The following is a 72,089-nucleotide window of genomic DNA, read 5'->3' as shown; positions in this document are numbered from 1 at the left end:
CAATTCTTTCTTGACGAAAGCCAGCCATGGAATTCTATCGCGCTGGTTCAGGTCCATTACATGGGTGAGATCACACCTATAGTGTGCGAGCTCGCTGGTGGACCAGAGCCTATGCCAGAATCTTATTGGCTTTGACTCCAGTTCTACAGCGATGGAGGGTAAACCCACGTCTAATCTTAAGGGGAGCAGAGGTGTACCACGAGGAAGGGCCAGAAGGCGTCTAAGAAAATTATTTTCCACTCTGGCAAGATCTGGCCCCGCTTTGTACCCCCATAGCTCGCTGCCATAAGATGCGGCCGCTTTAGCTTGAGTTTTGTACAATTCTAGAGCCGGGCTTATGGGTTTAAAGGTTGAGGTGTTCACAACCTTCAGAATTGCACCTGAAAGTTGGCACAGCTTTAGCCGGGATCTTACTATTTGGGGGTCCCAGGATAGGTTCTTGTTGTGATGAAATAAGCTCCAGCACAAGTAAATCTTTGAGTTGCAAGTAGGTTTATTCTTGGTAAATAAGCTGAGTAAGAAAAGTGTGGCTCTTCCCTTGGCCAGTCCAACAGCAACTGCCAGGAAAGGGAACACTGAGACATAGCTCGAATGTGGAACATGGTGAGACATGAATCTAAACTCTAAGGTGGAAATGGAAGATTACAACACATCCTCCTCTCTTATATAATGTAAAGGAAACAAGAGAAACAAAAATGAAAGGGAAAGGAAGAAAGGTGGAGACAGGAAAATAAGGAGAAGTGAGTTCTGTGATGCATAGAAAACCAATACATCCTATTTACAAACAAGGTCAGCAAGCTCTTTGGTGCACAGGGTGCTAATACATATTATTTACAAACATAGTCCTTTAAGTAACTTGGAGGATGACAACTCCTAAGCACACGTCTCCGTTGAGGACAGGAATCAGGAACAGAGAGAGAAGGAGCAGGAGCATCACCTCCTCCTTGTACATCAACACAAGATGAAGTAGCCGCCTGGGAATCTACGTGAAGATCATCATCAGACATGGATAGAAATGTGTTACTAGGAGGAGAGCTATAGGATAAAGGATAAATGTCACTAGCACCATTTTTCTTTTGATACAAGGCAACTCTTCTACAATTCCACTTTTCTCCATTATCAAGTATTACTCCAAACGGCAAGGTAACCTTAACTCTGAAAGGTCCAAGAAATTTAGTTGAGGAAGAAGGTCTACCAGAGCGTATTTTAACCAAGTCATCTGGACAAATTCTCCTATTACAGTTGACTTTATTAACAATGTGGTCTTGTGATGTAACCTGAACTGACTTGGCAGAGACATCTTTGCCAGAAATAATGTCTCTCATCCAAGTCGGAACAAGCTTAGTGTTGGGTAGTCTCCCACGCATCATTTCAAAGGGAGTTTTCCCTGCAACACTATGAACGTTGGAGCGATATGCCTACAACTTTTCCGAAACAACTAAATCTACATCCTGTCTATTAGTAGTTGCCATCTGTATAGCACCCTTAATCACACGGTTGACTCTTTCCACCATACCATTTCCCTGCGGGTTGTATAGGGAGGTACGGCTATGCTTAATTCTACAATTAGAAAGGAATCTCTGCATTTCATCTGATGTCAATTGTGTACCATTGTCTGTTATAAGAACAGACGGTATTCCTTCTTCTCTCCAAATACATTTCAGAGCCTGAATGGTGGTAGAAGTGGTAATGTCTTTGGTGAATTTGACGATTACCCATCTTGAATGTACATCAACTACTACAATACCAAAGCGAAGATTTTCTTTCAAACCATTTATTGGCCCTATGAAATCCAAACATATGGTATGCCATGGCAGACCAGGATCAGTAATGTGACCAGAGGAAGCTTGGACACCAACTTTTAAACGCTTATCACTCTCCTTGCAAACTTCACATTTAGTTATCCAAGCATTCACGTCCGCATCCATACCAGGCCACCACCAATTTACCCTAAGTCTCTGCTTAGTCTTTGTTTGGCCTAGATGTCCTTCATGAGCTAACATGATTAAACCACTTCTCAAGGAAAACGGTGGGACAAACAAATCACCACGCATGATGACGGTATCATCAAACAATGAAAGCTCATCTAGTATCTTAACAAACGGTCTGTTGGTGACAGATATAGAGCTTTCTCTTTTGCAACCCGTGAGTATCATTTTCTTTAACTCAGTCATGGAAGCATCTGCTGCCATAGCATCAACCCACTCAGTCTTGGTCAAAGCTCGTGGCTCACATATGCTCAACACATCCTGTAGACACGCAACAGCACTCTCATTCTGTTTTTTCAGGACAGCTACCTCGTCAACTGTCTTCCAGTCTAAAGACAGACGCGATAAGCAGTCTGCTTGAGTGTTTCTCCATCCCTGAATGTACTCAACATTGTAACAATACTCTTGTAAACGAGAAGCTAACCTGGCTAATCTTGCAGAACACCTTGAATTCCCTCCAGGTAACAAAACTTTAAGTAAGGGCTTATGATCAGATTTCAGGGTGAACTTTGACCCCCACAAATATTCACAGGCCCAAGCAGCAGCTAAAGTCTCTCGTTCTATCACAGAGTAATTTTTCTCCGAAGTTGTCAAACTCCTCGAGGCAAATGCCACCGTTTTTTCTCGACCACCATGGATTTGTGCCAAAACAGCACCTAAACCTGTTGCGCTGGCATCTACAGTAAGGACAATGTGACGTTTCGTATAGAAAGGAGTGAGAATTCCCACCTCACAGATATCTCTCTTGATGTTATCAAAGGAGACCTGTTGTGAAGTACCGCATGAAAAGCTAACACCTTTCTTCATCAGATCCCTCAAGGGAGTCGTCTTTGATGAGAAATCCTTTACAAATTTGGAATAATATTCCACTAAACCTAAAAAAGATCTGAGTTTGTCCTTATCTGATGGAACAGGAGCTAATCTAATGGCATCAACAAGATTCCTTTTGGGCTTTACACCTGCATCAGAAATCTCGTACCCTAGATAATCTACTTTGTCCACCAAAAATGTGCACTTATCTTGTCTAAGTGTCAAGCCTGACTCTCTAATTCTTGACAAAGCCTCACGAAGCGTAAAATTGTGTTGGGCAATCATGTTACCAAATACAAGGATGTCATCTTGGAAGAAAACAATATTTCTCACATCCTTAAATAACACACTCATCATTCTTTGAAAAATACTGGCCGCAGAACAGAGACCAAACGGCATCCTGACACATTGGTACACACCCTCAGTGGTGATAAAGGCCGTGAGAGGTTTGGAATCTGTATGCAATTTTATCTGGTGGTAGGCCTTCTTCAAATCTAGTTTTGAGAAAAATGTTCCCCCACTCAATGCCAATATGAGCTCATTTACATTAGGGAGTGGAAAGGTGTCCACAACCACACTCTGATTTAGGGACCTGAGCTCTATGCAGAACCTAAATTTTCCGTCCGATTTCTCCGTGATCACTACGGGAGAAACCCATGATGAGCTTTCTACGGGCTCAATCACCCCATTTGTAAGCATTTCTTTAAGCATGTCTTTAACAGCTTCTCTTGCTACCAAAGGTGTCCTTCTGACTTTATGTTGTATAGGAACAGAATTAGGTTTTAAAATTATCTTATGTACGTACCCCTTGAAACACCCCAGCTCATCTCTAAATACTTCTTTGTTCTCTTCTAAGATTTTCTCCAGGGGTAAATCATCTACTACCATGACCTGCGTTGGCGCTCTCGGATTTACAATATTGGAGAGGTCAAACTGGTGCACCCAACCTAAGATAGGTGGACCATTGCTGGCTGTATAGACCTTCCCTACAATAGATCTGTCTTGAAACTCAATTAATGATTTCAGATAACCAATTATGTTAATTGTTTCTCCTTGATACCCCCCGGGGTTTATGTCTTTAGGCAGCAGGGTACAATTTGGCCAAAGTTTATCAAAAGTGTGTTTAGGAATGATAGTGTACAATGAACCACAATCCACCATTAAATCTACAGTAACATTGTCAATTTTAAAACTTGCTTTAGGTCTATTCTTCCTACGAGTTTGATTTTCAGGATCATCATTTGGATCATCAACAAGCAGGATTCGATCAACCTGTGGAGAAAAATCATTAGTGGCACAAGCACTAGAAGAATAAGCAGTGTTAAGGATCATTTGATCATTGCTTTCATCAATGACTGCTACTCGCTGTTTAAAGGACTTCCTACACGTGTTAGAGAAATGGCCTTTGCGAGCACATTTCAAACAGTTACGCTCCAAAGCAGGACATTTTCGGAAGTCAGCATTATGGGATGAGTTCCCACATCTATAACAGGATCTAACTTGTTGTCTTCCCCTTTGAAAGAATATCCCTGATCTTGAAACAGCTGCAACATCATCTGTACCAGAAACAGATGAAACGATTCCACTGCTAGTTTCTTTCTTGTTCAACTCCCGCATACAAAATTCAGAGTGTTCTAGAACTTTGGCAATGTCTATGGCATCTTTCAGTGAAGGGTTCTTCGCAGCCCATAGCCGTTCCTGTGTTTTTTTACATCTACATTGTACTATAAGTTGATCTCTCACTAACTCGTCAGTCATTTCTCCAAATTTGCATTTAAGAGACAACTCTCTAAGTTTGGATACAAATTCATCAATGGATTGGTTCTCCTCTTGTCTGTGAGTATAAAACTGGTAGCGGTTCATAACTATGTTAACTTCCTTAGCAAATCTGATTTCTAGGCGTTTCTTTGCTTCAACATATACATCATCAATAGGATTGCCAGATGGTAGAGTAGCTATCGACAAATATTTAAAAATGCGTTGACCTTCCTTGCCTATGTTATTCAAAAGAAGTGCCTTCTTTCTTGCAGCACTAAATTTTGACCCATCTAAGGCATCTATATAGTTCTCAAACATAGGTAACCAATCCTCCCATTCAATGGATAGAGGTCCAGGTGAAGCTAGAAAAATTGGAGGAGTTATTATTGAACTCTGACTTTCCATAACGTACTGAATGGGTCCAGTAGTAGGATTAGTTACTGTGAGGTTCCGTGACAATTGTAAGTGGTGTTTTCGACTCACACGAATATGGTCGAGTCTAGTATCTATGAACCGCAAATGACGAGTTTAGCAAGTGTGCGCAGTTTCGCTGTGCTAACTTAAACCGTTCGTTTGTTATATGGGTTTGTCATCTGTACCCACGGGTTCCATCTTAGATACGGCATCCATTTTGTCTCTTGCCCTCAAGTAGCCAGCGAACGGACGCTGTCCGCTTCGCGACCCTGGGACTCCCAAGATATTTGCGGAAGACACATGTTCTTTGAAAGTGTCTTTATGACGAGGGGGATGCTACTGTAAGGCAGATGGCGCCGCTCGAGGCTCATCTTGCCGCACGGGCTTATTGTCTCAGTTGTGCATCTCATTAGGCACGTCCCTTTGATGCCTGTATCTCGTGCTTCTCGACACTCCCCTTTTACACCCTTTCCGATCTCCCCACTGTTTCCGTCTTCCTCTGCACCTGTCTTCGTTCCTATTTCGATCTACTTTACTGCTGATTGGAATTTGCTAATGGTGGGAAGATGGGTTTTTACAGTTGGGAACCGCCAAATGTTTCCGCACTTATGTTCCGGATCTTGTGTGTTTCAAAGTGATCTAAGCGACCCCTCTGAGAGCGACTTGTGGGAACCAGGTTGTAAACTATTGTGTATCATGTTATCCTATGGGTAGAAACTGTATAAAAGGAGCGATCCACAAATACAATTTGAAGCAGTCTCCCCGAACTACACTCGATGTACTTCTTGTGACTTCTGTGTTCCCTGCAGTAAATAAACCTTGACTCTTTGACGCCGAAGGAAGTGTCCCGTGTCTCTGTGATTTGTACGCCGGAGCAGGTTACCCACGAAGGTTTCAGGTGTTGTGCCCTGACACCGCTGGGTCCAAAGAACCCAGTCCTTCAGTTGGCGCCCAACGTGGGGCTGCATCAGTGGTACCGGTCCAAGCCTGACGATCGTGAGGAACTTCGTGTGAAATCTCCGAGGGAAGGTGCACCCCGCTTCATCGATCCTGTTGTCGAAATAAGTGGCCCGAAGACTTTTCCCGCGAAGATTCCCGCCTCCTAACGGCTGCGACGGACTGCTACCCTGACTGTAGACCTGTTTTGGCGCCTGGCGTAGACCTTGGTATAGCGAGACGATAGACGGGCCTTCCTGAGGACGCCATTGATCTTTGAGTTAAGTATTTGTGGGTCGCTCCCAGAGTTCTTTGTTGTAAACACTTTAGCGAGTGTTTTTGTTGTAGACACTTTAGCGGGTGTCTTTGTTGTACACGCTGTGTGAGTGTTTTTGTCGGTGACACTTTGCTAGCGTACTTTGTTGTTGTTGTATTTGTTTGACGACTGCAGCCGCCAAAGACCGAGGGTTTTGTTCTTGCTGGGACTTGGTAAATCCCGTAACCCTTGAAGTTTGTGAAACTCGGCTAGTGTGCAAGATGCCTGGTCGCAGTACTTTGTTCAGTTGCTTTAGACCTCGTGGTGCGGATTCCCTGCTGGAGGACTCGTGTCCGATACCTCCGGTTGGAACTCCTACATATGACTTATATAGCAAACATGGGCTAGGCCCGATTGCTTTTAACGATTATTGGATCAAATATACAAAGAAAGACGGCGATCTTCGTTGGCCACCTCACGGTAGCTTCGAAGCGTCGATCTTAGATAATTTGGAAATAAAGTTGTTCGAACGTAAATCAAGGCCGGCCATGTTTGATGCCTTTCGGTTCTGGCGCAAAGAAGCCCGACAGAAAGAGATCAGACAAAATAAACGTAGTCAGCGAGATACTGTTGCTACTATAGTGAAGAAAGCTGAGCAGTTTCAGCGTGATAAGGAGGATAAGGATAAGGAAGTGTTTGAGAGATTACAGCGTATGTCCATAGACAAATGCTATCCTGTTTTGTCTACGGAGTCGGATAAGAAGGAAGAGGCAGTTGAGGATTCTTTAATGTCCTATCTTATGAAGTCGCCACCTCCGTACGTACAGGGTACCGCAGCTCCTGTGGTCCCTGCCGTACCTGTTCCACCAGTTCCTCAACCTGCACTTGCTCTTCCGACTGTTCCTGCTCCTTTGCCTCTTTCTATTCCTACTGCTCCTCCGCTTCCACATACTCCTGTTCCCGCTACTGCTCACGCTACTGCTCCTGTGTTGTTAACCCCTGTTGCTGCTAACGTCTCTACTCCTTCTCTTGTTAGTCCTGTGTCTTACTCTTCTCCCTCTACTCGTAATCGTGATTCTCCCCTTGCGACAAACTTCTTTCAGTCGCTCGGACCTGTTTTTGGGTCTGCAGGTTCTGATGGTCCACAGAGACGTAGCCAGCTTCCTGGTAATAGAGAACGTGTTGCGCTATACAATATGGCGATGGGTTGGATGATAAACCCTGTTAGAAATCCACCTCGTGTTGTCCTCGAAACGTTTGATCAATTCAACATACCTACTCAGAGATATGTGTTTGATGAAATGTGCAAGTTCTTACATGATCAGATAGCGGCTGTTGCGCCTGACGAGGTGCTGACCGCCCTGTCTAATCTTCGGCTTCAGTTCGCAACTGGACTGATAGTCGACACTAATGTCCGACGTGCTATTGAACGGTTGCTATCTCTTCGTCCCGCTCCTATTCCTCATGCATTGTTCGTTGAGGACATTGAACAACGAGATGGGTCTGGCCAATATCCTATGCGAGAAGTTCCGCCAGTTTGGGTACCCGCTGATAATACTAATGCTAATGCTCCAATACCAGCACATTTCCAGAGAGTGTGGATACACCTCCCTTGGAAACGATCGGAAGTGCTTCAGGTGAAACAAACTTTGCCTGATCCTCGCAAAAATCCTGCGGGGTATTACAAAGAATTATCGCAGCTCGTAGACGCTACGATAATGAATCTGGCCGATATCGACATGTTGTTTGGCAATGTCGTACCGCAACCGGTATGGGCCAAGATTCGTCACCAAGATCACGTGAATGAATTAGGTGGTGATTGGGCTGCCATTACAGCGGCAGACGCTGGACAAGTGGCTGCTACTAAACCCGATCAGTTGATTGAACTTCTTCCCCAGCGAATCATTACGTTAATGAAAACGCTTATGCCAGCTATGAGGGTAAATTGGGACAAGTTGTCAGCCTGTAAGCAGAAGAAAGATGAGAGTGTTTCAGACTTCTTTACGAGGTTCGAGGAAACATTCGTCGATCATAGTGGGCAGGATATGGGTACTGAGGGTGGACAAAGGTTGTTTGTGGATAAATTTGTATCGAACTTATTGCCCGACTTGTGCAATAAATTGAAAAATTCAGAAAGTGCGTGGGCCGTTTCTACCTCAGCTCAGATTCTGGCTACGGCACAATATTACGAAAATAGAGAAAAAGAGGAAAATGACCGTGCCGATAAAAAGACGAAAGAGCTGAAAACTAAAGTGTTGTTACAACAAGCATATCCGCCGCGTTCTAATCAGAATGCGCCTCAGCAGAATAGATCGCAGTCGCAATCAAATCGATCGCAGCCGCGTAATGATTCATCTTTTCAGAGATCTTCATTGGGGTACAATCAATGTGCTTATTGTAGACAGGAGGGACACATTAAATTTGATTGTCCTGCTTTAAATGACCGTAGTGGTGGTAATTCGTCTAGAGGAGGTCGTGGTGGTTCACAGAACGCATCACGTGGTAGAGGTCGTGGTGCTCAGAACGACCGTTCTGATAACTCGTCAAATTCTAATAATTGTTTCGACCAACGTGGATCATCGCAAGGACGATCTGCGCAGTACAATGTAGACGATTATTACGTCGATCAGGGAACTGACGATAGTAATTACTAGGACAGCCAAAGACAAGGAGAGGGAGTGGTATCAGTTCCGGTTGATCAGAGAGGGCCTTACGTCGCAGTTGCTACATCGGGCGTCGTTGAGCCTTTTCTGTTGGACACTGGTGCAGCGAAAAGTTCTATCATGCATTCGAAACTCCCTGGCGCACCTTTGTCTGGCTTAACAAATGTATCTGTTGGATTCTCTGGCGCCCCCGTTAGCAATCCAGTTTCGCGCCCTTTGCCCCTTAAAATTGGGCCTCGTGAGCTCGAAGCTCCGTTGATTTTAACCACTGGTTGTGGTGAAAATCTTTTGGGTCTGGATTTGCTTAAACGCTTGTATGCGACTTTGTATTGTTCTCCTGCGGGTATAAAGCTTACGTTAGGAGAGAGGGTAGTCTCTCCCATGTACTTGTCCCTCGATAAGCTTCCACCGGAATTGAGTTCTCTTCCTGCATCTTTGTGGGCGACGGGTCCAAACGACGTGGGCCTACTTGATGTCTCCCCTTATGTTGTTCAGTTGAAATCGAATGTGCGATTGCCACGTATTCCCCAATATCGTATCTCCCTGGATGGTGAACGAGCTTTGTTAGCGATCATCTATGATTTGATCGAGAAAGATGTCATTGAAGAAACTCGGGGAAACGTGTGCAATAGTCCTGTACTGCCCATTCTTAAACGTACTGATCCTACCAAACCGCCTGTTTATCGTTTTGTTATTGATTTACGGGAGGTGAATAAAATTGTGGTTCCTCAATTCCCTGTTGTGCCTGACATTACGGCGCTACTGACTCTGATTCCAGCTACGGCTTCATGGTTTTCGGTGATTGATTTGAAGAATGCGTTTTTCAGCATCCCGATTGCCGAAGAGAGCAGGGACCTTTTCGGTTTCTCTCTTGGTGGACGTAGCTTCCGGTTCAAACGCGCTCCTCAGGGCTACTGTGAAAGTCCATCGATTTACAGTCAAGCTTTGAAGGGTCAACTAGATGCGTTTAGGTTGCCGGTTGGTGCGGCTTTAATCCAATACGTCGACGACTTATTGGTGGCTGCTGATACTCAGGACATTTGCAAAATTGCTACAGTGTCGTTGCTGCAACATCTCTGTGAGTTAAATCACAAGGTGTCACCTTCTAAACTCCAATATTGTTGTCAAGAAGTAACCTATCTAGGTCACTTATTGTCAAAGGAGGGAAGGAGATTGACCCCAGAGAGAATTGCAGCGATTGCGCGCATGGCTGTGCCACAAACCCAAAGAGATGTGCGTGCCTTTCTAGGTATCACATCGTACTGCAGGCAGTGGATTCCTAATTTTTCATTGCTAGCGAAACCATTGGTGGCTCTTACGTGCAAGGATGTTTCGACTCCTTTACCATGGACGGAAGAATGTCAGAAACGTTTTTCTGAATTACGTGATTCATTGTGTTCGGCCCCTGTGTTAGGTACCCCTGATTACAGCAAGCCGTTCACGTTATATGTTCACGAGAGGGAAGGTTGTGCTTTAAGCGTCTTAACGCAACCTTTTGGTGGTAAGCAACGTCCATGTGCATATTTTTCCTCGACCTTAGACCCAGTAGCTAGAGCATTGCCGAGTTGTTTGAGAGCAACTGCGGCAGCTGCGGTCTCCATCCGACAATCATCAGGATTGGTCATGGATAATATGCTTACGGTGATGGTTCCGCATGCAGTCGATACTCTTTTGAACCGTACGAAAACTCAGCACTTGACGAGTGCGAGGTTATCTGGGTACGAATTGACGCTCTTGGCAAGCCACATTCAGATAAAACGTTGTAATGTCCTAAATCCGGCAACTTTGTTACCAATTAGTGCAGAGTCAGATGCAGTAACAGAACATGACTGTTACTTGCGGACAGAGGAGGAAACAAAAGGTCGTGTGGACCTTAAAAACACCCCATTGGAAGACCCGGATGGCACCCTGTATGTGGATGGGTCATGTTTTAAATTGCCGAATGGTGATGTGACTACTGCTTATGCTGTGGTGACATTGAATACTGTTGTTGAGACTGCGAGATTGAATCAGAATTCTGCCCAAGCTGCAGAGCTGATCGCTCTTACTAGAGCATGTGTATTAGCAAAAGGTAAACGTGTGAATGTGTACACCGATAGTCAGTATGCTTTCGGTGTAGCGCATAGTTTCGGACGATTGTGGCGAGAACGTGGTTTCTTGACGTCACATGGCACGAAAATACAGCATGGCCAGCTTGTGAACGATCTTTTGGATGCATTGACTTTGCCTGCTCAAGTTGCAATTGTTAAATGTAGTGCGCATCGTAAGGTGACGGATGATGTTGGTCGTGGTAATGCGTTTGCAGATGAGATTGCTAAGGAGACTGCCCGGAACCTTAGCACTCGAATGTATGTGACGAATTCGGTTAGGTGGCCTACAGAATCAAGTATGTGTGAGAATACTATAGAGAGTGTGAAAGCAATTCAGAATGAGGCCACCGACACTGAAAAGATGAAGTGGAAAGAAAGTACGGGAAGGTTGGATGTGAATGGTTGCTGGATTGATTTGTCAGATCAGAGAAGATGGATGTTGCCTGATGTGTATGTACTGGCCGTTGTGCAAATGGCACATGGGTTAGCACATATTAGCGCGAAAGGTATTTGCAAGTTGTTGGCTGATGTGTGGAAGAATGATGGAATTACTAAGTGTGCTGAACGTTTGGTGAAGAATTGTATGGTGTGTATAATGTACAATCCTGGCAAAGGAACCCCAACTCCCCCTGGCAGTTTTGCTCCTCCTTCGTATCCCTTTGAGGTGATCCAATTGGACTTCATCCATATGGAGCGATGCAATAACCTGAAATACGTTTTGGTTGTGGTTTGCGCATTCTCCCGATGGATCGAGGCCTATCCCCTCAAAGATAATACTGCTTTGTCTACTGCGAAAATCCTACTGAAGGAATACTTTCCTCGGTATGGAATGCCTAGAGTCGTGTGGTCAGATAACGGAAGTGAGTTTGTTGGAAGTGTGATGAGGAGTGTGTGTAAGGGCCTTGGAATTAATCAGAAATTCCATAGCGCCAATCATCCCCAGTCAGCTGGATTGGTTGAAGGGTACAATGGCACCCTTAAACTGAAATTAGCGAAGATCCAGGCTACGACTGGACTTTCGTGGCCTGACGCTTTGCCTCTAGCATTACTGTCAACTAGGGCGACTGTACACTCCCGAATAGGGCTTAGTCCCTATGAAATAGTGTTCGGCCGTCCTGCGAATGTGTGGGGGGTTCCTAGGCCAGGTATGTTTGTTGATCTTGAGTACCCGATGTTGATTGACTACTTACATGACTTGACTGCTAAACTGAGGTTAATTCATCAACAGGTTTACGACGCCTTGCCGACGCAGACGGAGGGTCCAGGCCACCAGCTCCAGCCTGGTGATTGGGTTGTCACCCGAAATTTTTCGCGCAAGAAGAATCTGGACCCCCGCTTTGTTGGACCTCACCAGGTGCTTTTGGCCACGAGGACTGCCGTTCGTCTTGAGGGACGGAAGAACTGGGTACATGCTACCCATTGTAAGCGAGTCCCTATTCCTTTGCCGGCAGACCCGTGGGTGAGGAAAGGCATTGCGTCAACAGAAGCAGCGACATTGCCGGCGTTTGTACCTTTCAGTGACGCACAACTTGTTGGTGAACACTCAGCGCAGCAGAAAGCCATTGTTGGAACATTGTCAGCAAGAGACTCAAGACCAGACCAACGAACTGATCAACAGGACGCTGTCTCTTCGACAGATCCTTTGTTCGACGTGCAGACACGTCCTGGGAAACATCGATATTCTTTGCGTTCTCATACTAAGGACAAATAAATTTTTTTCTTGCTTTGCTGAAATTGATAACTGCAATATCTTCGTTTCCCATGATCAACTGTGAACAATTCGTATCACTGAAAATTGTTTTGTACATATATCAAGATTTTTTTTCTTGTATCTTTTTCCTTCCACAGCTGAATTATTTGTGCTAAATAAAATACATATTGTGTATTGAGGGCCGTAGGGCCGCGCGCGTACTTCCTTCTGGACAGTAGGTCTTGACGCTAGGTTAAAGGCCGTCGGTTCCTAGGAACTCCTGGGAATTGACTATTGCTGCACAGAACGAAGTGCGTCAAGAAACGTTGCGGACGGTCATAGGGAAATGGCATTTTTGAAGCTGAACGATTTGGAAGGAACGCAGGCGTATAGAGTCAAACTGCAGAAACTTAGTCGTACTAAATGTTTTGTATTCCAATTGTTTGTACTGTTTTTAACTGCTTCTGCATTTTTGGCGGGTGGGGTGTATTACACTATGTCTTACTTCTTACTTCCTACCCCTACTCCTACTCCTTACCCTAACATTACTTCTACTGCTTCTCCTCATTCCTTTCATATGTTACCAGAACACGAACAGGCTAGACGTGTAGAATTCCGCAACAATTCCTTTATCCAGCTCCTCCATCAGCATCAGTTAGTGGTTAACACTACTAATTGTTGGGTGTGTGGGTTGATGCCACATACTACGGGTAAGGGAATTCCATATCTGGTGTTACCGTATAGTTCCCAAGGGTCAGCTCGAGCATACCAAACAATGCTTCGAAGCGCACTAGGTTTCCACCCCTCTCCAGAACGTTCCCCCAAACCGGGTCCTACCTCATGGCAGTGGGTGGTATCGATGATAATACAGGATTTGGAAGATGAGATCCATGATGCTTATCTCATCCCTAAGGCAGAGGTACAAGCCTATAGGGCACCGAATAAAGGGGAATATAGTACGTTCACTAATGAAAAGCAGCTTAAAAGCTCGTCTCCAATATGGGTCGTACCCCACACTGGTAATCTTTGTCTTGTGGGTCGTGGCTCGCAAGCCTCACTTGGAGTAAGTGCTTGCACTGAAAGTTACGTTCTGTCAATGTCCCCGATCCCTGTGCTTCTGGCTGCCAAGGGTACGTACTTCATCTGTCATGATCGTGCATACACATGGTTGCCCGCAGACTTCATGGGCTCATGTTTTGTTGCAAATCTGTTGCCTCCGACGTTCACTGTAGATGCCGATTATCATAAGACTAGAGTTGTACGAGGCGTAATTAGTGAAGAGGATACTGCCGGTCAAGAGGCAGGAGACTTTTTCAAGGGTTTCCTCCCGTTTTGGGGACCTATGGTTAATAGTAGGAACCTGAGACATTTGACTCGAGTGGTAGAATCGACAGCTAACATTACTGCCAGTGCCCTTGGTAATATCACCACAGAACTTCAGGCGGAGAGACTTATGACATTACAAAACCGTATGGTTTTAGATGTTGTCTTAGCAGATCGCGGTGGGGTATGTAAAGTGATCCATTCGAGCTGTTGCATTTTCATTCCAGATAATGCTCCTACTGTCTATCAAGCCATCTCGAAGTTGCACAAGATCTCCGAATCCATACACGTGGATGTAGGGGATTGGACGCTACTTGGTTGGTTTTGGGGCCTGGTGTCGACTTGGGGTTGGAAGATTCTGATGATCATCGGGGTTGTGGTAGTGTTCCTGTTCACGTGTTGCCTTTGTGTGCAGTGTGGTCCTGCCTTATGTGGCCTCTGTGCTACAACGTGTATGAGACAACCATCTGTTACCAAGGGGACTCGGTTGGACAGAGCTATGCTACAACGACATCTTGATGGTCTGATGAATATCGAGTATGATTCCGACTAGTGCTTGCCTACATGAGGGCAAAAGGAGCGTCTGAGGTTCCGTGACAATTGTAAGTGGTGTTTTCGACTCACACGAATATGGTCGAGTCTAGTATCTATGAACCGCAAATGACGAGTTTAGCAAGTGTGCGCAGTTTCGCTGTGCTAACTTAAACCGTTCGTTTGTTATATGGGTTTGTCATCTGTACCCACGGGTTCCATCTTAGATACGGCATCCATTTTGTCTCTTGCCCTCAAGTAGCCAGCGAACGGACGCTGTCCGCTTCGCGACCCTGGGACTCCCAAGATATTTGCGGAAGACACATGTTCTTTGAAAGTGTCTTTATGACGAGGGGGATGCTACTGTAAGGCAGATGGCGCCGCTCGAGGCTCATCTTGCCGCACGGGCTTATTGTCTCAGTTGTGCATCTCATTAGGCACGTCCCTTTGATGCCTGTATCTCGTGCTTCTCGACACTCCCCTTTTACACCCTTTCCGATCTCCCCACTGTTTCCGTCTTCCTCTGCACCTGTCTTCGTTCCTATTTCGATCTACTTTACTGCTGATTGGAATTTGCTAATGGTGGGAAGATGGGTTTTTACAGTTGGGAACCGCCAAATGTTTCCGCACTTATGTTCCGGATCTTGTGTGTTTCAAAGTGATCTAAGCGACCCCTCTGAGAGCGACTTGTGGGAACCAGGTTGTAAACTATTGTGTATCATGTTATCCTATGGGTAGAAACTGTATAAAAGGAGCGATCCACAAATACAATTTGAAGCAGTCTCCCCGAACTACACTCGATGTACTTCTTGTGACTTCTGTGTTCCCTGCAGTAAATAAACCTTGACTCTTTGACGCCGAAGGAAGTGTCCCGTGTCTCTGTGATTTGTACGCCGGAGCAGGTTACCCACGAAGGTTTCAGGTGTTGTGCCCTGACACCGCTGGGTCCAAAGAACCCAGTCCTTCAACTGCAGGACTTGCTGTGTCCATTATGAGTAAAATGTACGTAATATTAAATACTTTACTGAGGTGACATGTAGATCGACAATCCAAAAGTAAACCAACAAACCAAATTTCACTCTGTAAATGGTTCGTTTTTTTTTTTAAGTAAAAATAAGAATTTTCGTTTAGTACCTGTTAATGTTCTGAACTTGCAGTTCTCCGTTTGTTGCTCGTTTTTGAAGTGCTCCGCTCGTTGCTAGAGGTGGTTCGTAAATGAAAAGTTAAAATGTAAACAACCCGGAGTTTAGATCCGACTCCGATGACTCAAAATGGCCGCTACGTCAATTGACGTTAGTTTTGACGTCAGATTGGGCTTGTTTTCCTTGCGCGGTGTGCGTGAGTTGTTTCGTAGGAAATTGGGCACACAGAAAGCGCTGGATAGGTAGCGTCATCGAAAACACGCTCGAGCAAGCACGAACCAACACAGCATCATTTAAAAGACGCTCGAGCAGCAGACAAACGGTAATCCAAAGTAGTAATTTTAGTTCTTTTAGGTAATGTACTCACAGTGAATTCAAAGTACAGGTACACGAAAATGTAGGCAACTTGAAATGTGCGCTCTTTCCGTTTTGTGATTTCTTCTTGTTTTCCGTTTCTTGCAGCTTACGCGTAGGTTTCGCCACTCTTACTCAGAATGAGTTGGAGACTGGTCAAATCGTCGCCAAAAAATGTTGTGATGAAATAAGCGCCAGCACAAGTAAATCTTTGAGTTGCAAGTAGGTTTATTCTTGGTAAATAAGCTGAGTAAGAAAAGTGTGGCTCTTCCCTTGGCCAGTCCAACAGCAACTGCCAGGAAAGGGAACACTGAGACATAGCTGGAATGTGGAACATGGTGAGACATGAATCTAAACTCTAAGGTGGAAATGAAAGTTTACAACAGTTCTCATGTAATGTAACTCCCAAGTATTGGAAGGTTTTGACCCTTTCCAGGCTGGCTGCACCCAAAGTGGGGTTAGGTCTGGTCTTTGGGGATGGATTAAAGATCATGAACTTGGTCTTCTCTGTATTGATCTCTAGACCGTGTTGTGTACAGAAGAGACCAAATCAATCTAAAATCCTTTGTATCCCCATCGGGATTTGGAAAGCAGCAGGGTGTCATCAGTAAACATGATAGCTGGCACCCTCCTGCCTGCCAAAAGGGGGGCGTCATTGTCTCTAACATTGTCCAGATGGGATATGACACTGTTAACAAAGAGGCAAAACAGAGTTGGTGCCAAAACGCAACCCTGCCTCACCCCTCTGAGAACAGGAAACCTTGATGACAGCACTCCATCCCTCCCACACCTAACCTGCGCATAATTGTTATCGTGAAGCCTAATTATGGCATGCAACATTTGGGTTGGAACACCCAGCTTCTTTAGGACCTCCCATAGTTTCTTGCATGGGACCAAATCAAAGGCTGACCTCAGGTCCACGAACACCATGTATAGCCTCCCCCCTCAATCCTCACCGTTTTCCAATACGGGAGGACGAGGCCGAAAATCTGATCCATGGTGGACGTGTTTTTCCTGAAGCCAGCCTGGAGGGGACTCAAAATTTCGATGGCCTCCATCCAATCCATAAGATGGTCCAGGAGAAGATGGGAGAAGAGTTTTTGGGGGACATCTATGAGGCTGATCGGCCTGTAGTTGGCTGGGAGAAGGGGAGAACCCTTTTTGAAAATGGGCACTATCTCCGCCCCCAGCCAAGTACGGGGGGTCTCCATACCTCCCAAGATGGCATTAAAAAGAATAAGGAAGTACGGGCCCCAGATCTCAGGATGTTGTCTGAAAAGGTCACCGGGCAATCTATCTAGTCCCGGGGCCTTCCCCATTGTTAATCTCTCTACTGCTCTGACCACCTCACCGAGGGTAAATTCCAGACCAGCTGCAGGAATGGATAAATCATCTAGGGCGATTTCATCATTGGCAAACTGTTTGGTATCTTGATACAATGTGCCAAAGTGATCTTCCCAAGCAGAAGATGCAATGTTAGGCTCCACCGCAGCTTTAGCTTCTCTGTGGTATTGGGGGTAACCCCACCGAAGATAAATGGCTCAGTGAGCATGGGTATGGGGGGATAGATGGAGTACTCAACATTTCCATATCGTTACCCATAGCTAGTGTCACAGAAACGCCCACGTTGTCTTCCCGCGTGGGCAATATGGGGTCGGTTTTGGCCCTTTTAGCACTTTTGGGCTTTCTAGATCTTTTCCTTTTCAATTTCAATACAGGATCCTCTCTACACCCCGTATGCTCTAGTGAATTGAGACCCTCCCCCTGAGCCCCGGACTGTACCAACTCTACGACAGGGGAGAGCTCCACATCACTGATGATACGTGATGTCTCCCTTTCCCTTAGCGTGGTTGATGGTGTCCTAAGCTGTTGTAAAACTGACTCTATGGTTTGGTCAATACTATTCATTAAAGACAGGTGGGTAGCATCAAGCAGTAGCGGTGTGTTAGTGTTAGTTGATAAACCTGGAGAAGACAACCTGTTATTCTCTACACCCTCCTCTGTTAGTTTTTCAAGTACCAGGGGACCAATGTTAGCCGCAGAGTTTGCTTTAAAGAGAAATTTGTCCAAAGTACCTGAGACCGCGGAAGCAGTCTTGCTTCTTGATTCCCTACTGGCCATAATGTAGCGTCCTGCTTCAGGGCAACCAACTAGTCAGTGAATGGGAACAGAGAGACGGAGCGTTAGGGGGGTGGCCCAGTCCGGTCTCTTCCGTTCTCCAACGGCCTCAAACGGCCCGCCCTTTGCCCGGGCTTAGCTAGGCGTCGTCTTATAGCCAGTGGGCAGGCCTGGCACTCAGGATGTAGGCGGGGTCTCAGGGGAAGAGTCTCCAGGTGCGGCACGAACACACGCCGCCAGGAATCCTGGGACCCGCAGTCCCACTGTGAGTACCTCCGCCCGCGCTGGTCAGTCTGCTTCCCGGTGTCCTTGCAGGGGAAAGGCACTCCCAAAGGTTCCCCACACTTAAAATATACTCCACCTTTCAAACGGGAGCTACAGTTCCGGAGATAGCCGACCTACCCTCTCCTAGAATCCTCCCTCCCCTAGACCAGTCAACCCTCGAGCACTTCCCTCCCCTGGACCTCGATACCCTCTGCAAAATGGCACGCCAAGTTAAATCGGGCTCCCCGCGTGACCCAGCCCCACCAGAAGTTCTGATACAAGCACACGAAGCCACCCTGCCTGTTATCTTGGAACTCCTAAATACATCCATAGCCGCATGTGCTGTTCCTACAGCATGGAAACAAGCCATGGTGCGGGCGCTGCTGAAAAAACCTAACCTGGACTCCGATGATCACTCCAACTATCGTCCCATTTCACTCCTCCCTTGGGCTGGCAAGGTATTGGAAAAATACATAAATGTCCAGCTGGTCCAGTTCATTGAAAATCACTCCCTATTGGATGCATCCCAGACAGGTTTCAGGCCTAAACATGGCACCGAAACTGCCTTACTAGCGGTCGCCGAGGAATCCCGAAGGGTTCTGGATCAGGGAGGATCAGTGGCAGTGATCCTCCTTGATCTAAGCGCCGCCTTCGATACGGTCAGCTATGCCACCTTGCTGAACCGTCTCCGGGACATCGGAGTCTCAGGCGACGCTCTAAGGTGGTTCGACTCCTTCCTGTCCGACAGATCTTTTCAGATCTTCGACGGCGACACAATATCAACCAGCAAGCCTCTCAGCTGTGGAGTACCACAGGGCTCCTCCTTGAGCCCTGTGCTATTCAATGTCTACATGAGACCACTGGCCGGGATCATCGAACCGTACAGCATCAAAATTGTGTCATACGCCGACGATACTCAGTTAGTGGTATTGTGATATGCTGTACCCTTCCCCTTTAACTTCTATGTTCTTTCCCCACATTCTTTATTCTGAGAATGTACTTGCATGTACATTCCTTTGGAGTCAGTTACTGATGGCTGTTCGTGGGATGAGGTTTTATTAAACCCACTTGACCTCTTCTAACCAAGTTTTCTCGTGTTTCTTAATTTAAATACTAATTTTACACTGGCGACGATTGGACACCTCAACCACAACAACTTGAAAAGAAAATCTACCTCGTTTTCTCCTCCAGCGGCGGCTTTTCAACAAAAGAAGTGAAGCGTCGGCTTCCCAGCGGCAGACTCGTCAATTTTAACATGGTGAGGAGAGCGGGAGGTTAATTCTTAAAACGAACTATTCTGGGATCTTATAAAAATAGAAATCGGCATTTTAAAGTATTATTTTATTAAAGCGCGAGCTTAACGCTTTCCCCGGCTCGCGCAACGTCCAAGCATAAACAAAACGCGCCTACGTCAGACGCATCACCTGATCAAGTCTACGCTGCGTTCCAACGATCTAACGCTGCGTGTCAGCTGCGTGTCAGCACTACCACAGAGTGCGCTTGCGTCAGACACACTCGAAATCATAGCGCGAAGCCATTCTACTAAAGATCAGCGCGAGGACATTCCAATTAACTATACTTAGCGTTCTAGAAGGCTTAAACAAGCGCATAGAACGCATTTTGACTACTCATTCTAATAACAATTGAAAGAACATTCAGTCAAAGGTTATTCTAAAAAAACAGAACCCATTGTTCTAAGAGACTATTCAGACTAAATTACACTTTATGATCTCACAATTGCTATAGTAGATATCAAGTCTATTATTATTTTTTTTTAAAGTTAAAAAAAAAAAATAAAGGGAGACTGGAAGATTATTCTAAAGGACGGTGAAATAATAATTTGAAGAAGGTGTATATTCAAAAAAAAAGGGAAGGAAAATTAATTCTACTCTTTAAATTAAATATTCATCACTTACCTGGAAATATAAAAAAGAAATAAGAATAGCAAAAATGCAAAATGTTACTCAACCGGCATTTTTTCTAATTAGTCCAGGCGAGCCAAACGTGAAGTGGAAAAAGTGGAAGAAAATTTTCGCAAACTATGCGAGAGTATGTGGAACCAACCTTAGTGCTGAAAGAAAACATTCACTTTTGTTACATTGTCTAGGAGGGGAAGGTCAGGATGTTCTGGAACATCTACCTGACCTTTCAGCTGCAGAACAAAGGAACCTGAACGAGTACGAGATAGCCATTCTACAACTAGATAGACATTATTTACCTAGACTCAGCACAATTATGGAAAGATACCACTTTGGTCTGAGAGAACAAAAGAGTGATGAATCAGTGGAAGACTATGTGTCATCTTTAAGGAAGCTTGCTTCCTCATGCAACTTTGGTCAATCGCTTGACGAAAGAATTCGTGATCAATTTGTCTTAAGATGCGCTCATGATGACATAAGAAAGGAACTCTGGCTAAAAGACGAACCACCTCTCGAAGAAGTGTTAGTGATTGCAAAACAAGTTGAACACATGACCAAATGTGTGGGTGAACTTAAAAAAGAAAAAGATAAACCTACTGTTTCGGATTCAAGAGTAGAGGAAAAAGTTGATGAGACAATTTGTCAAGTTAAGAAGACTGATGGAGCAAATCCAGAAGAAAGAACATTTAGAAATATGAATTCTTCAAATGTAAAATTTTCTTGTTTTAGATGTGGACAAATTAACCATTTAGCTAATTCTCCTATTTGTCCCGCTCTAAAGTCTACTTGTAATGTGTGTAATAAGAGAGGTCACTATGCTAGATTTTGCAGGTCTAAACCCTCAAGCAGTGATACTAGGAGAAGGTGGTCACAACCGCAAGTAAGGTCAATTTGTTTTGAAGTAAATGATGAAGAATCCGATCATCCTTCATTTCCGGTTAAGGTAGAAAATAACATGATTAACTTAAAATTTGATTCCTGCTCAAAGATAACTATCATAGATGAGAAAATGTTTAATGATCTGTTTGCAAAGAATGTAAAAGTATTTAAATGTGATATTATTCCTTTAGGCTACAGTGAGAAACCCATTTCTATGTTAGGATATTTTTTGGCAGAAATTGAACTGGGATCTCGCATAATTGTAGGAAAAGTGTATATTTCAAAAAAAGGGGATGCTTTGTTAGGCTGGCTGCATCAGCGACAGTTGGGGGTCACACTTGATCCGAATGCCTCTCCTCAAGTCCAGATACAAGAAATATCTGATTCACCCTGTACAGCAAGTGATGAAAACTTATCTTTAACTCTTGCTAGCAAATTTCCTAATGTATTTAAAGATGATTTAGGGTGTTTACGCGGGTACAAGCATTTAATTAAATTGAAAGAGAATGCCCTCCCAGTTGTAGCCAAAGTTAGGAGAATTCCTCTTTCAGAACAAGCCAAAGTACAAGATGAGTTAGATAAGCTCATTAAGAGTGACATAATTGTACCAGTAGAAGCCACGAAATGGCTTGCTCCTGTCGTTATAGCAAAAAAAACCACCGGTGAAATTCGTCTGTGCATTGATCTAAGGTCTCTAAACAAGGAGGTGGTAGTAGACAGGTTCCCACTTCCCAACATTGATGAAATGATTGGCACGTTAGAAGGAGCAAGATATTTTACCACCCTTGATCTTGCTTCTGCCTACCACCAGGTAGAATTAGATGAATCGTGCCAGGACTTAACTGCCTTTATTACACCAATGGGTACTTTTAAGTTCAAGAGAATGCCGTTTGGTTTAGTGTCAGCGGCCTCCGTTTTTCAGAGGATCATGTCAAGAATCTTAAAAGGATTGGTTGGTGTAAAGTGTTACCAAGATGACTTATTAATCTATGGTAGTGATGCACATGAACATGATAGTAGAGTTTCTATGGTCTTAAAAAGGTTAGAAAGTGCAGGCATGACTCTAAAAAGGGCAAAGTGCAAATTTGGTGTGCAGGAAGTTAATTATCTGGGGCATCGCATCACGTGCAATGGGGTCTTTCCAAAAAAGGAATTAGTTGAAACAATTGATAAAGTAAAGGAACCCTCTTGCAAGGAAGAACTTCTCTCCTTTTTGGGTATGGTAGAGTTCTATGGAAAATTTATTTTCAATTTTGCAGAAAAAACACATAATTTAAGAAGGTTAACGGTAAAAAATTCTGTTTTCAACTGGTCATCTGATTGCAAATCTGAGTTCTTGAACTTAAAGAAAGATTTGAACAAGGCACCCTCACTTCACGCTTTTGTCCCAGGTCTACCTACTATGTTGTTTACTGATGCTAGCGATAAGGGACTTGGTGCGGTCTTAGTTCAGAAGAAAGATGGGAAGGACTCTTTAATATGTTGTTCTTCTCGATGTCTCAGAGGTTCGGAGTTGAATTACTCCGTGATAGAAAAAGAATCTTTGGCAATCTTTTGGGCATTAAGAAAGTTAAAAAATTTGATTTGGGGAACCAGAATCTGTGTGTTGTCTGACCATAAACCTTTAAAAGAAGTGTTTTCTAAGAAAGGCCTAGATGCAATCTCATCCAGGATAAGAAGATGGATTGTTTCCCTACAGGAATTTGAATTTGAAGTTGAGTATATTCCTGGAGCTTCTAACAAATCAGCAGATTGTTTATCTAGGTTGGTCAATAATGAGAACCTCGAGCAAGATGATGTATGTGATTCTGAAGAATTTGTAAACGTTTGTGAAGTGACTGATGGTGCAATTTCTGAATCTGAATGGAGATCTGAGTTAGAGAAAGATGAGGATATTTTGAAAGTAATTCTTTCTTTGAGAAATGACTCTCGTTTAGACAAACCATGGCTTTTGGTTGCTGATGAACTTTCAGAGAGTAATGGTCTACTGACGCGTGGAACTAAACTCGTTCCTCCACTCTCTTTAAGAAGTAGGTTATTGGCACATGCTCATTGTGGCCATTTGGGTATAGTTAAGACTAAAGAATTCCTTTGCATGCAGTTTTGGTGGCCTGGCATGGACCTCGAAATCGAAAGAATGGTTCGTGAGTGTCCTGAATGCTGTTCTAGTGACAAAATTTTAAAAACAAGACAAATGCCTATGGTGAAGAGGATGTTACCTGGTCATCCATGGGACGAGATTGCTATTGACATTCTTGGTCCTCTCTCAGGTGTTTCTGATACCCCTTATCTCATTGTCCTGATTGATCTGTATTCTCGATGGATTGAAGTCTCTGCTGTCAGAGAGATTACCTCTAACTCTGTCATAAGATTCTTAGAGCCTATATTTAGTAAGGAAAGTTTTCCTAATTCTCTTCTAACTGATAACGGTCCCCAGTTTTGTTCCTCTTTGTTCGTTGATTATCTAAAAAAGTGTGGTATAAAACATAAAAGGTGTTCCCTCTACCACCCCGAGACAAATGGTGCGGTAGAGAGGGTTAATAGGACTCTGAAAGAATCTATACAGCTTGCCCGGTCTTCCGGCCTAGATTGGAAATCCACCCTGCAGGACAGGATTAATGTTTATCGTTTTGCTCCCCATTCTACCACTGGTAGGTCTCCATTTGAGCTCTTCAAAGGGAGGGTTCCCAACACTTTAATGTGTCCTGGGTGGATGTGCCTCAACAAAGGGTTAGTTGATAATGATGTTGGTGAGTGGAGAACTAAGGAATTACTTAAACAAGATGCTCGCAAGGTGAACTTTGATCTCAGAAAACGTACTTTTCCTTGTAAGGTCAAAGTAGGTGACTTAGTGAGAATAAAGACCCCAGCAGGATGTAGACCTTGGTCCAAGTATACTGATGTTAGGTCTGTTGTCAAGATCTTTAAAAATGCTGTTAAAACTGATGATGGTAGAATCTGGAACAAGAGTCGCATAGCAGTTGTTAATGGAGATTCGTTACCTTCTCATGCTCCTATGTATGATGGTAATTCACACAATAGTTCTCATTTGAGCTCTAACTTTTTTTCCCAAAGGTCAATGTTTCCTTCTAGAAGGAGTCCAAGGATTTGCAAGGCTCCCTCCTACCTGAAGGACTATGTTTAGTTTAAATTATCAAGTGTTTGCTCTGTGTTTTCTTTTATCTCTTTGTATAAGAGGGAGATGTGTGATATGCTGTACCCTTCCCCTTTAACTTCTATGTTCTTTCCCCACATTCTTTATTCTGAGAATGTACTTGCATGTACATTCCTTTGGAGTCAGTTACTGATGGCTGTTCGTGGGATGAGGTTTTATTAAACCCACTTGACCTCTTCTAACCAAGTTTTCTCGTGTTTCTTAATTTAAATACTAATTTTACAGGTATCATTGGCTCAAGAGAACATCAGTCAACCCCAGGGAGGCCTGCTGAGCTGCCTAGAGGATGTTAAGGAGTGGATGACCAGCTCCTCCCTTAAACTAAACGGAGATAAAACAGAGCTCATGCTTCTAGGGCCAGCCTCGCCAATACCTTTCACCTCCTTGTGGCCCCAAGCTCTGGGCACTCCCCCTACCCCAAGGAAAGCGTTAAGAGCCTAGGAGTGTGGCTGGACAGGAAGCTTTCCTTTTCCACCCAGGCTACTAAGCTGTCCGCCACCTGCTTTGGCATCCTCAAAACTCTAAGGAAAATTCTTCCACTTCTGCCTCTAGAAGCCAAGAAAGTGGCAGTACAAGGCCTCATCCAGTCCCGCCTGGACTCAAACAATGCCCTATATGTAGGGGCTCCTGAGATGACTCTCCGGAAACTGCAGGTGGTGCAAAACTGCGCAGCACGCACCTTGCTGCAGATTCCACGAGCCCAGTCAGCCAGACCTGCATTAAAAAGTCTTCACTGGTTGCCAGTCAAGCACAGAGTGGCATTCAAGGCGCTGTGCATTGCGCACCGGGCTTTTTGGAAAACAGGACCCGCAATCAACAGCAACCTTGTCATCCCCTATCACCCAAATAGGAACCTCCGCTCTACTGAGGCTTTCCTAGCAGTGGTTCCTAGAGTGAAGAGAGCCAGATCCGGGGGCAGGCTGTTCTCACTGAACACCGCTAAACTTTGGAACACCCTCCCCCTCTCACTCCGTTCCAACCCGGACCTGCTCTCATTCCGTAAAAATCTAAAGACTTTATTATTTGCCAAAGCCTCCGAGCTCTAATCCGTCACTCGGCTTGTCTCTCCGATTCTCACCTCAGCGCTTGGACGCCCCTGGGCAGCAATCGCGCTTAATAAATCTATTTCTATTCTATTCTATTCTATTCTATTATAAGTCTCTCCCTCGCGTCTACGAGCGGCACCTCGTCAGAACTGCTGGAGCCTTGTGCACCGCGTTGACTCGCCGTTTAAAAGGCTTGTTGACTCTTTCCTCCAGAGATCTTTGGGCTCCGAGAAGCTGCAGTCTCAAGCATCTCCTTCAGCCAAGATCTTCATCTGCACTGCATCCTTTGCACCGTGGACCTTCATCCTTTGGTGAGCTGCTTGAGGTCCTCAAGTGACTCCTGTGACTTCGGCCTGTGTGTCCTGCTGAGGGTCTTCTTTGGCTGCAGTGAGCTCCCCTGCTTGCTCAGGGCCTTCTCTGACTTACCTGCTTGTGGTGAGTCACTTGGACCTTGCTGGTTCGGACATTGCACCTTTTTCTGTAAATACATTGGCTGCCGTTGCCAAGGCTCGTTGGTGCCCCTGCCAGACACTGACCCATTGGCTCTTGACATCTGACATGGGAGAACATGTGAATAGCTCCTGGTCTTCCACAGCATCACCTGGTCCGGACTGCTGCAACTTCAAGGGCACCGTCAACTCTCTTTCATCTCTGACATCGGTGGGCATCCATTTTTTATGCCTCCTAATCAATTCTGAGTGTTATAGACTCAAATACAAGATTCTTCATGTCATTTTAAAATTCATCCTGAGGAAGGTGGAGCATATATGGAATACCCACCGAAACGCGTCAACACTCTTTTTTTAAAGATCATTGGGTTTTAATGACTTATATTGTTTTCGATATTGTGTTTTTGTGTATTTTTGTATTAACTAGGATCAAACATGAAGATGAACCACTGTTAAATTGGTTGTACAAATGAGGAGTTGTTACTCAATATGATAAGGATGCTGTATTTTAACTGTATTCGCAACACATGGAATATAATATGTATGACAACAATTTTTTTTAAAGAAAACTTGTGAATAAAGCAGATAGTATATACATTTTTAGCACACTGTGTTAGTGATCTTCCATTCCATTTTTATTACCATTTTTTTTCCTTATATATTTTCTTTCTTATTTTCACGACCTCTTGGCATTTCAGGATATAATTGCTTTAGCATGTTTGAACAAGAGTTTGTATGAGTTATGTGAGGTATTGAGATTGATGTGGTAGGTTTTACATACAGGCGTCGAAAAGGGAAAAAGCTCCTGTTTTAGGGTTTTTGCCCAGTTCCCTTTAGGTGAAGGGCTACTCTCAAGATTTTTTTCCTGCAATTATTACTTTGCAGGCAACAGATAAAAAGGCTTTAACCAATATTTGACCGCGGACCCCAAACAGAATGCACCTTATCTGCATATCCCTTGGTATTTAGCATGAAAACATATTAGGAATGTGCACACAATATTAACATCTGCAGTCTTGGTGTAGTCCAGAAGGAGACTAGATAATCATAAATACACAATAAAAATAGTGTCTGGTGCACCTTATTACATATTTAACATATAAAAAGGCCTGCCTCGAACAGACAAGCAGTTGCTTTCACAATTGCTAGTCTTTCATAGCCTAGTGAACTGGTGGTAAAGATGTTCAGCTCGCTCCAGGCCATAAAGCCAGCTCTAGGTTCCTTTCTTTGTCCCTGTGCACCCTCAGTGTAGACACATGATTTCTGTGTGCACAAAGCCAAGCACCCGAAAACATCCAGAGACTCACTAAAGCTATCTCCTGGCATTGGAATGCACGCTCATGCGAGCCTTGCTGGGAGCCTTGTCTGTCCCAACAACATGCATGGGGAAGGGAAGATGCAGAACTCTAAGTCACAGCACCACACTTTAACAAGGTGTGCAAGAAAGAGTTTGTGTTTTAGTAAAACACCTTAGCAGTAACACTTTCTCTAGTTCGGATAATGAACTTGAATCCTTAGCAAAAAAAAGTTACAAAGCAATTAAAAAGTTTTTTTCAATGCTGCAAACATCTGGTGTGGTGTCCACAACGAGTCAGTTCTCTTTATAAAGCACACCCACCTAAATACCTAAGACAAAATAACCTACCTCTCCGTCAGTAAAGAATACTTAGGCAAGTGGTAAGTAAGGACTCCGCGAAATGTGAAGAAACTGAGGTCCTATTTGAGGGGCTGCAGCCAGGACAGGAAACCATCTGGCATGACTGCCTTAGGGAACAAAATATCCCACAAATGCCATCTGGGGCAATCGGCAGACCCTCCACACCGCTAGGACAGCAGCCGGGAGCCTGATATAAATAAATAAAAAAGAATGACAGTAACAGAAGATTATCACGGCACTTGGCTCCTTAAGAGGGTCGACAGGTACCCCGGTGTGAGTATATACACACTACGAGTGAGTGTGACAAGTGGATAGATGCTTCACTTGGGGACACCCGTACTACACTGACAATAAACACGCGCTTGTGTGGGTTAATTTGCATTACATTATTAAATATGTTTTCGCTTTAACAATTGCATTTTAACAATTGCATGTGCTTTGTTATTGCTTGTCTGTAAATACCGAAAATAAGATTTTGTGGACTTTTGATTTCCTTATCTGTGAACAAAGCAAATAAGATGTTTGCGGGACTTCTGGTTTCCGCATCTGTAAATACCGGAAATAAGATTTTGTGGACATCTGATTTCCATACAAAGGCATACGAAGGACTGTGTGACACAAAAAAATTACTAGGGGCCCGAAAATTGGTTAAAATCAATTGCCTCGATCTGGAGGTTGGAATCAGCCCTTCTGTGGTCGAGGGACGTGGTCGTCCCCAAGTGGCCCGGATAGTTCCATCAGAACTCGCTGTGTAGAAGCACCTGCTGCTGAGTGGAAGGAACCCGCAGAACACTGGAAAGAGTCATGCTTAACTTGTAAAAGAATGTGTGCTGGGGCTCAAAGTTTTACTCAGAAGCCAGTGGTCGGCGCTATTGAAGGGTGAGGTGCCAAATACGGAGGTTGCATACACTTGATTCCACCTTATCCCTCTATAAGCCACCACTAGACACCACAGGTGCCGGTCCCCACAAATCAGTACTGGTGGGCCCCACCTCCAACCACCGGCTCGAATTATGCGCTGGGGAAGTATTCGCCGGGGCCTGAGGCAGGCGAGCGGCTGGAAGAATACGCAGTGTCCTCGCAATAGCGCCAATTGCCTTAAGGCAAGTAGGGTAAATACACATCGCGTTCCCTGTCCCTGACAGGTAGTATAATACAGCCATTAAGGGGTGGTCCCTTTACACCCCTGAACCTCGGGGCCTTCGCCCCTGCTGCACTAATGATGGATTTATAGCGCCGTCTCTGGGGGCGAGGGCGCGCTAGCTAACAAGATGTCGCTGCACTGACTTGTTATCGCTTCCAAACCACACGCACCAAGTCAAAACAAACCCGCATCTAGGCGCTCTGGGCTCAGCCTCTTGGACTTGTTAGCGAACAGCGTGCTCTCCTGTTCGTGATGCGAGCCTCCGCCTGAGCTGGGTTTACAACAGTGCCTAGCAGCCCATCCATAGTATTGTGAAAACGGCTGCGAGGCGCTGGTAAAGCGCCTACATGGCGGGACACTAAGGAGCTTTGCCCTGTATGTTGTTCGTCCTTGAACTGACCTTGTGCTTCGGAGACCACTGCATGACCAGGCTACTGGTAACAGGTTAAACTCAGGGCGCTTAGGCTCAGCCTTTCATCATTTCAGGCTCTCTGCGAGGTGGCCACGAGCTCGTTCATTGAGTTAAAAACCGCAACGCAGCATTTGCGGGCGGCGCATAAGTTTTAATTGCAGCAAATAATATTTCAAAAGTTAGTCCCCATTGGCAATAAGCACTTTAAAGGTGGGATTGACATAAACGCTCGCACACTCACATTCCTACGCCCTCGGGTATGCTCGTGGGCTGAGTGGGATGAAATGAGAGGTGGGCAATGGCCCGGGTGCTTCAGCAGACACTACGTGGTAGTTTCCTGGCAGACAACCGCGTGATATTGGGTCCGTACCACCTGGACTGCTTTAAGTGCCGGTGCTCTACTTCCAAGTGAAGAGGAATGACAAACGGACAAGTTCGGGGCATTCTGTTAAACGCGCGTATGTTTTATATGCAGCTGGTGGGCATGTAATAACTGGACGACTCCGCGTGCTGGTACTGACAGGTGATGCTGAGCGAGGTGCAGCGTGCTTAGGAGCAGAAACACAGGCTCTTCTGGAGACATATAGTGGTTTAGTTCCGTGACCTCTGTTTGGCATGTTTGCTGGGGCAGCGGGGCTGTGCCAGGTGGACAGATCGAAGTGCTGGTCCGAGAACGCGAGTGAAGCGAGCGGAGGATGCAAGTGGACACACCAGTTCTTCTGCATGCATGTTGTGGTACAGATTCATAACACACGCCCACCTCACGTGTGTTTATTCGGGGCCCGGGGCCTGCTATAAATGGGCGGCTCCAGGTATGGGCAGTGCTGAGTGGGGAGCAAAGAAAATATAACAATCACGGGTAGGTAGGAATGTATATTGGGTGGACGGTGGGCAGGAGATATGTTGGCCGTCCTAAGTGTTGGCACGGTGTTGATGGAGACATGGTTCTGCGGCAGACATGCCGTGGTACAGTTTCATCATACACTCCTACCTCGGGTATGTTTATTTGGGCCCCTGGGCCTGCGACACCTGGAAGGCTTCAAGTACTGGCAGTACTGCTGAGTGGAGGGCACAGAAATTAGTAAGAAAGCAAATCCTCTTTTGAGACATATTATAGTACATATCTCCCCGCTCCCCCTCTCACACACAAACACACACAGAGGAATGTTTATTGAGTGGCTTTGTACCTGAGATAACTTGCTGGTTCTATTTTTTTGCGGTGTGCAATGAGCGGTGGACTGGAGCGAGCGCCCAGGTACCTCTGTCTTCAGAGGTGTTATGGTGCAGTTTAGTCAAACAGGCCTTCACCGGGTATGTTTATTGTGCCACTCTTGGACATGAGACAACTTCACGGCTCTAGGTTGGCACAGTGTTAATGAAGGTGCAATGAGCGGTGGATAAGAGCGAGCACACGGGTAGAGGAACCCGTGTCTACAGACGTGTTGTGGCACAGTTTAGTGTTAAACAGGCCTGCATCGGATATGTTTATTGTGCCACTCTCGGCTCTATGGGCTGGCACAGTGATAATGAAGGTGCAATGAACGGTTGATAGGAGCAAGCACACGGGGTCCTCTGTCTGCAGACGTGTTGTGGTACAGTTTAGGGAAAGTGTCTTCATCGGGCGTATTTATTGTGCGGCTCTTGGCCCTGAGGAAACTTTATCATTTTAATTGTAGCACAGCGTTGGTCGAGGTGCCATGAACGGTGGATAGGACCGAGCACACAGGTTCCTCTGTCTGCATACGAGCTGTGATACTGTTTAGTGGCACACGCCCAGCTCGGTTATGTTTATTGGGAGGCCCTTGGGCCTGCGTTAACCGGACGGCTCCGAGTCCTGTGCAGCAATGCGCTGCCGGTCATCTGCACCCAGCCTCCTATCTCCCCATCACGGAGCGCAGACTCGAAGCGCGAGTTTACTGTACACACGCAGCCTATCTGCAGCGAGTCACCGTCCCTGCAGATAACACTTATCTAAAGTTTCACCGATCCAGGGAATGCAGCTCCGCCCCATCTGTGTCTACTGTACACAGGGAGACGCTTTGTTTAGTCCTTCTAGAACCATAAACTTGTTTTGCTGATGACGATCCCAGCTGATACTCATCTCTCGGTACAGAGTTGAAACATGATTGATGGCCATAAAGTTGTTGTTATTATTGAAGATTAACTGGAGTTAAACTGCACAGGAAAACGTTTCAGGTTATTGTGGCAATATCTGCCCCTGAACCGGACAGGAGCTGTGCAGGAAGCCGGGAGTAACAGAAGCTTACGTCACGTCAACCAGGGCAAACACAAGCCCTCTGCGTGCGTGACGACGTGCACTGCTCTCGTGAATCCGGGTTCACGAATCCATCGTCCTCTGCGCGTGCTGCCTGCACTCCCCACCAAAAAGATGGCCGCTGTTTGTACAATCGTTATAACGAAAACGCTCCTGGTGATGAAGATAATACTGAGATAATAAAGAAAATAAAACAAATAACAAGAGCAAACAAAAACAGTTACACGAATGGTAATATGGCCCGAAAAAATAGCAGTAATGCAAATAATCATGGTTGTCATAATTAAGACAATAATAATAAACTTGGCATTCACAACCCTATTATTATCATTATTATTACTACTACTATATTATTACTAATAACTACTATTATCACCATCATAATAATAACAACTGAAACAATACGGTTGGACATCAACACACTTTTCTCCTAAAATATCCCTGAAAATATAGTGGAAGGCATCAATTTTATCATCCATAATGTATGTCCTATTAATACTGCTCATCGGATTAATAGAAATACAACGGCAACGCTGAAATAATGACAGGAGAGCAACCGCTGAACGAGTCGATGAAACGTGATGCCCTGTCACAGCTTCATCTGTGTCCGGTTGGATATCAATCAGTTAGGAAATAAAATTAAACCGTTGGATCTAATGTAATTTTCACGAAGGCTAAAAATGTACACGTGCCACCTCGCAGGATTTTAAAAGAAGAGCCGCTCCTCGGGGCACAGTTTGGGGGTTCTCTTCTCTGTAAATAGCCTCTTTCCGTTGCTTGATAGTGGCCCATTGACACGCTCCTCTTTCTGTTTAGATAGTGGGCATCATGCATTCCGTCTGTCCGATGCCAGACAGACAGTGTGCAGTGGGTCCTGAACATACCCCTCTTCCTCATGCTAGACTGTTGGCACATATTCGTGCCATCTTTCCGTTGGTAGCCAGTGGTATATATTTACGCCCTCTCTTGGTGCCAGGCGGTGAACACTTTAACGTGCCTCTCTTTCTGTTCACAACCAGGTGGTCCTACACATGCCACTCTACCTACTGCTACACTGTGGGTCATGTAGATGCCATCTTCTATTCGCAGAAAGTGGTACATACATATGCATGCCCCTTTTTTTCTTTTCGGAGGCTGTGGGCACATATACATGCTATCTTCTGCTCGCCAGCGATCCCACACACAGAGTGTTTTTTGCTCTGCTCGCGGACGGAGGCACATACATGCTCTCAATCTCTGTACGGACAGTGCTACATACACGTGCCCTCCTTTCTGCTGCTGGACAGTGGAACATACACGTGCGGGTGTGTCAGACCGCTGGCACGTGCACAACCCCCCTTCGGGTAGCACGGCCTCTCCTCGGGGTCTCCACAGGCCTGCGTGACGTCACGGCTCTGAGCTCTGATCACATCTCATCATGACAGGTGCGCTTGTCGCGTGAGGCGCAGTGACCGCGCGCTCCCTGCTCGCGCTCCACGCACGGGGTCTTACTGCGGCTGAGTCGGGAGAGAGGAACACTGTCACAGACACACGGGGCAGGGGCAGCAGGAAGGACTGGCTGTGCAGCCTGTGCGCGCGGAGAACATCCACCCCTCAGGAAACGAATTCAATATGATTACCTCCCTTTTCAGGCACAGCGCCTTTCTAAGCACTGTGGTTACGATTCCAAACGTTGATGGCACTTAAGTTTCACAAGGCTTAGTTCACTGTTCCTAGAGAAATAATAATAACAACAACAAGACTAATATTTATGACATCCTGACTATTAACAATTATTAATACTATGACTAATAAAAAAAATAACACAACTGTGATACTATTGCTATGACTGCCAGTATTGTTGCTGCATCGACTAGTGTGGCTGCTAAAAATGACAGGCGTTCCTGAAGCTCCCACTTGTCTTTGATAGCTGCCGCTTAGCACCCTTCAGGGGCGCTCACGTAGGGCCCTGGGAGGAAGCATGCCCACACTGCGAGTTCTGGAGGTGCCCGTATCTTGGCTAAGAGGCTCCTCGTACAGAGCCACCTCACCAGCTTGTGGGATAGGAGGATGCGCGGTTCTGCGTTAATGCGGAGCAAAAGTGAAATTACTTTAAATAAAAACATTTGTAAAGGCTCGTCGTACCAAAGATCATCGAGCCTGCCTTCGGGCAGAGGCGCGCGCTCTTGTGCTGGTAACGCACGTTCTGGCGGACACAAGCACTTCACACGCACAGTCGCAGACAGCATAGGAACTCACATATGCGCTCACATACAGGCACATACACCCAGGCGTGCACGCACTCATTCACACGCACGCACACGTGACATTGGGTCATTGGCAGACAGTGGCCTCCTCCCTTCTCCGTGCCCCAGCACGTAGGTGCGTAACACAGACCCCCTGCTGAGAGCAGGGGGGCCACCTTCCAGCCTCCCACTTCCAAACCTTCAGGCTGCGATGAGGATGACACTTCCATGACAAGCATTACAATAATAAAAAAAAAGAAAAACAATATGTATACACCATTACAAGCACTGCCATCATGTGGAATGTATTGTATGCTGGTGAGTGCTGTGGGGTATTTCATTCCGTTTGATGAAAGTAAAATGAGACGGCTGACAGAGGTGGGTGTGTTCTCCGCAGCCTCGGGGCTGGGAGGCTGTCCGAGGGCACTGCTCAGATCCGCTCTACCTGTGACCGCTGAGGGTCACATCTATCAAAGGCTCGTCTGCGGAGGTGACCAGCAGTCAAGGAACTGTCACGCGGCCAGGCCCTCCTTCTGCCCCGCCCCCCGCAGCCCCGACCAATCAGCGGAGACCGCCCACACAATTAACCCCGCTGAGGGGCCGGGCATTCCACCAGAGTGCGAGCCCGCGGGAGGCAGAGTAGACGGCACCCAGCGGCGCGGCACCTCACAAGGGCCCGGATTACCCTCCAGGGGACCTCCTTGCCCCCAGGAGCAGCAGGGACGCTGCGAGTGCCCCTCCCCGCGAGCACTGTGAACTGTCATCGGCCAGTGCCCGGAGGGCTCATTTGGGGAGGCTGCACGTGGAGGGGGCGAGTGACAGAAGCCCGCGCGCACCGCTCGACGCGCATTCACGCGCAGCGCGAGACCCCTGCACTGACCCAGGGAAGGTTCACCCCGGCACGGAGCGCAGGTACGCACTGACGTGGAGGCGGGCGGTGGTAGATACCAAGAGAGGGAGGGGAGGCAGGTGGAAGTAGGGGCACACGAGTCCATTTTGTAGAAGCTGAAAGGAATCACATACGCACAGAAGTCCGTGGTTTTAAGTCAAGGTATAAACAGTGTAACTAATCGAGTATCAAACACAATCTTGTCGAAGTTATAAATTCTATGGGTCTAATCTTAGAACTCGCGACTGGTGGCTCGCGCACTAGTAAGTTCTCAACTGCTCGTAAGTAACCACTAGAATAGTAAGAAGTCCTGGCAGTATTCTTACCGAAAAGCTACTTAAAAAGCGGATTTATTTTACCGAGATATAAATAAAATGGGTCAGATGACCATAGCAGGGCTCTTCGCCAGGCGCAGGTTTTTTTGGCATCGCCTGGAACGCTGTTTGAAAGAGGGTTTCTTTAAAAAAATTAAAAAAATAGCAGGGGGCTTCAAACCATTTGCTTCCAAGAGGGCTTTAGTGTTACGGTGCCCAACAAAACACCACCGGACAAACGTGCCACATGCAGGAAGTATGTGCCCGGCGCCGCCTGCAGAACTGTATGCCCCACGGCTACCGCCTCTGGGACTGAAATCACAGGTTTTATGTAGCGCATAATTTGTTTTGCGGATCGTATGGCCACATATTAAGAAGACGCAGTGATTTACCGTAAGTCACAAGATAACGACTTGTTTTCTTGTGTCTTAATTAATTGGGGGATGGGGGGGGGGGGGCGGTTTAAACAACGCCAAAGGGTACCATATGGGCCTCCTCATACCAGTATGTGACATTATCGACGTGAACGTACACAATAAGCATACGTTTAACACCTAAAAATAACAAGCAACATATAATAAGCTATAATTAACTTTCGGACATTGAACCACCCGACGCATCCATTCGGACAGCCATAGAACTAACAAACATGTGACATTTCTTTGCGGTGTATTTATTATTGTTTATATATGCTCGCCTACAGAGAGTATGTCCTTGCTTTGCTTTCTGAGGTCCAGCCACTACCTGCTCCCCCGCCCCCCCCCCCCCCTTGTTTAAGTGGCTGTCACTGAGTTGTGTTTATGCAATTACATCTGCCTCGAGCACACCCTCCCCGCTGGAATAAGTACAAACTGCAGTGTTCCTGTGTTGTCTGTACCCAGGTCTGATCCCTTGCACATTGAAGACTTTGTTTGCATGACTCTCGCTCACACATCCCCTTTCTGTCTCAGCAGAGAGGCCTGCTCAGCGGAGGGGAGCCATGTACGAGCTGCAGGCGGCTGCCGGGGACTCGGAGATCGACGTGGAGAGCCTGGAGCTGGACGAGGAGAGCGATGCGCCCCCCAGCCTCAGCCCCCCGCCGGCCGGGGACACCTGCGAGGAGGAGGAAGACGACGAAGAGGAGGAGGTGCCGCTCGGGTCTCGCCCCCCGGTTCAGGGCACCCCGACGGGCACCGACAAGGGCTGCGGGGAGCAGAGGAAGCTGAGCCGCACCCCCAAGTGCGCGCGCTGCCGCAACCACGGGGTGGTGTCCTGCCTGAAGGGGCACAAGCGCTTCTGCCGCTGGCGGGACTGTCAGTGCGCTAACTGCCTGCTGGTGGTGGAGCGGCAGCGGGTCATGGCGGCGCAGGTGGCGCTCCGGAGGCAGCAGGCCACAGAGGTGAGCGGGGCGCTGGAGGTGGATGGGGCAAATGGAGTAAGGTTTGGGGGACAGTGCCAGGGAGGGAAGTCTCGGCTATGGATGTTGTGAGTGGGGCATAGAGGGCGAGTCGCACCAGGGGAAAGCAAGGCACTAAATAGAAAGGGTCACGGGGTGGGGTGTGACTCGAGGAAGTGGGGGCAAACTATGATGGGGCTCGGGTGGTTGGGGTGGAGAGTGTCGGGGAAGGACCAGGCCCCTGACGCAGGTAGGGGGACAAGAAGGACAAGGCACTGAGGTGACGCGGCCTCGAAGGATGAATGTCCGGGCTGGGACAGCAAGCGATTGCGGCTTGCTGGGCACGAGATGGGCAATAGAGGACAATTGAGATGCGCGGTGATGGGCAGGTGCGGGAGAAGCAGGAGGGACTACAAGTCTTGTAGTCCCTCCTGCTTCTCCCGCACCTGCCCATCACTGCGTCAAGTCACCGAGGACAGGCAGGGCGTTGGTGGCGAGCACCAGAGATGAGAGGAAGGCCACTGAGGTGAGAGGGTCCTGGGGGGCTCAGAATGTGGCACCGCGATACAGCAACCCACAGAGGCAGAGGAAACGGGCCAAAGGTTACAGAAGGATGCTGAACAGTTGTAGAGTAATGTCACTGAGGAGAAAATTGAAATGTCGACGATAAGCATCTGAACAACAAGAAAGTTAAGCATCTGTGCAGTTTAAAAAGCAGTGTCCTGGTCTGAAAAATGGCATGGATACTCCTTGTCCTGCCCCACGACCCGCAATCCAACCGGGCTTTATTGAGCCCATGACAGAATCTGCGTCTTGTGCCTGTGAGGAAAACACAAGTCCTGAAGCGCGGAATTAAACAGGGTACCTCCCAGATATCCTGCAGGGCAGCCATATGGGTAGGGAAGGCTTGCACCGTCTTCAGTGCAGTCATGCAGCTACACTCCCCTGGGTCCTACAGCGGATTCTGTCGTGTTTTTGTGTTTGCACCCCCTTGCTAGCCCGCCCAGGACCCAGGCCGAGACACAAACACGCACTCTCTCTCGCACAAACACACGAGCCGCCTGCGCGAATATGTCAGCGAAATGAGATTTTCGCAAGTAATGATGAAAGAGCACGTGCTTGACGATTTGACCTTTCATTAGAGGAGTTTTTGAGGAACGAAGTATTTACTTCTGATGGCAAGTTTGTCTAAAACAGAGGAGCTAGCAGTAGGGGTGCGGGCATTAGCGTAGCGAGTGTGTCTTGGGTCCTAGTGCAAGAAGGATCAGTGTTGAAAGGGCCCATCAGGACTCTGGGCCCTGCTGCCACTGCACCTGTTGCCCCAATGGAGGCCACGCCCCTGAGCGCGGGAGGTGCTAACAGCACCCCCTGCATTACCCTGCAGAAGTTCAGAAGAGGAATGAGCAATAAGAAGGCCTTAAGGTTTAGTTGTTATCCTTTTGTATTTGCTTTAAGATCAAAGACGGAGTTCAAGTGTAATGCGTTGTTTTGAAAACACTGCTGCTTATTTAAAATAAAAGTTGGTGTTTGATTTTTCCTTTCCTTGACTGCAGAGTCAGGGTGTTTTATACCTTGAATCTTGAATTCAATCTTGCTTGGGCGCAGGAAGTATGAAAGGAAATGCTATAGGATGTCAAACGTTTTCTAAAATAATAATAATATACTTGTAAATTAACTTTACAAACATTAAAAAAATGTATCAACAGCAAGAAACCTTTAAATGAGACACAGTTTTTTGCAATTCTGAGATTTAGTGGAAACAAAGAGTGTAATAAGATCAAAACCAAACCAGAAACTTTACTTGTGTAACAATGCACCATCGATAAATATGCACTGACAGTCGATGTGCGCTAAATAGATTTAGCAGTGAAGCTTACGACTGATGAAAATGTTCAGGCCATTTCAAGAGGGCAGTTATATAAACAATGTGCTCTCTAAAAAAGGTAATACCCTAGCACACCCCTGTGGCCCAAAATGCAGCACGATTTCCCATCATTATTCCGCCGAATAGGGGTGGCTCAAGTAATACTTTGATGTTTCACGGCGGCATGTTTTCACCGCAATAACACTGGTGACAGCACTCTCCACTCTGATTATTGCTACTGCTTAATGGTATTTCAGTCCCTTCGCGCGCGCACATATACACGCAAGCACCTTATCCTTGTGAAATATTGGTTTCATCATAATAACGGCAGCCCCAAAATAACTCAAAAGGACCATTGCCATCTAGGATTGTGCGGCAATGGAAGGCCAAAGTATTTTTCAGTTCCCAAGATTGTGCAGCATTATATGGCACATTCTCTAGCAGCATTTTATTCGATTTGAGCTAAAAATAGTTTTGAAACGAAACCTGCAAATTGCTGTAGGAGATTATGTACAAAAAATACATAGTTTCGCCCTAAAATTCGCAGCCACAAAATCACCTAATTTCACTGGCGCTAACCTTTCTTCCTTGTTTTATCAACACTATATTCATGAAAAGATAACAAAATGTAAACATTATATTTCAAATGAGTGCCTATTGTTGACTACATATTGAAGAGACTACCTTCAACATCCACTCCCTTTTTCAGACAGAATGTGCTTTTTTAATAATGCTGAGCTTTTTTATTTGCAATAATCTACATTTTTTTAACCACAAAATGATTGCTCCCTGTTTCCTGCAGACAGTATGGTCCTGCATCTCACTTGCTATTTTCACTAAACATTTGCATGTCTGATAAAACAAATTTGCAAGCGAATCCCCCCAAAAATAAACATGTAAGATAATGTATTATTACTGTGATTGGGTTCAGGGTTAGGCTGGCCTATAGGGCAGTCATGCAGTTTCTAATGGGCTGGTCTGGTCTGACGGATCAGTGTGTAGGCCGATTTTTTTTAAACATCTATGGGCTGGTTTAACGGCCAGGTGGGTCAGTTTGTATTGTTGATTCACCTGATATTACCATTTTTTTGTCTATCTGGTTCGCCGAAGGGGTGGCTTTTATTATTGTGCCCTGGCCTTATTTTGTCCCAGTCGACCCTTATTGCTTTTCTTGTTTGTAGATTGGTGGCAGCACGGCCTGCCTAGCACAGCCTTCACATAACACCAGGTCCCACCTCTTTACAAACATTTAGACTTTGATTTCCTCTTCCCATTACAGAGCACTCAGGTGTAATTGTTCCTGGAAGCACTTTCAAAGACATTAGGAAAGTTGTTTCCCACTTGAGTGTATTGTTCTGCAAACACGCGTTTACCTTCTGTTCAAAGCGCCCGTTTATTTTTAGAGACGCAGATTCGGCTCTGCGTTTTAAACTAAAGAGTGATAAACAAAGGTGGTGCCTGCCGGGGAGTGAGGCCCGCTGCGCTGATGAAACACAAACACAGGCGGTCTCGGCGCTCCGCAGATGCACACGGTGATCGTGTTTTCCCCACAAACAGGCGCAGCACCCGGCTGTTGACCCTGCAAACAGCACATTGCCAAGCGCGAATATCATGAAGCGCGCCCTTAGGACCCGGGCCCCCCGGGCCACGCCCCCGGTCACGTGATCTGGGGCGACCGGTCGCCCAATCGGCACTCGGTCGCCCAAGTACTTCCGGGTCAGGCACACGTATGTCCGGCTGGGGGGGCAGGGGGCGGAGACCTTTGCCCTATTTAGGGTCAGGAACCCTGGCTTCTGTCTCTCTTTGCCCTCTGCCACCCCAGCTGACGACCTCGCCGGGCGACTCCTTTTTCCACCCCCTACCTTTTTACTTGTAATTTAAATTTAAATTGTCCCTTCGTCCCTTCGGCGCTCGCACCCCCCGTTGGATTGTCGAGGGAGTGCGAGGAGCGGCTTGGAGGCGGCGCTGGTGTTCCGGAGCCCGGCGGCGAGGCTCGGCGGCTGTGGAGAAAGTCGGCGGGAGATCGGCGCGCTGCGACGGAGAGACGCCCATTATTGCCAGGTAAGGGGCCGGGAGTTCTGGGGGGCCTGCTTGCAGCCGCTGATTGCGGGAGGGGGTTCGCGGGTTTTTTGGTGGGCTTACTTCCGGTGGTTGGTGGCTGCCGGTGGGGCTCCTGGGGTCCGGGTACCTTGTGGCAACGTGGGCGGCTCGGCTGGGGAGCGGGGGTTGGTATTTGCACGGGAGCTGGGTCAGGTGCGCAGGGCAGCAGTGGGGGACTTAATTGGAGCGCCCACTTCAAGGAGTCAGTTTCCCGCGCAATTTGCGTTGTTTTGAAAGCGGCTGTGTGGGGAAATTAGTTATCTAAGGCATCTCGGAAGCACAGTTTCCCGCGCAATCCCGCATTGTGATAAGCAGAGAGCGATGCCTCCCAAGAAGGTCAGCCATAAACGAAAGGGGAAGGACCCCGAAATTGCACAACTATTGAAGCTAATGCTGGCGAAGCTAGGTGAGGATCAGGAGAGCGCAAGCGATAGCGATGTCTCCCAGGAGGAGCCTGAGCAGGAGGTCATTAGCGAGCGACCGCGTAGGGAGGGGGTGCCACCAAGGGCTGCTTTTCCCCCCTTAGTGAAGAAGCCCAGGGCTCAGCAGAAGCGTAAGGGGAGTGCATCACGTAAGAAGTCTCATGGCAGGGTAGCTGGGGGCGAGAGACCAGTCGGTCCCGCCCCTCTTCCGTTTGAGGAGATACCTGCTACTGCATTGGAAGATTTGATTCCTACCCCCCTCATACCAGTCTTACCAGGTGGGGACCTACCGCTAGGAGCGGGACCTACGGGGGGAACTCCAATACCTGCAGTAACGCCAGCTGACCCAGTGAGTTCAGCATTGGCAGAGATTAAGGACGCACTAAAAGCATTGGCCCCGGTGAATCCGCACCAGGCTGTGATGGGAGTACCACCCCCTCAGCCAGTGGTAGCGGCAGCAGGCGCGCAGGACCCGATGGCGGGGCTCTTAGCATCTGTAGCTAGTCTAGTGGGACAACTAGCACCCCCGGCGGCGGGGCAGACTCCCAGCACAGTGGCAGCAGCCCCGTGGGCACCAGGGCAGACAGTGGAACAGGGGGCGCTGTTAGAAATCCAGAGGCAATTGGCACTTGTAGTTGAGGCGCGGAGTGCGAAGCCCAGTGCGACTACAGGAGCGACACCAGCTATAGCGACAATGCCTATTGGAGGTAAGGCATGCGAGGTGGCGGCCAAGGCCGGGGAAGCAGGGTTAGTGGCGGGGGTGTGTCACGGGAATGTGTTATCTCAACCTGGAATGTTAGCCACGCATGTGTCCACGGAAATGAAAGAAAAAATCTGGAAAGGGGCGTATGTGGATATATTTGCGCTCATCAGACCTACTAGGAGGGACCTGGAGTTCAGGGAGAGGGAAGGAAAAGAGGGCTCCTCCAAAGACAGGAGGCTGAGGGTTGAGGAGTCTCTTACTAATTGGCTCTTTGGCTTTCATGTGTACACGACGGTCTTGTTGGAGAAAAGGCCGGAGTTGGCGATTCCATTGGTTTTCTACACAAATAAGATTGTGAAAGCGCATGCGACTCATGGGGGAACAGCATGGTTGGATTATGATAGGGAATTCCGGTGGGCTAAAGAGGAGAACCCGAGTATTGGCTGGGACCAGGTGGAAATTAATGCCTGGCTTGAGAACGTTAATGGTGGGGGGCACCACACCAAGCAGCCTTTTCGGACTTCACAGGGTGGCCCAGGGGAGAAGAAGGGGGCTTGCTGGGCATTCAATAGGAAGTCATGCAATTATCCCACAGGCCAGTGTAAATTCAGACATGTCTGCTCCTATTGTGGTCACTCCTCGCATCCAGAGTCTAAATGTAATAAAAAGTTCAAAGAACGCGGGGGGGCTGGGAACAAGGAACGCAAGCCTCCCCAGCAATAGGCTTCCTTCTCCTGTAGACATAGGGAAATTGATTTATTGGCTCAATCAGTACCCAGATAGGGCAGCAGCCAAGGTTTTGTTCAATGGTTTTTCTGTAGGTTTCCGCATTCCCGCCCTAGGCGTTCCTCCTGTTGACCGATGCAACAATCTCATGTCAGCTAGAATGCACCCAACAATAGTAGCAGCAAAGGTAGAGAAGGAAGTGGCCTTGGGTAGGGTGGCTGGCCCTTTCCCCGCTCCTCCAATGGCAGGTTATGTTTGCTCCCCCCTAGGAGTAGTACCTAAAAAGGATCCTGGGCAGTTTAGGATGATACACAACCTCTCAGCTCCAAAAGGTTTCTCTGTGAATGACTGCATTGACCCAGCCTTGTGTTCTGTGACATACTCATCCTTTGATGCTGCTGTGCAGCTGGTGAGGGAACTGGGGCCGGGGGCTATGTTAGCAAAAACTGATATCGAGTCTGCCTTCCGTCTGTTGCCGGTGCATCCCGAGGATTACAAACTGTTGGGTTTCCAGTTTCAGCAGCAATTCTACTTTGATAAGTGCATGCCCATGGGTTGTGCTGTGTCTTGCAAGTATTTTGAGACCTTTAGTTCCATGCTGCAATGGGTTTTTTCGCACAGGACAGGTTGTGTCAATGTGGTGCACTATCTAGATGATTTCATGGTGATGGGTCCGGCGGAGTCAGGGGAGTGCGCTAGAGCACTCAATGAACTGGTGTTGATGTTCCGGGAGTTCGGGGTCCCCCTGGCCCCCGAAAAAACAGTGGGCCCGGCCACGTGCATGTCCTTTCTGGGGATAGAAATTGACACGGTGGCGGGGGAGTGCAGGCTGCCTGTGGACAAAGTTCAGGCCTTTTCCCGAGCGATTGACGCCACTCTGGCGGGACCTAAGGTTACTCTTCACCAGCTCCAGGTACTTGTTGGCCAGCTCAATTTTGCCCTAAGAATCATTCCCATGGGGCGCCCTTTCTCTAGATCCATAGCCAGGTCAATGGGTGGGTTAACGCACAAACACCACCGTGTTCGGCTGAGGGCAGAGGTGAAAGAAGATCTTAAGGTTTGGCGCAGCTTTCTCAGCGAGTTCAATGGCAGGGTGGTGTGGCCTGCCCCTCCTGTGTCCAGCTCGGAACTCGGCCTGTTTACTGATTCGGCCGGCAGCATCGGTTTCGGGGCCATTTTAGGCCCTGCCTGGTGTGGAGCAGAGTGGCCAGCAGAGTGGCACAGGACAGGACTGACTAAAAACATAGCATTCCTAGAACTCTTTCCTATTGTTGTAGCTGTGACAATTTGGGCCGACCGCTTTAGGGACAGGGCAGTAGTATTCTGGTCGGACAACATGGCTGTGGTGGAAGCTATCAACAGGCAGGGGGCCTCCTGTGTGCATGTGCTGAGACTGCTGAAACAACTGGTGTTGGTATGCTTGAGGCTGAACTTGACTTTCAAGGCGGCACATATACCGGGAGTTGACAACAATGCTGCTGATGCTTTGTCTCGTTCCAAGTTGCAGGAATTCCGGAGGTTTCACCCGCAGGCAGAGGAGCGAATGACGGAGTTCCCACCATCACTGTGGACAATTGGTGCCCCGCATTAGCGGGGCTGGTAGGTGCTTCCATGAACGATCGCACCAAAAAATCTTACCAAAGGCATTTTAATTCCTACAGGTCTTTTGTGGAGGAGGCTGGGTTGCCTCAATTGTTTGCCCCAGATGCTATTCATGGGTACCTACAGACATTAAGGGATCAGGGCAGGGCTGTCTCTTTCGTTAAAGCTAACTTGTCAGCAATAGGCTTCTTTGCTAAACTGGCAGGAGTTCGAGACCCGGGTGGCTCTTTTTTAGTCAGAAAAGCTGTGGCGGGCTGGGCTAGACTTGAGGGACCTAGGCGGGATTCTCGTAGGCCCTTGACCATCCCGACCTTATGTGCTATGGTGGACCTTTTGCCCTTGGTCTGTGATTCCCCCTTCGAAGGCACCCTGTTGGGGGCGGCCTTCACTTTAACCTTTTATGGGGCATTCCGTCTGGGTGAAGTGGTAGGGTCCTCTAGAGTAGACCAGGAAGGGGGCCTTCAACACAGGGACATTTGCCTATCACCGAGTAGTTTGGCGGTGACTTTAAGGAGATCTAAGACCGACCAATTGGGAAAAGGGGTCACCATTCGTCTGGGTCCTGCGCCAGGGGTCTCGGCCTGTCCGGTAACCCGGATGAGAGCGTATCTGGCCCTGCGCCCAGTAGGGAGCGGGCAGGCCTTGTTTGTTCATGAGAACGGGGACTGTTTGTCCCAGTTTCAGTTTAAGGCGGTCCTGGGATTGGTGCTAGCGCGACTGGGTCTGGGAGATGCAGGATACTCTTCTCATTCATTTAGGATTGGCGCAGCTACCTTGGCCGCAGGGGCGGGCCTGCAGAGCGATGCGATTAAAAGGGTGGGGCGCTGGTCGTCCGATTGCTATCGCAGATATGTGAGGCCTGAACTGTTGTGATGATTGATCAATGATTGACTGTGACTTGTGCCTGACTTTTCCATTTCTCTTCTCTGAATTAGTATGCCCGCAAAACTGGTGTGGGTGTTGGGGCACTCGTTCGTGCGTCGCGCTACGGTGCGTTTACATCAACGGCGAGTGGTGAAACCGGCAGACTTGGGCGGGACCGAATTCCTGTGGCGAGGCATCGGGGGCATGCGAATTCGTCACCTGAGGCGGCTCGTGGAGGAGTTAAGAGATCAAGAAGGGCACAAGTCCCCAGACTGGATTATCCTTCACTTGGGGGGGAATGATATGGTTGATCGTGGTCGATTGGCAGTCAAAGAGGCGTTGCTGACAGAGTTTGCGTGGTTAGGAAAGATCTTCCCATTGGCCAGGATTGCTTGGTCAGCAATGATAACGCGCAGGACATGGGGCCCAGGAGTCCGCGCAAGGTCCTTGAACGTGTCAGTAAGGCGACTCAACGGGGAGATGGCAAGGTTGTGCTCAGTCAAGGGCCGCTTGTGTCACATTCCGCACCGGATGATCTCGGGAGAGGCTATGTACCACAACGACGGGGTGCATTTGTCGGACTTGGGCACAGACACATGGATAAAAGGACTTTGGTCATTTATACAGAGCGCAGGTGGGGAGGGTGGCAGACCTGAGGGCCTTGGCCACCCTTGTGGCGGAAGAGAGACCTGCGATCAGTGACATTGACTAACACAAGGGACTGCCTTACGGACTCCATAGGCCAGCACTGAGGGGGGAGACGGTAAGCTCTTCGCTGGGAAGATGTGACCACCGGCTGGGGAGGCTAGGGCGACAGATCACGAGCCTCCTGGGTCCCTGGGCAGTCCGGTGGTCGGGGAGTGGGCCCTGGAATTGGCGGACAAGGATCAGAGGGTGGGGCCCACTTCTCTTTGACGCAGGCGCGGTGCACCTGGCGTGGTAGGCTCAGTGCGAGATGCGAGCCAGAAGGCCCCTTGGTGCTGGGGGGCGATGAGAGAATTTGCATTTATGATTTTTGCAGTTATGAAGATGAATATTAAAAGTGTCTGTGATGATGATGATTATGCATGTTACTTTGCTTTTGTCATGTTTATGATATGTTGAAATTAAACATGGCCTTTTTATAACCCACTCAATGCTTTGAAGGATTCAATTGTGGGTTAGTATGTCAACTAGGGGGGGCGGGGCCATGCTGGGGGGATCCGGGTCCTATGCCAAGCGCGAATATCATGAAGCGCGCCCTTAGGACCCGGGCCCCCCGGGCCACGCCCCCGGTCACGTGATCTGGGGCGACCGGTCGCCCAATCGGCACTCGGTCGCCCAAGTACTTCCGGGTCAGGCACACGTATGTCCGGCTGGGGGGGCAGGGGGCGGAGACCTTTGCCCTATTTAGGGTCAGGAACCCTGGCTTCTGTCTCTCTTTGCCCTCTGCCACCCCAGCTGACGACCTCGCCGGGCGACTCCTTTTTCCACCCCCTACCTTTTTACTTGTAATTTAACTTGCGTTTTAAACTAAAGAGTGATAAACAAAGGTGGTGCCTGCCGGGGAGTGAGGCCCGCTGCGCTGATGAAACACAAACACAGGCGGTCTCGGCGCTCCGCAGATGCACACGGTGATCGTGTTTTCCCCACAAACAGGCGCAGCACCCGGCTGTTGACCCTGCAAACAGCACATATCCTCCCGTGTTGTGGGTGCCGTTTACCAGCAGTCTGAAGACACTGTTGGTGTGCACTTGGCTGTCGTAGAATAATAGTGCAGCGCTGTGCTGTATCAGTGTATCACCCTCCTGCTCCCGTGCCAACTCCATCCACGCCTTGCTGGTTTTGATGCTGATAACCCCTAGAGTCTTATAGACCTCATAGGTTAAAAAAATGAATCCTCTAAAGCGAGCTAGTTGGCATGTGTAGGGGCTAATAATATAGATGAACAGCGGCATTGCAGAAGCATTTAAACTAAAAGAAACCATCATGTATATGAGTGATCTACGCGTTTAAAATGTCCACGTCGCAAATAAATGCGCGCGAATAGACGTCCCACGAAAGTGACGAAGCCACGTTGTTGAGAGTAGACTTACTATTAGGCAGTTTTACAACTTGCACAAAGTGTTCGGATAAATATGCCCCCCCCCCCCCCCCCCCCTCCCGTGGCTCCCGGTGCTTCATTTCTTTACCGCTGTGTGCACCGTGCGGCCGCCCCTCCAGCAGCCAGCAGGGGCAGGAATTAAATGACTGAAACAGGGAGGAGGGCTGTGGGACAGCTATCCATTCCAAAATAGCAACTAGTGGGCAGGGTACCCACATGGAAATTGGGTGGCATCATGAATGACTGCGTCGACTGTTGAAAGGTGACAGTTGGACAAGAGACATAAACACTACGGCATATGTACGAAGCTCGCGTGCAGACCGTGGGCAGTGTGGCTGTGAGGTGCGAGATTTGTCTTTGCATATTTGAAATTTTGCAGAGCATGGACTAGATCCACAGGAAGGAGGCTGCAAAACGATTTACAACTGAATAAAGACACCGAAATGAAAGTGCTTTTTTAAAACTCAAGTTTAGTACAGAAGGCATCACTCGTGCAGGACGCCCCAGACAGTTGATGGTGTATAGCTTAGACTGTGGCAAATGCGAGGAAGCCTTTAGCACTGCGATGCACGGGTAGAGATAAGAGAGAAGTACAAGACACAAGAGAATCCATAGCCTCGGGATGCTGTGTGGTGTGACCGTCCTGTACCTTGCATTTGGAAGGTTTGGAAGGCTGGTGAATCGGAGATAAGTGGGAGGAAGAGGTTAGAATTCAGGAGGGAAGGGAACAGGGTCGTTTACAGAACAAGAGGCAATTTTAGAGCACTGGAGGTTTTGTGTCAGTTACTTTGCAGAATCACGCCTTTGTTAAAATAGTGCCGACTTTGAAACCAAGTTTAAAACACTCAGACACTAAGAAAGGGCCTGGACCGCCGCTTAAGTTTCTGCTTCTGTGCAAGACAGGAAGCAGCAGTTCCTTACTTTTTAGGTCTCGCGTAAGACAGCCCGATTGTTCTGTTGCCTGCAAGAGATATTGTTTTCTACAAGTGGTTTGCAGCCTGCCCATGGCTTAAATTTCGTTGGCTTCACTTCACTCTCATTTGACGCCTCCTAATTGGCCAGAGCATGCCCGTTTTATTTCCTTTTGTTTCATTTGGAGCATGGACCAAGTACTCATTACTTCATCTTGATTAGTTGGGCTTCAGGTATTATTTTTCTTTTGTCTTCCTCATTTCATATGTTGCTTCCTCCCTTCCACTCCCCATTGTGCGTGTTGCATCTTCCCGTGTTGCCTCTTTCCTCCCATCCCTCCTTGTCCATGTTGCTTCTTGCCTCCCACTCCCCCCTTTTCCATGTTGCTTTTTCCCTTTTATCTCTCACTCTGCCATTATCTGTGTTGGCCCCCCACTCGCCATTAGAAAAAAAACACAATGATGCAGCCAGCCCTGGCTGCTTCATAGACATTTTTTCTAAGTTTTAGCCATGATGTACAGGAGCCACACTGCTCTGCAGCAAAGCTAAAACACATTAGCAAAGCTAATAGCTCTCATAAAGGCGAGACCTATTGGTTTTGCCAATGCTTGTTTTTTGGTATCTAGTGCTGTTTTCTACCTCTTCTCCAGTCTGCCTGAAGTGTAAGGGCAGGCTTTCTGTAAACAGGGAAAGGCGATGAAGCAGCTGAGTGGCAGCCATCTTGCTTCTTGGCTGTTTATCGTGTGACAGTGGGAAATACACATCAATGCAGTTTGATGTCCCATCCAATAGGCAAGGTTTGTTCAGACACTTCCAGACGTTGACAAAATGCACAGTATGCATTTTGTATATACAAAGAGTCATATTTGTTATATTGTAGTAGATGTATAGAGGACACATTCAGTATAGTGTACAATTAGGAAAGATTGATGTGGTCACCAAGAAAACATATATCCAACCGGATGCTTTAGCATACATACAGGACAGTGGGTGACCTAGGTAATTTCCAATAGTTCTTCAGGCCAATTAAGCAAGCACCTACTACAGCTGATGTGTTTCATCACAAAGGGCTATGTAAAGGCTAATAGTATTAGGAGCAGTATAAAGTTCTGGTCAAATAAAGTTGACATATAGTCAGTTGCAATAGTATTGGATAACGATAGGTTGACTGTAGATTGTACTGTAGAGATGTAAATTATCCAAGCAGCCGTTGATGTGATGAAGAAAAATTACGCTAGTCCAGGACATAAGTGTGTTAACTTCTGTCTGAAGCGACTGTTCAATAGACAACTCTGGGTCAGTGGGAGTGAAGGAAGGACAACCGGATGGAGTGGTGGTTGAAGTTAAATGACACAATTCTATGGTAAATTTGGACAACTTCATACTTTTTCGTGTTGTGATAAATTTCAGAATTTGCCTGACAATAATTGTGTAATTGAAACTTTGTCCACCCCTTGTATCAGGCAAGAAGGTATTTAAGTGGTTCTTCTTGAGTAGTGTTCTTAATCAACTCCAATTTTAGGAGTGTTTCGTGAGAATGAGGGTGTAAACTAAGTGGCCTGTTGCTAGACCCAAGACATTTCTAGATGAAAGGGACTCCCACGTGGGACTGTTTGCTTTTGTGCCAGACATGTCGGGGTTCTCATCTGAAGTGCTTTATATAAGATGCAGGACACTGTAAATGTATTTCATGCTTCAAGTGTAAGTCACATGGGGGAAGCTAGAGCATGGTTGATATGACTGAACTCAAACGAATGTAAGATAGCTTTGAGAGGAGTAAGGTGACACATGGGCAGTTCGGAGGGTAGAACCGTTCCATATTCCATATGGGAGGGGGCCATGATCAGGAAGCTCCTATAGATCCCTCAAGAGAATTGGAGGATGTGCTGTAGCATCCGCAGCTGGTAGTTTCCGTTCCCATACACTGTCTTAACATATGACCCTAGGTTGAAACAGCCCATCCAGTAACCAATGTCACAGTAGATTTTAAAAACCTAAGCAGACATCATCAAACAAAGTGACATTCACTAATGCCTATTTATGGGAATTGTTATCAATGCTGGACTGGGTATAGAGAGTTGCTTTACTTCTCTATAATGGAAGACCCTTAAACTTCGAGTCAGGAGTGAAGCACAAGTGACAATTTTACGGCAAAACCTGGAGTGCTCAGACCATAAATACATCCTGCGACATGGTCACTATTCTAATTTTGAGCAGAGGAAAATTAATTCCGTTTTTTGCGACTTTCATTTAAATGCAATGCAAGTGGATCCTTTTATAAGGGCCTTTTTGAGGGCAGATGGAGATGGTGTGTTTGTCAGCATTGTTGGAGCTCTAGGTTGATAACATGAGATTTGTAAGATCTTTTGAAATAAGGATGGCCATCCTTCTCGGGATCATTAAGGATACAGTCTCCGGTCCTGAACTCTCCACTTACAATGCATTGTTTCAGGAATGTTATTGTAATTAGTTCAATGGACCCAAACCAAGTCCACAACCCTCAGAGTAAAGGACTGGAAAGAATATCCGTAATGACATGGAAGGAGGCAGTTACTTTAAATGAAATAGATGGGATATTTTACAGCATGCCAGTGCATCAGTTAGATTTATAACTTTGATGGAAATACTTGTTCCCATAGCAATTAGATATTTGCAATAAGCACTAATAAATTTGACCTCTACTTTTACTAGCTGTTTAGTTATATATACATAGTTTGTATTAGAACATGAACCATATAGGGTGTTGACTTTGTTATGTGACTTGTATACCCGTTATGGATTATTTATATCTAAGCCTTAATTTTTCTTATCAAAAACGAATACAATGAACGGTCTGCTAAATTTTCTGTCAATTGGGTTATCTCCTGTCACGTTATGGTCCTTGGAAACAGGCACAGCGCTTCACATTATGTGATGTATTTCTTTTGGATTCCTTCTCTGCAGGATAAGAAGGGCCTGTCGGTGAAACAGAACATCTCTGAGCGGAAGGCAGTGTACCAGAGGCACGTTAGGCCGCCCAGCCTACTGGCCAAAAGCATCCTGGAAGGTGAGAGGCCTCTTCTGGCATGCACTCTGTAGGTTTTGGGGACTGGTGACAATATTTAGTGGAGACAGAACAGGCCCTTCCCCATCACTGTGTTTAAGCTCCAGATTAGAATGTGAGGAGTGTGCATAACACCCGCTACCTTCCAGCATTCGGTAAAAAACGTTGATGGAGGCACATATGGACTATGATGCAGCTCATCATAGTCCAGAACTGTAAGTCAGTATTATGAGTGACCTTAAGAGAATGTAAATGAAAATAGAGAGATAGGTAATATTGTTTTTTTGGAGGGAGGGTGTAAGATAAGGAGGAGGTAGGTGAATATTGCTTACCTCATAATTTGGGAACCAAAGGCCCAATGTACTCAAAACAGGTTGCAAAAAGTAGTTGCAAATTGTACACTGTCTTTTTGCGACCTGACTCTGATTTTGCAATGCGACCTGTGTACTAATATGTGGTACAAAGATCTCTATTCCTAGGTCTTCACAGAACAAACTACCTAATGACTAAGAATTAAGAATGCCACTATGTGCGACCCTCTGTTATTGACTGCAAACAGACAAATGGTGGTAGAAGAAACAATAGACCACAATTCCTTTGTATGGATTTCCAAATGTGAAACTTTACATTTTTTTAAAACAGCTCATGCTCCTTAAAGGAACTGATGCTGCATTTAAACAAATGTTTTTGTTTGGGAATGCTTTGGTTTGGGAGCAGGCAGTGTTCTGCTGGATGATTAACCGCTCCACCCGAGGTCGCCCAACATGATCCAATTTAGCGCCATCCCCTGTGTGTATCCGTCACCACGTAACTTTAAGGTATCAGTAATTGATCAGTGATTTAAATCCAAATTGATGTCTAAAACCATTGATGCTTACCATTTCGACTCACATTTAGGAGGTATTCCTTCTCATGCTTCCTCATAACTGCAATTTGGAATACCCAAGAAACATCCATTTTGTGAATTGGACAGCCTTTTCTGACCTGCAAAATTGGTTTAGCACACTGCACATTACACTTTTGTGTTCGCAAACCCTTTGATTTTGCGCATCACAAAGTTTGATCATTCAAAAGGGTTTAGTACATTGTGCTCCTAAAGAGTGAACATGTGAAAGCATGGGTTTGTGTAGGTGCTGGTGGGCAGAGGTGACGAGGACATGGGAGAAAGGAGCTCAGAAACCTATAGTTATAAATTAAATGAGTGAGGAGAGAAAAGTCATTGAAATGAGAGAACACGCTAAAGAAAAGGACATTTGTATCAGAGGGAAGGTGAAGAGAGAAAGACAGGGGCACGGGGGGGGGGGGGGGGGGGGCAACCCACCGGAGAGACAAAAACAAGAAAAGTAGACCGAGCGGCAGAGGTATAGTGAAGTGAAGGAGAGAGTAAGTGATGGATATGGAAATTCAGGGAGAATGAGAGACCCGAGGAAAAGAGTGAGAAAAAGAAGCGTCTCTGTCCTCTCTTGTCAAGTTGCTCTGATCTGGCCCGTCGAAGCTCTGAGAAAGGCTCCTCGTATGAGAGGGTGATTGTTAACATGATGATGATAATAATTATAATAATATTTACTATTAATAACGTTATTATAATTATTTGTTATTTTAGTATTTAGTATTAATATTATCAACTTTGTTCTTATCTTTATTTTATGAATTAAACTACTACTAGGATTAGTATAAATATTACTATTCATGCTATTATTATTACTTTTAAGTTTAACAATAATATTGTTAATAATAATAAATTAGACGTAATTACAATGATAATAATAACGATCATAGTAAAACAGTTCATAAGGATTCTATGTAGCTATAGAATGTAGAAAATGATGACCTAATAGATTCGTTCATATATAATTTCTGGTAGCTTTATTTACCCTGTTTGGAAGTGGTATATTAGCCCCTTAGGAATTCTGCTGCGATTGCAGTAGCCCTGGGGCTTTTTCATCTTTTCTTAAAGCAATAATGGAGTAATTGCATGTTTGGCCAAGTTGGACAGGAGGACAATTAAGACTTTGCATGTGGTGTGTATTGGTCTCCTGCGTGCCATTCAACACTCCTTCGGGGCCTGCCTTTAAACCCATGTTTGCAAATGAGGTGCGGAAAATGTATCCATTGAGTACACACACACGCAGCTCTGCACGGAAATCCCTGCAGGGAGAGCAGCTCGCCAGCAGAGGGCAAATGTCACACAGGAGTTGCACAATCGGTTCGGGCTAACTCCAACAAATGTTACACGTTTCTCACAAAAAAAAACAAGCATTTACAATGCAATGGTTTCGCCTTTGGAAAAGTTAGAGTTATTGGCATTGTAAATGACAAAATTTGTATTTGTGTTGGTTTTGAAAACAGATAAATAAATGGCATTGTCATTTACATTGCCATTAGCTTAATCTCTGCAATCACTCTGCACTCTCTAGCACTCCCTAGAACTCCCTACTCACTCTGCACTCCCTAGCGCTCCCTACTCACTCTGCACTCTCAAGCGTTCCCTACTCACTCTGCACTCTCAAGCGCTCCCTACTCACTCTGCACTCTCAAGCGCTCCCTACTCACTCTGCACTCTCAAGCGCTCCCTACTCACTCTGCACTCTCAAGCGCTCCCTACTCACTCTGCACTCTCAAGCGCTCCCTACTCACTCTGCACTCTCAAGCGCTCCCTACTCACTCTGCACTCTCAAGCGCTCCCTACTCACTCTGCACTCTCAAGCGCTCCCTACTCACTCTGCACTCTCAAGCGCTCCCTACTCACTCTGCACTCTCAAGCGCTCCCTACTCACTCTGCACTCTCAAGCGCTCCCTACTCACTCTGCACTCTCAAGCACTCTGCACTCTCAAGCACTCTCCACTCTCAAGCACTCTGCACTCTCAAGCACTCTCCACTCCCTCTGCACTCTCCACTCCCTCTGCACTCTCCACTCCCTCTGCACTCTCCACTCCCTCTGCACTCTCCACTCCCTCTGCACTCTCCACTCCCTCTGCACTCTCCACTCCCTCTGCACTCTCCACTCCCTCTGCACTCTCCACTCCCTCTGCACTCTCCACTCCCTCTGCACTCTCCACTCCCTCTGCACTCTCCACTCCCTCTGCACTCTCCACTCCCTCTGCACTCTCCACTCCCTCTGCACTCTCCACTCCCTCTGCACTCTCCACTCTCCACTCCCCAAGAACTCGCGTTTCTCGCTCAGATATGGACAAAAAACAAAAGTACTCCCTTGGGCATCTCACCCACTCTGTGAGTTCACACATCTCCTACACAGCAGCAACCCCAGCAAATACAACATTTCTGCAGAACTGCAGCACAGAAGAAACCAAACTGCGATTACCCGAGGTCCTCCAGAGTATCCCCCTGTCCTTAACATCCTACCCACGCTCAGGGCAGAAACACCCCCGAGACTGTCCTCGTCCGTCTATGCCACACCCAGAGCAGACTTCACCCTGACACCAAGCGAAGAGGCGGCGCTTCCATCACCATCTCTCCCACCTTTGGAGCGCACAGATCACCTCACTCGCCAAGAGCGCTCACAAACATTACACGCTGTCCTGACACGCCAGTCAATGTAAATTAATTTTTAAGAAAAAAAACATTTACCTAGCGCAGTAATAAACAAGACTACCTGAACGTGAATTTTGCCTCGAGTGGCACATTCAGGTATTCTTGTTTCTCTGCCATCAGCCGTTTACCAGTGCTCGGAGCTATATTTATCTAAAGCATTCACATGGCTCAATATGCTAAATAAATAATATTTTATAGTGTGGGGCCCACGGCTGCAGCTCTTCCTCCGCTGCTGCTGGCTTTTAACTTTAAAAAAGATTTATTTTGCTGCAAAAGTAAAAAGCCAGTCGCTACGGAGGAAGAGCTGCAGCCGTGGGCCCCACACTATAAAATATTATTTAGCATATTGAGCCATGTGAATGTTTTAGATAAATATTGACCATAATGATTAGAATCACGATACAAAGTGAAAATAATCACTGACACTTACCAGGACGGACAGCCTTCATTAATCCTAGAGGAGACATGCTGCGCAACACGCTGCTTTCTTCGGTCGTTGGCTGATGAGAAGCCCTGCAGCTGCGCAGTTCAGGGCGGGCCGCGTTAAAAAAAACAATGCTTATTGGTCCGAATGTGGGGTGGGCACACACTTGAAGATTCGTCAAGGAGGGATGGGGCGGGCTATTAATATATTTTGCAATCGTTCATTGGTAGCTCATGAGCGATTGCAAAATGTGGTGTGACAGTGATCTACGCCAAGGCAGGGACCCAGGAAGTTTGATTTTCTGGCGGTAATATGTGGCATGTATAAAAGCAGGCGCAAAGCAGCTGCATCCAATTTGAAATGATTTTACCAGCACGTATATTCACTGGCAATATCAGCTCTTCACGGGGGAGGCTCGGACCCTACTCGGAGTTTTGTGAGCAGCTCGCAGCCAATGTATACCCATATTGTATGTTGATCAGAGGCAAGAGTTTGGCAGGGGGGACGGTGTCCACACGGTAAAATAAGTGGGGGGACGCCGTCCACCCGGGGACGCCGTCCACCCGCGTGGTACCCCACTCGTGCCCTGAGCGAGAACATTATTCCCAGAGGTATCTTGACATTTAAATTGCTTCCTGGAGACTCCTGTATTGACAAGAAATGTAGCAGAAGGTGGTTTTATTCCTGAGTACACAGCCCCTCAGGGTGAGGGGGTCCCCAAATCATTGTAGTTTGAAAAGCCGATTCCCATGCGTCCCATCCGCCAAAAGAGACAGAAACTGGCCGTGGCGCTGGGATCTGCTGTTTCTGTGCAGAGAGCAAAGAGAAAGGAGGACATGGGGCAGGTCTGGTGGCTCAGTGAGCTAAAGCAGCCACTGCAGGGGCCTGTGTTCGACCTCATGCTCACAGGTTTAAATCCCGGCGGGTCCGCTCGGCCTTTCATCCATTTGAGGTCGATAAAATGAGTACCTTTGAGTAACAAACATCTGTTATTCAGCGCCAGGACACCTTCGGGTAGTCGTGCGCTTTACCAAAAACACCTATTACTTAATGAACGTAGCGCGCTCCTGACTCGCATATGGAGCCAGAAAAGAAAAGTTAAGTGGGCCAGCACTGCACCACCTACAATACAGAGAGCACACAGGCCTCGCTACTGCCTGAAGGAAAGTAAACAGAAATACAGTCCTGAGTGGGAAACCTGACCACCAGGCACCTGCACCACAACAGCAGACACAAGCAATACCCAAAAAACTACAGTGAAAAGGAGGCCCTGCGCTTGTAGACGAGGGAACCCTGCAGCAATCTTCCCAGAAAGTGTCCGTGTGCTGAGGTCAGTGGGCCCGGTCAAACTCGGCTGGCGGCAGCATTTCCTGGGGACTCAAGTCTGTTGGCAGCAAACTGACAGCCCACCCTGCTACCGCAGCATGCGCGGACTCCAGCCCCTGCAGCGTAGCCCACGTGCACACTCAGCGCTGATGCGAGAGAACAGGCAGCGCCCACTGTGATCCTCTGCAGATAACGCCGCCAACTTGCGTTACTGTTCGTTTTACTTATGACTGAAGGAACGGCAGCCAGCGGGAGGCCAAATACCCTGGCAAACAACCTGCTCTATTCTCTTAAAATGCGGCCCCTTGTAAACCCAAGACAAGTTGCATTCATCAAAATTACATCCATTTCAATTGCTTGAATTTCGCAATTCAACAGACCATCACAACCGTTTAATTGTTCCCGGTGGCCGTGCGTCTGGGGTGCGCGGATGAATCATCGTAACATTTCAAACCTTTCTGTTAAGTCCTCTTTCGCCATTTTATCAGGGAGACAGCCAGGGCTTCTTGGCGCCCGGCAGCAGTGACCGCTACCAGCAGAGTGTGTCTTTAAGGGCCCGGCCCAAGTTCAGTGGCAACAGTGCACATCTCCTTTCCGAGTGTTTTCACCCCGAAAGAGTAGCTCAAGCGTCAAGCCCTCCCCGGGAGACCCCATCTCCAGGTCTGTTGTTGTGCAGGCAAGATACACACCCCCACCCAACACACAGCCGCACTGTTAGGAGGTGCGAAAGGGCAGCCAGAGGGCGAGAAACCAAAGGGAGCGGAAACAAAAAACACAAGCACTGGGTAAAACCAATAGATTTTGCCTAATTCAAAAGTGCTTCACTTCTAATCTTACCGTTACTGGTGGTGGGCCGGGGGACACAGTCGACACACACTGCTGGCTACACTACAAACTGCCTAGTGCCTTTGTAGGTACGAACGATGCTACAATTGATAAGGCAGTGGCGGCCTGGTGGTGCTGGCGGCTGTGATTGAGCTGGGGCGTGGCAACAGGTGCAGGCAAACTTATAAGAAATCTGTGCACAGCCCCTCCCCCATCAGAACCTCCAGCCCGGCCCCAAGGCGCCCAAATACTTAAGGCTAAATGAACACCACTAAACGCCGCCGTGACTCATACTAGGCGGGATACATACGTGTAAAAGACACTGCGTGGCTGCACCGAGTTAAAAAAGGTACATTTTAAAAAATATTAATGTGGGCGTGCGCTGCAGGTGCGTAGACCCGGCCCTGGGAAAAAAGTGCCGGTGCTAAGCACCGGCTCAAATTGGTTATTGGGGTCGCGTTCAAGCACGCAAGGAACTGTATTTCACGGCGCTCTCCCGTACAGCGATTAGTTGGCTGAGGTGGTCACGTACAAAACAAGTCAGGTCCCGGGCCGCGCTGTGATTGGCTGACGTCACGGGGGTGTCCCGGGCCGGCAGCCAATCACAGCGCGGCCCGGGAATGACGTCACGGGGGTGTCCCGGGCCGGCAGCCAATCGCAGCGCGGCCCGGGACAAAGGGGCGGGGCTTAAAAAAAGCCCGAGAAACGCCCCCGAATCGCGTTTTCTCTGAGAAAGCGTGATAGACAGCCTCTGTCTTCCAATGGCTAGCCTCCATTTATGGAGCTAGCCAATTGGAAACCGAGGCGGTTCTAACCTCACTACTGAAGACAAAAGATTTCGACTGGGAGGGCTTCGCCCCTCGCCAAAAGTCGAAACCTAAAAAACTATTTCACGTCAGTTGTTCCGTCCCTAAATGTCTTCCCTGCACTGTAGTTTGCGCTCTGTCTCAGATCAATCACGTAAACAGACAGGGTTTTTCAGAGAATACTATCCGGGAGGGAGCGTGCGTCAGACGCATAAACGACGCATGCTGGTGAAAGCGGCGGGGGAAGGGCCACCACCTGTTAAACATTAGGGACGCTTTCCAGTTTTCTTCGGAGATAGATAGTATTTAACGCTAGTTAAACATTTTAAATGGGAAACGACTTGGCAGGCGTAGTTCAAACAGCAGGTTACTGCAATGCAGAATAATCTATTTCCATTTAATTTTATTTGCAAATGAACCTGCCGAGGTTGTTCTTGGGTAAACACGACATAATGGGATCCTCAAACAAAAGTCCCTGCTTGCTTGGTGAGGGATGAAACCCACGGGCCGTTTGCTCTCCCAGCGAACCTTGTTTACATTTGCATCAGTCTGGGGAGAAAGTAACGCCTGTCGTGTGTACCAGGCCTCCCGCGAGCGCGCCCTGTCCGGGCCTCTGCAGGGATGCTGAAATGCGCTTGATTTTTCAACACGTATCGTAAAGAATGTGGCAAAACTTTACTATACACCATGGCCGCCGTGGCTTCTGAGGTACCTCATTAGAGCCACCCCTGTAGTGTTTTCTGCGAAGTATTATGATTTTTTTCAAGACAGCAAAAGCCCTACTAGCGTTCTCCCCACTCTCTGCACCTTGAAATCTAGCCTTGTTCTTGCTCCTTGCCTTTTCTTCTGGTTCTATCTTAACTATCTCTCTTTTCTTTTCTCCTTCAGCTGTCCTTGGATTTCCCTAACGTCTGTACACTTTGCATATAGCAGCTCACCTACAAAGAACTAGAAATGAAGCCTTACATAGGTAGAGATATTTTATTTGGTTCCGGGGTATGACGTAAATAATAGATTTACTTATAAAACGGCATGAGTACCTGCAGTGTTTTAACTGATCAAGATGTTTTACTTTAAGATTGGCAATGCTTTTAAAATCAATAATTCATTGAATGCCATAAAATGTGCGAATAATGGTTAGGGCCATTGGAATGATGCGATTGTGCGGCTGTGGCTTTTTTGCATCGTTATGGATTTGCCCCATTTGACACATAATCCATATTCTGCTGCTTAATCTGCAGATTTTAACAAACAAATTGTTTCTAGCTCATACGGTTCAAAAGTTATTAAACAGGCAGCAACATGTGTTGCCTCTCAATGGAAGGCCCTTTGCATAGGTAGACTGGTCACCTGTGTGTTCCTTATTGCTATATTTGGGTTTGAACTAGTACAAAATGGGTGCAACCCATGCCCAGACGATGTTACCAAGTGTAAAAATGATAAAATAATGAAGTAATACTATCACCAAACGTGCCGCATTATGCTGTATAATTTAACTAATGGGAAATATAGAACAGCGTGACAGGTTTTACATGTGTGAAAATACTTAGACCCTCATTATGATTTGCCTGGGGCAGTATTCCCTGGGGTAACTGCTCCAGTCAACTAAACATTTTCTAGGTCCTCTGGGCTCAGAATTATGGGGTTCACAAACTCCAGACCCAATAATTTCAGTCCTGGAGACACCAGACCCGACTTGCTGCTGCAGGCAACAGTACAACCCAGCCCCTGCTCGACCCTGGGGGAGGGTGGGGGGGGGGGGGGGGCAGGTGGGATAGAACACATTGCTCCCCATGGGCAGACACACGCTGGTCCAAACCCCCTACCCTTACTACAACCCCCCCAGTGGACCACTCCTGACACGCCGGAATTGAGAGAAACAACCCCATAATGGACCTAGGATCTCCAGTTCCGAGCAGTTATTTGACATTCCGGGAAAAACTTTCAGAATATCTGGAATTAGATGTGGGCATACTGGCCAGAATCAGGGATTCTGCCCACTCCCCAAAATGACTACACCGAATTCAAGCTAACTTGTAATGAGAGCCTTAATGGGTCCATTACATTATGATGTCCAATGCTGTCAACTTTGTGTTCTGGTGACTTAACACACCCCTTCCCCGTGGCCTCATGCATGCTTTGTATGTAACTAGAAACACCTGAGGGTATTTAAATCAAGCTATAGTGGAGGTCCATCGCATGACAGAATTCGAGTTGGTGGACCAAGAGTAGTGTGTTAGCACAAACATCCGATGTAGCTTGGTTATGAGTACTGCAGCACAGTTGAGCTAGGTCTAGTGAAGGTTGATACTGCTAAACTTCAGAAAATACAACCGCAGCAGTGTGAGTGCTATGAAGAAGGTTTTCTAGCGTTGCACTCACTGTCGTAGGTACTGTTGAAAAGTAAGTATTTGCTTCAAGACAATCGACCCTATTTTCAAAGACATTTATAGCCATAAACACAGGCTACACCCCAAAATAACTCAATTTATGCCTGCCCGGAATTTCCAAAAGGATACTTGGAGCATGTATGGTTTTACCACTACTTAAGTATATACCACAAATGTGCATTCACAGACTCACTTCTGACCCCTTCGAGCCAAGGGAAGGGAATTTTCAGCCAGGATTTAGTCCAGCAAAGGTGTGGGAGTCATTCCCCTTTGAGGGTGGGAAGGTAAATGGAAAACCCCTAAACTTAGTGAGGGTGTAGTAGACGGGTCTTCTCCACAGGGAAAATGCTTTCCCTGTAGTCAAATTTAAAAATGTGTATTTGCACAGAGGGCTGCATTTTAGCAGGGAAGTCCTGGTAGTTATGTAAAGCTAGGACAAGCGTAGCTGTTCAGGCATATTCATGAAGAACAGAACAGAGTTATCTGGCTCTAGTGTAAACCATATTTTTTTAATACATAACATGGAGAACACGAATTTTGTACCCATTTTTATGTTAAAGTATTATGGAACGGAGCAAATAATTTGCCCCCACTTCGTTATTCATTAAAATATGGGAATTCATTTAATTTGCTCGTTTAACTATTTCTCAAGCATCAAGCACAGTGAAGGCTAACATTGCACTATGTCTGTCCTCAGATATATTCTGTTGCATTATTTTCAACTAACAAAATACGTTCCTCCGTTTCTTTTTACACAAGCACCAAAAATGGACCAAATGGTAATCTATCCATTTCTATCATAGTGCAAAGTTTTTTTTTAATATGTTCCATTGCAAATTGTATTGTTTCATTGACAAGGGACTTGAATTTGCCCCTTTTCTAAGGCAGGCTGCTCCATAAATTAACCCATGTACCTATTGTTTGTAGGATACCGACCTGTGACGGCAGATGCCTACTTGGGTGGCAATGCTCCTTTGCCAGCCCCGGTGAGTGATCGGATGCGGAAGCGGAGAGCATTCGCCGACAAAGAGCTGGAGCACATCATGCTGGAGCGAGAGTACAAGGAGCGGGAGATGCTGGAGGCATCCCAGGCCCTCTTCTTGCCAAGCCGTCTTCTGCAGGCAGCTGAGTACAACTCCTACAAGAGCAGTGCAACCTACCCACCGGCAGGCCCTACTGACCCTGCCCTTGCCAAGGACTTCTGTGGCTTCCTGCCCAATTGCCTGGACCTCACTATGCAGTACTCAGGCTCCGGCAATGTGGAGCTCATCTCCTCCAATGTCAGCGTGGCCACCACATACCGACAGTATCCCCTGCCTTCTAGGTTCTTGGTCTGGCCAAAATGTGGGCCCATCAGCGATGCCCTACGCTACCAGCAGTGCTTGTTGAATGCCAGTACTTTGCAGGCTCTGAAGCCTGGAACTGCCTGGGATTCTAGGATGACTGTCCCTCTACAAGGCTTTGATGGCCAGGTTGCCCCCAAAGTGTCCACTAAGCCAGAAAGTGGCATTCACCAGCCTCACTCTGAGCCCCGTTGTTTGCAGCAGGAGAAGGACCGCTCAGCTTTCTCTCCTCCTAGCAGGAACTTCTCACATTCAGCTGAGGCCAAGGACTCTGGCCTGCAGGAACAGGTCCTAGGGCAACCAAGCCAAGAGGCGACCCGGCCACCGAGATACAGCCCCTTCCACTCCCTGTTCCAGCAGGCACTGCATGAGAAGGTGGGGCCAGAGCTCAGGACTGTCATAGCGAAAGAGACTTTTGAGGAGGCAGCAAAGAAGTACAGGGAGTGTACAGTCAAGGAGGCCCAATCCAAGTACAAGTTCACCATAGACCGTTGCACAAAGGACATCTTGGTCGCCCGAGAGGCTGGCACAAAGCGCCCTGCACATGAGCCTCTGCCATTTTCAGTTGAATCTATTCTCAAGAGGCCTTCCTAGGGTGCTCATAGCTATCAAGTGTCCTGTTGCCCCATGCGTCTGCCACTGCTGGTCGCAAGTTCTGCTTGTCCTGGAAGAACTTGTACAGTGGCAGAAACAGAATGTAAAACTGCTTGACCTCGTCATCACTTATTCTATAAAAGAGACTGTTTGGGCAAGGACAATTCTTGCTGCATATGATCCATCCCACATTGTGTATGATATGCATGTTGCTTTTCAATTTTGTAAATAAATATATTTAAATATTAAAGTATGATCTTGGATTTTGCTAAATTCCTTTTGGATTATTTTGTATCAAACGTACAAAGCAATTGTGTTATTCTCAGAATTCGTTACAAATGGCATGTTCTGTCCGTGAGCCTTTTATGGTTGTAATTGTGGGAGTTTTGTACCATGCAGGTGCTGCAACTCCAATGACTTCTCGGCAAATCTGGCTTTCACTGCGTCGTGTCAGAAGGAAAAGAAGGTGGCTAAGGCCACACTGGAATACTTTCAGTGCTTTTTTTGAAGGAAGGTACAATGATAGGAGACTAGGTGCTAGGCAGGCCGAGGAAAAACAGCCTAGTAGCATATACAGGGAAGCACTTGGCACTCTACCCAGCAGTATTTCCAGCAGCCAGCTATGGCCAGACACCCAAGGGGCGGTGGAACTCAACCATTTGTAAGTACAGGGTGAAGTGTTGACTAATTTTTGACAGGCAAATTTGTGTCTTGCTTCATGGTAAGCCCCTTTGTTCCACATTGACTGTATCATGGTCACAATACTTAGTGCATTCAGCATAAAATATGATATACAAGTCACATACGAGAATGTGTAAATAAGGACCCCCTGTTACTAATAGACTTTCCTAGGACAGGGCAAATACAATTGAAAATCTGGAAAATCTCTAGGCAACAAATTGGTCAATTGAATTATTAGACAATAACTAGCAAACAGTGAGTCTAAACGCGAAGTAACATGGTTGAAATTTAAAATGTAGATTTTTATTAATAAAATATAATAAATTAGAGGTTCAAATTTGATAGAACACAGGATCAAAGAAATATACATAAAACGACTAAACAATGTACTATGGGGTGGAAAAGACTTGCGAAGAGAGACAATTTAACATTGGGTGAATGTAATTATGAGTACTTTGATATTGTTTTCACATGGTAAAGTCTAAAAATTTACAAAATATGAATGAAGATGTAAATTATACATCAAACTATGCGAAAAACTATACAGATGATTATGTATAAAATTAACCAAAATGGATTGCACAGTACATAGAAACTGTTGGTTTGTTAAAATAATACAATGTTGGTTCTTCAGAAAATTGACAGGCGTTTCGGCGAACAAAGCACCTTCATCAGGAAACCCACATTGGAAGAATTACCCAGAACCAAGTATGAACATATACCTTTATATTAGTATATCTTTTGGAGACGGGCCACAAAGGGACTTCGAATGATTCAAGAGGAGTCTTGTTGACTGATAAGAACTCAATGAAGAAGACAAAAATGTATCTGATGCTTAGTGGAGGGCCTGGATCCAGCCTGAAAAAACAGGTCTTAGATCGATAGTAGATGCTACTGAATTGTCATGGTGCTCTGAGGGACAAAGATCTCCTAGAAAGGCACCACCTCGATAGTGCCCTTTGCGAGAGAGAAAGTCTTTAACACGGCGTCTTCATGGGAGAATAACTCCAGGCTCACGGCCTCTCACGGTGGAGTATGCGAAGGATAAATCGCAAGACTAGACAAGTCACATACAGCATATTATTGGCACTTGTATTTGACTATGCCAAGAAATACATCAAAAATATCAGTTAGGCGGAAAACCTCTGCACCTCATGCTGATCTAGGATTGCTTTGATTTTAGACTAGCAGTTTGTTCCACACAACACCCCAAACACAATCCCTTCTTGGCTTGAAAACGAAGGGCACAGAGAAATAGCTCTGCTATTGGAGACTATGGTTTTCCAGCTATTGCCACAGAGTAGGCAGATAACTTCTCCTCATTCCTTCCAACAAACCTCCACGAGGTGCACAAAGACATCCCTGCTCTTCTGAGAGCAAGATTGTGAAAGAGGTGTATGGTTACAAGACTATCCTGAAGATATTACAGTGTGGCATTATACCTGCGACCTAGAATGCTGGCAAGTTGTAAACCTTAATGAAGCTGATGGTGGGGAGGGGGTGGGGGGAGGAAGGAACAGAGAGATGATAAAGGGAGACGGGTGCACAAGGCTATGCTGGAGAGGCATACAGGTCCCAGCAGAATCCCCTCTATCTAAGCTCTATTCAGTGTCAGATCACTGAACCTCCATCTTAGCTAAAACTCTGCCTACTAACTGAGCCCAAGCACAATGACTGACCGGTCCTGAGTGGATACCTTTGAGGAGTATGGTGTGTTTACCAAGTAGCAGGGAACCATTCTAGAGCAAAGGTTATTACCACACGTGTGCATTTAATGGTTTATCTATGTTTTATAAAGTACGTTTCATGCTGTCATACTTTCCTAAATATTTCGGCACAACAAACCGTGGGTTAGAATATGTACCTATTCGTAAGAAACTCTTTTAGTGGAGTTAATGTTTACCAGTTACAATCACCAGTTACAGTGAATACACGCATATAATGGATATGGCAGATAAGGAATCACAGAACCTTAACTTCCTCCATTACATGGTTATGAACCTTGTGTATTGCATGTGACCTGCATGACCTCACCAATCATTTCAATGTTGACCTCACATGACATCACCAATAACAACATCGATAACAATAGTGGTGACATTTCTCTTCACTAGAGGCTGTCTATAATTCTCAGGAAAGTTTGTGAAAATATTTGAGATTTTCTTGAGTAGAAAAGTAAAATGTTAAAGAAAAGCTAAGAAATTTGATGAAATGACAGTTTCAATTTAATGCCGAAAAAGGAACCTCAAACTGCATTCAGACATCGGATGTTCAGAAAGCAAACTTATTGAAATATGCAGAGGTTCTTCTTCACTTATGCAAATCTCTCCTCTGCCCTCCACCGTGCACCTGGATTTTAGGATCTCTGCCCCCTCACACACATTTTCTTTGGTTTGCCGACAGGGTCTTTCAGCCCCTCTCCTTTACTCATACTCTTGTGTATTTGTACTACTAAAAACACACACATGCTTGACACTTTCACTCATAATGGACACAAGTGCATCTCCTCTGCATGACTAAGTGACTCCGGATGGGCAGCTTCTGTGTAGAGGATCACGATGCAGCTGTCACTTGCCCCCCAGCCACAAATCATCCATGCTGTCACTTCACTAAGGTAGATGAATAACTCAGTCAGGGCCAGTAGTGTTGCTAATCTATGTTGATAGGTGCTGTTCTGACCTCCCTCCATGGCCTTAGTAATTTCCACTCTCTGAAAATGTTGCAAGTTTCCTGTTTGCCTTGAAATGCAGGCAGAGATAGAAACAAGCATTGGGAAAGTAGTCGCTATGGCATTTTGTTAGGGGAACTGTTTAATAAAAATTGAGCGACTTTGTGTGTTGATCCAACTCTCCTAAAAGAACATCCCATAATGCAATAACATCTTGGCCCATAATATAGCAGATGGCAGTAAAACCTCTTTGCTGAACAGACTGCATGTGTTAAGCTGTACCTTCTGAAAGGAGTGGTATAAAAAAGGAGTCAGAAGATGAAGCGTGCTTAGGAAGTGGTGAACCTCTAAAACAGTATTTTGACTTCTTATTTAAGAAACCTTTATGCTCCCACCTCTTCATTTTGTTAGCAAAAGGCCAGGAAATCCATCGGGATATTATCATGACAGTAAAGTAAAACAAATGAATGTGCGAGGACAATTAGTGAACAGAATTGTATTTGTATGACAGGCTATGCCATCCGAACAGCAAAAGCATCCTAAACAAAAAAGCCATACATCAGAAATTAAAATTCGGTACCAGCAAAATAAACATATCAAAGTACACCCTGACAGACAATTGCAAGCTATAAGTCATTGTTGCAAACTATAAGGCATGTTGCATCAGCAGTCTAACAAAAGGACTGCTTGAAACCACATCGCCAAAACCTAATGGGAGCACAAATGGAACAATGTAATAATCCACCACATGCCATAACCTTGATGGACAGCCCAAGTGAGCACCGATAAACCATGACACACATGTTGAAGCCAAAGGGGGAAGGAGGGTGACCCAAAGTCCACTTTTCTCTGTACTTCTTATTGTGCTTTTTTTAACGACCGATAAAGTGAGGCTGCATCTCAAAAATGAAATAGTTGAAAACATCCAAAGTCTGTGACACCTCCTTCATCTGGAAAGTTCAAAAGTGTCCGAAGTATGTGGGGAATCAGAACAATGTGTTTTTAAATCGGAACAATTTGTGCCACAGATTTGCACTGTTCCTATTACTGGCATGCCCCATGGCATAATCAGTGCCACATATCATCAAGAAACGTATGCATAAATAGAACATTTTCAGGGCACGTTCTCCAAAAGAAGAATTATTTCAAATTTGTGAGTAGAATGATTGACTGTGTTGAAACCAAACTTTGGGAAAGCATTATATTATTGCCCTGAAGCAAACGAGACCAATAGACCAATTTACCAATCCATGTACAGATCTTCAGTTTGAGGCAAGTGTCATCTGCCATGGGAAAAAAAATGTATTTTGTTCACAAATATGATGCAGGTGAGTAATTGTTTCCATTTGACATTTGACCTAAGAAAACCAAGGTTTGTGGCACAAGCACACTTGGTTATTTAAATTATAGTAAACTCTTACCATAGCAGATAAAGTGCTTCCTAAATTTAGGCCAGGGTAAGAGTCAAGGCTCACTTGTGCCAAGTGTTTCTCAAATTCATCTTCTGTACTAAGCCACCATATCTAGTAAGCGAACTAGTTTTATGGAATGGATGCCTCTTTGCACGAAGCACTATATAATGTCATATTATATATTGAATGGGTTTGCTGTAATGTAGGATGCGGTCAGCAATCAACGAGCGCATGTACGTTTCTTTAACTCCTACATTTCACTACTTTTGCTTTGTGAATTGAGACAAAATCATAACGCTACTTCAACTGCAGCTTTTAGCGAATCTTTCTACTTTTGTTTTTATGCGACTGAAAATAGCCTGTAACGTTTCTACATGTTTTCAGTTTATTAGAATACGTTTTCCAATAAGTACCAATATCTCTAAGGAACTTCTAAAACAGTTAAAGGAATTGCAGCTTGTTCAATTCATTTCAGCTATGTGATGTGCACTGCTCGGTGTTGTCTTTGATGACGCCATTTTCAATGGCAACTAGGATTTCATCAGTGGGGCATTGTGAAGGTAACTAGGATTGTGTGGGTAACCAAATACTTTTCATATGTTAGCCTCATATCCTAAACATTACTTTCAGTCAAGTGTAGGGGTTTTTAAATGTATATGCAATGGCTCTTATAAACATTCCAAATCGAAAGAACATTCTAATAATTTCGCTTTAAATATATGGGGCCAATTTAGCAAAGGTCCTCTGTGCTCGAGGTAGGATTTTTGCATCCTGGATCACCTGGTTTTCATTTTAGGTGTGGGTGGGGTTGGCGGGGTGGGGTGGGGCTGGGCTGTCACTGGAGAAGGGGGAGGAGTGATGGGCACTCTTTTAGTGTACATGACGGTTTGGCCAGCCGTCATGGGCCGAACAAACAGTCATACTCACTTAGCACGTTCTCCACCCAGCTGTATTGCACAGCCTGGGTGTAGAATATGCACAGGCTCCCAGTCCCTGTCTGAGTGCTGAGCCACTGTGCTCAGACCAATCACAGAGCTGCTGTAATACTGGTAACATATACATGTTTAAACAAGACCGTAGACTATAATTCCAAAGTCCATATGAGTTATTTCACTTAGTTTTAGCATTTGAAAACAAAATTATGTCATTTGTGTCATATATCAGACAACACTTAATTTGTGTAAACATTGTCAAATAGTGTTCACTTACACACAAAGATTTTTTTTAGTAAAAAATCAACAAATTGTGATAAAACATAGCGCAAAGCAATAAAGAGACACAATGAACGTACAAAGTATTCCAAAAAGAATGTCAAACTATACAAGCAACCAGTCCTTGCTTCTAAAGTGCACTAGGCGGGCATTGAGAAGTTACTGCATAAAAGGCTTCTGCCTGTTGTCCTGCCCGTGTCATGAGCTATGGGGTTTCAAATTTCCAAAGGGGGATGTCTGAGTGGGGAAAGCAGGATTATAAAATATTCCCTCGAGACACACCCTATGTTTATTAACCCATTCGCTGGAGTCAACGCATTTCGAACCCACCTTGCTGGAGGGTTCTCCTCAGGACTAGGACCTGGTCTTGAAAGCTGCTTCTGCGTGGAAGTATCCCCATAGCTCAAGACACGGGCAGGACAACATGCAGAAGCCTTTTGTGTAGTACGTTTTACCACAATGTTTATGTTTTACAATTTTTTTGTCTTTGTGTGTCAGTGAACTCTTTTTGACAATGTTTACACAAATGAAGAGTTGTCTGATATATGACATCACACAAATGGCATAATTTGTTTTCAAATGCTAAAGCTAAGTGAAATAAATCACACAGGCCTTGTAATCATAGTCTAAGGTCTAGTTTAATCATTTATATGTTGTAAATGGTCTATCTGGATGCCTTGATTTTTATGCACTATTAGAGTGGTCCAGTCCAGGTAGCATAAGGACCCAAGCCTTTTCGTGTTTGAAAAGTCATGCTGGTAACAACAGCATCGTGATTGGCTAGGGGAGTCTGGGTGCCTCTTATAGGCTATTGCATAACCACAACAGCACTACCAAAATTGATTAACTATTTGTTCATATATGACATTCTCCTAAAATAGATTTTTAATTCTGGCTGAACCAAAACCCATTTCCTGATGACATCACACATTAAAAAGAGTTGTAAAGTCATAAGCGTTGCTGTGACCACCCTCCAAGGTACACACTGGCAGGAGTAGGAAAACAGTTTTGTCTAACAACAAAACTGCTTATATTTAGTCAACCTGCGGACTGAATTTCGATTTGTAAGAATGCTAATATCTGCTCTGTGGGCAAAATAGACAGTCGCAAGAATTGCGGGGTCCCTGCAGCGATTCTGATTGGTTATCAGCTGCAGCCAATCAGCATGGTCCTTGTTAGACCTGGTATCTGCTGGTGTAGTTTCCCCTGTCTTTTTGCCTTCAGACCCCCTGTTTTTGACTGTGTCCTAAGCTTCGTTTTTTCTGGCTGTAGGAGGCACTTCTTCACTGCCAACCAGTGTTAAAGTGCATGCGCTCTGTGTCTAAAATGTAATGGCATTTGTTTTCTCCCTGATTGGCATTTCTGATTTCTTGATAAGTCCCTAGTATAGTGCACTATATTTTCCCAGGCCCTGTAAATTAAATGCTACTAGCGGACCTGCAGCACTAGTTGTGTCAACTACATGAGTAGCCTTTTAGGACATGTCTCAGGCTTGCCACTGCATAGTCTGTGAGCAGTTTTAAACTGCCATTTCGACCTAGCAAGTTCACTGACTTGCTAGGCACAAACTCTTCCCTTTTATTGTATATAAATCACCTCTTAGGTGAGTCCTAGGTAGCCCTATTTGCAGGGTGCAGTGTATTTAAAAGATAGGACATGTACCTTTGAATTTTACGTGTTCCAGTACTGAAAAACTGCTATATTCGTTTTTTTACAACATCAAGGCTTATCTCTCCAATAGGGTAACATTGATGCTGCCTTGTAACACTTTGACTTCTCATTGGGAAAAGATAGGAAAACTAAATTCGGTGTCTCTGGACTCACAATTTAAAATACATATTTTTGTGGAGTTAGTTTTTACATTGCAGGTCTGAAAACGCCACTTTTAGAAATCTGCAATTTTCTTACATTAACCATTCTGTGCCTTTTGACTGTCTTTGGAATACATGTCTGGGTTGGTTGACAGCTGGGCTTTATGCATTCCCTCTATGCAGTCCCACACAAATGCAGCTTAGGCCTAGCACACACAGGCTGATGGGTCTTCCTGAGCTAGAGTGAGAGGGAGGTGCTGACACTTGCATTTGAATAGGGCTACCCCACACAACGGGTTGCACACTGCCCTGTAGTAAGTCTAGAACCAGGGCAGGGCCTTGTGCACTACAAAGACCTTTCTTCGAAGTCTCCCTACTTTAAAATGAGTATAAGTGCTGGACCTCTGACACCATATACTCAAAACACTACTGGAAGTTAAGGCATTCTACCAGGAAGAAGAGCTGTTTTGCTTTCAGGAGGCGCTGCCACGTTGCTGTGTTGGCCTGCTGCTTCTTGCCTGTGAGTTAGAGGACTGGACTTGATTATCTACATTCTGCATCTCTAAAGGTTCTAGAAGGGGTTGTTGAGCTTGCCTCCTGTTTCTGAAGGGATATCAAAGACTTCACCTGCATCTTGTTATCAGCACCTGGGCTTCCTTGCTGTGAGCCCTGATCTGGCAAGATGTGCTAAATCCAGTCTTGGGCCTTTGGAATCGGTGCATTTCTCTGCAATATTGACGCATCTCTGTTGCCTGCACCGAAGCCATAGACATCACTCACTGACTGCACGACACAACAACCTCGACTACACAGCAGCCCCGACTTTGCCAACTTGGTGCCTCCTAATCACTGGTACTGCATTAGTCTCGGACATCGCATCGCCAACGTCTGCAATGCACCATTCCCAACTCCGACGCATTCCCAGCCCTTTGCGGCTTTTAGCCAACACATCGCCTACAGCCCAGCAGTTGACAAAGAATCATCGACCTGACATACAGTGCTCTCGACATCGATGTATCAACGATGTTTCCTGACTTTGGAAATTACACATCGCCTTCGACAGCGATGCATCAGCGTCCTTTGCTCAAAACATAGTCCCGTGCTCCGGTGCATCCAAGATACTGTCAGCGGGTCTGCGTGAGCCCTATATCTGGCTCACGCCCCTTCGCGGTCAGACTGAACTTTTTGTTTTGCCCCAGTCAATAGTGACCAGATAGCCCTAGTTGGAGCAATTGATTTGTAAGTACAGCATTTTGAATTAATCTTGCAAAATTTGTATCTTGACTCGTGTATGTTGGTTTGTTATCGCCTTGCTCTTTTTTAAAAATATTGGTTATTTTGTAGCTGTGTCTAAAGGTCCTATAGAAAATGCCATTTGAAAAATTTCAAATTAAATTTTCTCAATAACTACTGGAGGGATTGACACCAACCATACAAAAGGCACTGCTGCATACCAGTCCCTACCATTTCGCCAAATCTGGTGTAATTCCATTCAGCCGTTCGAGCTGTAGCCTTGTCAGAATGTCCCTATGGAAATTAACATGGGTAAAACACGTTTTGGGACCCCCCTTTTTCTCGGCCCCCGCTTGACGAATCCCCCCAAAACTTTCAGGGAAGGAGCGGAGCGCAGCGAGGTAAATTTAAGGAAAATTACAGGCAAATCCCTCAATCGGCGCCAAAGTTATTCCCAATAGAATGTTCAGAATTTCCTATGGTAACTAGGTCCTAACTATATATACCTACTGGCGACTGCCAGTAGGTAATATATATATATATATATATATATATATATATTACCTACTGGCGGTCGCCAGTAGGTATATATAGTTAGGACGGTTTCCCATAGGAAATCCCCAACATTCTATTGGGAATAACTTTGTCCCTGGTTGATGAATCTTCGCAAATTTCTCAAAGAAGATGGCTCGCTCCGCTCCTTCCCTGAAAGTTTGGGGGGGATTCGTCAAGTGGGGGCTGAGAAAAAAGGGGGGTCCCAAGACGTGTTTTCCCCATGTTAATTTCCATAGGACCTTTAGACTCAGCTACAGCTTGAACCGCTGAAGGGAATTACACCAAACTTGTCAAAATGGTAGTGTCTGGTATGCAGATCACGCTTTTGGTAAAATTGTGTAAATCCCTCCAGTGGTTCCTGAGAAAATTAGAAGAGAAATCAAAGAGAAATCAATTATATATCTATAAGCGCGAACGCGTGCGCGCACCCCGCGATTTTTCGCGATTTTTTTTTGGGGGGGGAGGCTTGGGGGGGCTTCTCTCTTTCATTTTAATGTTTTTATTTTAATTTCGAGGGTGCCCACCCCTCGTTTTGGCCCCCGAGATCACCGCCGCCGCCCGAGCTGCCTTAAGATGGCCGCCGCCTGGTTGTGGGCGGGGCCGGCGAAGGAGCCGCGCTCCGATTGGTCAAGGAGCTCCGACGTCATCGGGGGGCTCGCCTCAGGGCCGCGCTGGGATTGGCCCATCGTTCGGAGGTTAACTCCTTTTGCCGACATAATTCAGTAGCCCATTTGAAAAGGGAGTTTGTTAAAGACAACTCAGCGGGTTAGTCGTTTACTGCAGAGATCTGTTTGCACCCTGCTTGTCAGACCAGTGCGACGCAACCGGAAGTCCTTCAACAA

At 46.3% G+C, this 72,089-nt stretch overlaps 1 protein-coding gene across 2 annotated transcripts; it reads left to right on the top strand.

Moving 5' to 3' along the window:
* The first annotated feature begins 34,148 nt into the window (after positions 1-34,148).
* DMRT2 (doublesex and mab-3 related transcription factor 2) lies at positions 34,149-61,946 on the top strand. Of its 2 annotated transcripts, none has more exons than XM_086961221.1 (4): positions 34,149-34,430; positions 35,675-36,099; positions 50,316-50,418; positions 60,667-61,946. In XM_086961221.1, exons 2-4 carry the CDS (start codon positions 35,701-35,703, stop codon positions 61,674-61,676), a joined length of 1,512 nt encoding a protein of 503 aa, XP_086817347.1. In that variant the 5' UTR covers positions 34,149-34,430; positions 35,675-35,700; the 3' UTR covers positions 61,677-61,946. The 2 variants fall into 2 exon arrangements, with proteins under 2 accessions (XP_086817347.1, XP_086817348.1); XM_086961222.1 differs by having other exon boundaries at positions 35,672-36,099.
* Positions 61,947-72,089: the final 10,143 nt, after the last annotated feature.

This window comes from Lissotriton vulgaris, chromosome 3_1 (assembly GCF_964263255.1).
Source record: "Lissotriton vulgaris chromosome 3_1, aLisVul1.2, whole genome shotgun sequence".
In the NCBI taxonomy this organism is placed as follows: domain Eukaryota; kingdom Metazoa; phylum Chordata; class Amphibia; order Caudata; family Salamandridae; genus Lissotriton; species Lissotriton vulgaris.
The sequence above is the reverse complement of the archived record's forward strand: the minus strand, read 5'-3'. Positions and strand labels throughout refer to the sequence as shown.

Excerpts from the sequence above, each read along its gene's own strand:
- DMRT2 (XM_086961221.1), top strand. The coding sequence starts at position 35,701 with ATGTACGAGCTGCAGGCGGCTGCCGGGGACTCGGAGATCGACGTGGAG. Across the intron at positions 36,100-50,315 it reads GGAGGCAGCAGGCCACAGAG|GATAAGAAGGGCCTGTCGGT; the intron begins GTGAGCGGGGCG and ends CCTTCTCTGCAG. Across the intron at positions 50,419-60,666 it reads GGCCAAAAGCATCCTGGAAG|GATACCGACCTGTGACGGCA; the intron begins GTGAGAGGCCTC and ends TATTGTTTGTAG.